Source organism: Falco rusticolus, chromosome 3, assembly GCF_015220075.1.
Source record: "Falco rusticolus isolate bFalRus1 chromosome 3, bFalRus1.pri, whole genome shotgun sequence".
NCBI classification, from domain to species: domain Eukaryota; kingdom Metazoa; phylum Chordata; class Aves; order Falconiformes; family Falconidae; genus Falco; species Falco rusticolus.
Window position 1 is genome coordinate 70,130,743 of NC_051189.1, and position 72,089 is coordinate 70,202,831.

Genomic DNA, 72,089 nt, shown 5'->3' on the forward strand with positions numbered 1-72,089 from the left:
TGGGCCAGAAACCCACTGTGCTAAGTGCTGCGTGAAATGGGTGAATGGAAAAAGGAGAGAACAAACTCATAGTGGCAGTTGTCAGCCTGCTCTTGGAGGAACAGTTGTTGCAGTTGAGCCAGTGCCAGTATAAAACTTGCAGTGGGAAAAAGAGTAGAAATAATCACAGCATCAAAAGGCATCAGCAAAGCTATTAGTAGGGGGAAAAGGACAAAAGGTTGAGCACAGATGCTGAGGGACTAGAACACATGTGAATGCCAGGTGAGGGGTTTTATCCATGAGACGCATAATGCTGAAAGAAAGTTGGTCATGATAGGACAGGGAATTTAACAATGAAAGATAACATGGCTCAGTAAGTGGTCTTTCAGGTGAAAGGGAAAGTTAAGGCATGGCTGCAGACAGCATGAAGACACAAGTGCAAAGAAACCAGCATCTGTAGGATCGGCTTGTCATCAGCACACCAGCATCTACATCTGAGAACAAGTGAGGTTGGAAAGAGGAACTCCCTAAAATCTCTCAGGAGGCACAGTATGAGGAGAGTCATGGCTGAGAGCAAGGTGCGAGCAGAGAAAGGGCTTGGATACAGGGCTATTCCAAAGAGCAGAAAGGAGGAGGAAAAGAAGAAAGAGAAAGGGAAGGGATCGTGAGAGAAGAAAAGGCATCTTTTTGAAAAGGCGGCTTCAGTGACAGCAGCAAATACAAGTCTCTGTCAGGGCTAGGAGATGATGGAGAAAATAGTTTGGGTGTCTGCAGTAGGTTTAGAAATGCATGTAGTCAGAAATTTATTTAGAAATGCAGTAGGTTTAGGTCATGCAACAGACTGCCAAGGAAAAGAGGGAAAAACTGAGAGAAGCATTCAGGTTGGGCGTGTTGCCATGAAAAGTTACAGCAGAAGAAGCTCAGGAGGGCAGCAAAGAGGAGTGTGGAGATGGACAGGCAGCCAGGTTGGGTCAAGTGTCATCAGAGGTGCAACAGAAGGCGGCCAGAGCAGGGTCTGGGTGTGTGTTACCAAGTGACATGAGAGGTGGGAAAAGCAGCAAGCAAGTGTGAGTGGGACAGGAACAAAGAAAAGAGCTTAAGCAGAGCAGGTAGATCAGTGCGGTAAGTGAGAGTGCCGCTGGGGAGTAACAAAACAACTAGAAAGCTGGGTGAGTTTCATCTGAGGGGGAAGGGGAGCACTGTGAAGGTTATTCTGGCACTTCCTTGCATAGCCAGAGGGCTGTATTTTCTTTGTGAGGAGAATGAAATTTGCAAGGTGAAAGGGGTTGGTGAGATTTCTTATCAGGGGTACATGAGAATTAAGCCTGACATAATAAGCGGTATTTGATAATTTTCTCTTAAATGTATGTTTTGCTACACCCACCTTTGTGGCAAAGTCGTACATAGTGACCTTTCCTGCAGTCTCTTCTCCAGCAGCGTGCTTTGCCAGATTTTGGAGAAAAGGAACCTGGCTTCGATGGACCACTCCTGAGTGCTTTTCTGGGCTTCTGGTTTGGTAGGATAGCTGGCTGCATTTATATTTAGTTGATGTATAGATTTATGTTTCTTCATCTGAAATTGTTGCTTTCAGCCATGGTTTTCAACCCTACTAGATTGACAGTCTCAGATCTTCCCAAAATGCCTGAAATTGTTCTTAAAACATTCTCTAAAGACTTTTCCTAGATCCCACTGTTCATCCAGCTTCTTCCCTTTCTGCCTGGTGACCAGCTGTACTGGCTAGGATGTCGTTACAGGAATCATCACACCAAATTTCTGTTAACACTCATAAAAATGCATGTTCTGTCAATGACTGAAAGTGTTCATTTCCCTTGCCTTTGTGTTCAGACAGCTTCCTACATTCATACTTTCTTCTTCCTTCTCGGTCTTTTGCCTTAGACAGAGTTCATTTTGTGTCTTGCTTTTTATGTTAGAAATACACACCACGTCATTTGAGTTAAACAAAAAAGTTCCCTATTCCTCTTCCCTTACACTGTTTGAATAGAGGCCTGTGTAAGAAGCCCTGCCAGCTTTGAAATAGGAAGGCTGGTAATTTTTTTGCTTACATGGAGACCATTTTAATCCAAACAGACTCTCATTACGAAAGATATAAAGGACATTCCATTGCTTCTTGAGTCCAAAACACTCCTAAACTGACACATTTACCACTTGGTCTCTGTTTGCATAGCACAAAGCACATAAGAGTGCTTTGTCTGCAGTGCTATAATGCTGTTCTTTCAGAAAGCTGATAATTCCCTAGCCTGAGCTTTGTCATGATCTCACTAACAAAGCTCAGCACATGGACAGTAGGGTACATGTCTGAGGGATGCCTTATGTCAGAGGCCTTAGTTTGTGATAGCACTAAGTGACCCTTATCCTTTCTATATGCCTTCAGCCAATGCAAGACAACATGAGCTACAATCACAAGCATCCCTTACATGCCAAGACTTCAAGCCCAGATTACTATCATCAACAACTGCTTGAAAAGCCATTACAAGCTAATTGGGCTGCAAACACTGCTTTCGAATCTGTAGGAGCTTATTTATGGCCCGGAGAAATTCAACCTCAGCTTTAAAGAAAGGCCAAACCCAAGGAGAGAATCTGCTCGAGACACCATTGGTCTCATCACTGGCTGGTCTCTTTATGTTATTAATGGTAGTCTCTAGAAAGAGAATGATTTGGACTGGGCAGCAACTGTCAGTCTTCCCGAAGAGGAGAAATAACTTTGCCTGTCTGAGGATACTTGATGGTTTTCTACCAGTCGTGACAAGGTGATCTTGCAGCTATCTGCACAGGCTGCTCCAGGGCTGCTTGCAACCCATATTAGCACATGGACTATGACATATGCACTATAGTTGCCTGGTATTTTAGCTTTTGGACTGCACACAGCTTTTGAACCTTACCAAGTGGGAATAGAATGAAAAGATTTGGCTGGAGAATAGCAGACAGGCCATGTCCCCTTTGAGATGCGTAAAATGCCTACCTGTTGTGTAGCTGGAGCAATAAATATTAATGGAGAATCTGCAATGGCACTCATTCCGAGTGTTGTGAACATGTGACTGCAAGACATTTTAACTGATGTTACCTAAGAAGTCTGAGCCTAGCTTGAGAGAGGCGGTTTTACTCCTTCACTTCAAGCATTAACGCACTCCGAGCTCTTTTACCCATTGTGGCATGGATTTCAACCAGTTCCTAACCTACTGCATTAAGTGGGATGACATTCAGAATTTCAAACTTAAAATTAAATATTTTTCATCTCATCCACTCCCTGTGGTTTGAGAGTAGATGGATATGGTTCAACATCTGGATTGAAATGGAAAAGAGACCAAATTTTAGCAGACAGAACACCCTGAAACATTGCCTCCCAGGGACAAGTTAGGTTGGCAGAACAGAGGCCAGAAAAGAAACCTGTGTTGAGAAAAGAAAACAACCCTGTGGTTCTCTGAAAGGGGCAGTCCCTCCTGATAAAGAGACTCTGGAGGCAGCTGTCTCCCCTGTCTGCACCATGAGTAGGATGCACTCCTACTTCCTGTCTGAACAACAGAGAGATAAGGTGAGAAAGCCACCGTGACATTTGACATTTCTTTTAGTTTCCCCTTTTATAGCCAGACGGTGTGATTCACTGGGGTTCTTCTTGAAAGCGGAGAGGTCTGAAAAGAAAATTCAAGTATAGGGCTCAGATATCAAAAGGTGACATTCCTACCCCTTCATAGCAATGAGTACCCCATCTTCTGCTCCATCACAGGTACAAGACAATTCCCTTATGACGGCAGTTCTGCCCTTCTGCCTCCTCAAACCTTGTCACACAGGTGTCTAATCTAGGCCAGACATGTAGGAAAAGACTGGTGTCTTGGTTTTTTTATTCTGGTACATTTGTTTTAAAGTGCTCTGGAGCAGCTCAACACATGCCCTCTCTCTTCAAAGGTACATAAGTGGCAGATGCAAGACCATGGATGATGGTGACTGAAGTGGCAGGCTTTAATGCAAGCAGTTTACAAAGGCATTCTACCAGCCAAGGATTTTTGGAGCTGCATAGTCCTTTGATGCACATGAAGTATATAATCTATGGCCTAAAAGATCTACTCAAGGCTGGGCTAGTAGACACAAATACCAAGTACTCATGACAGGCATGTAGCTAGAGGGAATGTCAGAAATTAGAACAAGATCATTAAAGCACCTAGTCGCAAGTGATTTTTGTATGCAGCATGCATATCCATCACATAATACCTCATTCAAGTCCTTTAAACACAAAGGCAGGATAGGACGAACTATTCACTGCCCAGTGGCTGGGACCAACATGTGGAATGGCCTGACCTGTGTGTGAACATTTCCGTGGTGGAGCTGCGCCCTGTGTCTTCACTGCTTCTGCATTTTGTTTGAGCACATTGAGAGACCTGCCCAGCCAGTGCCATGCACAGATGCTCTGTCTTAGTTCCCAGCCACATCCCTTGCAGGAGAACTTGTCTTCTGGGGGATGGGGACATTGATATTCTAGTGGGATAGTATGTTAGCAAAGGGCTTGTTTGTATACATACATGCAAAGACATTTACACAAACGCACATGCACACAGACACATCTGCAAACATACACATGCGTATGCATATGTACATACCATATATATAGTGAGACATACGTATAGATAAAACTATGTCTATGTAGCTTTGCCAGTGATTTTCTTTTTGTAGACAACCTGTGGGTATGTGCATGGAGCTCCTGGAAAATTTCATCAGCAGGGAGCAGAGCAGATAGCTGATGAGCTCACAAAATTGTAGAATAATTTAGTTTGGTTGTGACCTCTGGTGGACACAAGTCCAACCCCTTGCTCAAAACCAGCCAAACCTCTGAGCAAGACGAGGTTGCTCAGGTCTTTGTCTATTTGGGTTTTCAGAATCTTGGGCAGAGATTCCACAGCTTTGCTGGGCAAACAGTTCCACCATGCGCCTCCAGACCCAAGTCTTTTTTCTCTGTGTGTGTGTGCAGAGAATTGGGGTGGCAGGAGGAGGAGGGAATGCACACAGAGGGGTGTGTGTGTACTTGTTCATGAAGGGAGCTGTGCTCATGAAAGAACAATCCCAAATTCTGTGTCCTTTTAGGCAGGTGGAAAAAGGACGCTGCCACTGGTGACCAGGGCAATTGCCAAACAGCTTTTGAAATAATCTCCACATTAAACAGAATTGCATGTTGTGATCAATAAGACATTTTTAAAGAGAATATACTTTTAGTTTGGAATTAGTCTTGCGGTTACACAAGGATTCACTGCTTTTAAATAACTGGAAAAATGAGTGCCTTGAATCTCTTTCACATTGAGATCTATTGTCAGTTTATTAAATTCAGATTTATTGCTGACTTTCCTAGCCAAAAAAATAGCTGTTAGCACACTATAACAGAGCATAAATTTGAGTTCACTGAATCAAAGACATTATTAAAGAAAAAAATTACTTAATGACCTGTCTGATCTAATAAATCCTGCCATTCACATAAAAAAAGATGACAAGAATTTACGTCTAATAGATGTGTAAAACAAAGGCAGTCATGGCGGTTAGGATTTGAAATGGTTTCTTTAGCCTTCTGGTCTGTACTGTAGACTCTTGTAGGTAAAAATAAGGTAAGGATAGAAATGGCTACAGAAGATGCTACTGAGAAGATAGAGACATTTTCTTCTGTAGCATTAAAATCAAAGTAGTGAGATGGTTTGAGACCTCTGAGGTTATCGGGGGGACACCATGCTTCACAACTGGCAGAATCTCCTTGACAAAAGAGCTGCTTTTAAACTGCAGGCTTACAGTGTGAAAGGAAACTAATCATAGTCCTCATGCTGGAAATCCCATTTAACAGTCTGACACAAACTCACTGACCACCAGCTCCAAGTGCTAGTAAATCTGTAAAGTGACTTTTCTTCTTATTTACTATGGGTAATGTCTGAAGATGTGTGTTTGTAGCCTGCCCACTGCTTGCCTTGCAGCTGCTCCCTCTAGCTACTGTGGTGGCCATCATCTGTGGAAACAGAAACCACCTTAATGATGGCCTCTTCAAAGCCTGACTGAATTTTGCCTTATGCTGTGCTCTGAAGACCTTCAGGGAGCTAGCAAAGCTAGCTAAAAGGAGTTTTCAGCTCCCTCATATTCTTGGTAGTTGGCACTTGCATGAATACACAAGTTCACATGTACCTTTTCTATAATGAAGTCAAAGTAGGGGAGTGCCTTTGCGTCTGCCACATACTGTTGCTTTTACTGAGCACGTCATTCATTGTCTGAAAGTCAAATAAGTGTGTAGTTTCACTATTAGGCTTGATTATGCAAATATATGATTCAGATTCCTTAATACATGTATGTGTGTGTATATACACATATGTATATACCTTACATTGTATATAAAAAAAAGTAATTCTGAAGACCAGTTTCTGTTCAGTTACAAAGCTTACATATGCCTAGAAAATTTCACACATCCGTGGGCCATGCCTAAACTTTATTTATAGTCAGCCCTGCTTTTGTTCAGGCTCAGCCATCAGTCTTGTAACAGAAGCTGTAGAAAGCCAAGTGTATCTCTTCTGCTCTCCTGCAACAGCATTGCCCCAGGGCCATCCTTGGAGGCATCAGTAGAGACCCAAGTTTCTTTGTTCGATTCAAAGCACATCAGCATAGGTTCATTGATTGAAATGTACTTTGGTTCCATTCATTCCCACTCATGTAGTGCTCCCTCATGGCAAGGTCTTGTAACTGTGGCTCAAGCATCACAGGTTTTGCTGTCACATCTGGGCTGCATTTTCCCAGGAGCATAAACACTCTGGGATGGGTTTCCTAGCACAACTTCAAAGTAGGCACTCCCATGACAGCATTTCAAAGCACTTTCCTTTTTTTTCCCTGCATTCTAAAGCTTCTGTGAGCAGCACAGTAACTCTTTCCTTTATCCCCTTAAAGGCAAACATTGTGCAGCCCTCTATTGTCTCATCAAACTAGACCCACAGAGTTTTAGCACCCTTCCCTTTTACTCCACTCTCTGCAGCCTCCAAGGCGACTAATCTCCATGCATCATCATATTCTCTCTTCAGGACTCACAGGTGTATTCGTGTGTGTTTGTGTGTGAGGAGGAGTAATGTGCCTGGGATAAGGGGTAATGGCAAATCAGAGAGAGGACCTGCTCAGAGGGAAAATGAGAACGAGAGGAAGAGCTTTGTGAAGAGTTACAGCAGATAATAGTGAGCTCATCAAGGCTGGGAAGGAAGGGGAAGCAAGTGGATGACTTCGGTTCAAGAAGGCAGTGCATAAACATCTCTGCTTTCTTCAGGAGTACAGGCTTTTTGTCTGGATGATTCATTGCAATAGCTTCATTGCTTCTAAGGCAGGACATCCCCCATTTACTCTCTTTACTTGTCTCTATACAATCCTCTAGGACATTTGGGAGCAGAGGAATTTTCCACCCATAAGAAAAAAGCCCAGATGGCCTGGCACTGTTGAACTCCCTTGCCTCAGGGGCTGCATTGTTATGTCTTTTCTGGTGATAATATGTCAAAATGTAAATATAGCTGGATTTCAGGCCCCCATGTGGAGCTTTTGCCTCAGAAATGTAGCTGATGTTCACATCATATTTTCATGTATTTATTTTTGTTGGTAAGTTTGAACATATTTTCCTCAGCCTGTGGTTCTCTTCCTGCTGGTTGTACACATGTAGTGAATAATTCATTCCTGAGAATATAATTTCACTTCCTTAGTCCTGATGTTTTTCTGCTACAAATCCAGATGTGTTGCTCCATTAGTTAAGTTCTTCTAATGTTAGCATTAATAATAATAGGATTTGCCACTGATAGCAAGTGCATTTGCATGTTTCAGCTCGAGGTTCTGTCAGTGGACATATGTGTGCCTTGAAAGCATGCCCCGCAGACAGAGATGTGATTCTAGGGTTATACTAGCTCTGCCTATTGGCAATTGTGCAACAGGGGGAAAGAGACAAGTTAGTCCTCTGTGGTTTTCTCATTTAAGGTTAAGGTATGACCAGTTATAAAACTGACAGAAAACTTGTTCAGGTCAGTGTTGTCTTTGTCCAGTTTGTCTCAGCGTGTCTTCTGATGTCTGAATGAGATGGGACACATCAAAAGCTGAGTCTGTGATACATATCAGGACAGGGTAAGCAACTTACATTTCAGGAGCTAATTGCTAAGAATTTTCAGTTGGTGGAAGTGAATACAGGCATCTAACTTTGAAAAAGTGTAGCCCAGCACTTACTAGACTAGGGTGTCTTCAGCCCTTTGCTGGAGCATCTGTAAATCCTTCACAGGCCCTTGCCACAGGACACGGGTTGCATTAAGCAGGGTACCAACCAGAGCTGGCTTCTAGGTTCACCATGCCAACAGCAGCAGATGGGGAAGTTAGGAAAAGCTGGCATCTTCCTTGCAGGGAGTCTGTCAGGTGGCTCTAGAAAGGAAGAGGATGCTGCCCCTGAGGGCAAAAAGATCTGAGAGTATTCCCCCTCCTGGAGGCTTGTCTGGCCGGGCTTAGGGACAAATTAGAGGAAGTGCATCCAAGGTATCCCCCTTTTCCTTTGGTGATCTTGAAGAAAGCAGTCCCAGGCACCTCTGGTCCACACAGTCACTGGTTGGTATTCCCCTGTTATTAAAAAAGAATGTCTTCACAAATTAGAAATAGACCTTTCCAAAAAGCCATATTAAATTTCTCTGTTCATTTCCAAAGTTAACTGTGCAGCAAGATTTCCAGGGCAGACATACATTTAATAATGTATAGATGTATACTAAAATATATATTGGTAATGCTTGATTTTTTGTGAATGTAAGGTTGCTGTTTCTGAGGGAGAAGGCATATGGGATATAAGGAACATACTGTGCACGAAACATGAGTAAATAAAGCTGTCACCAAGAGGTTTAAGTCTAGGCTAATCCATACTCATGGGGTGATCTTGAACTTTTAATGAAAATGAATGCTCTAGTCTGGAATGATCTAGTCCTCCAGTTAACAAAACCCACAGGAAATGAAAGGAGAAATGCAACATGTTTCACCAAGAGCACACACAAGCTTTGTGGGTAGCAGTCTGGTCTGGCCCTGAGAGAAAGTGGCTGGTGGATACAAAATACAATGAGATATAGATATAGGTATAGATAGATGATATAGATATAGATATAATTGTAAAAGTACTGGCAAAAGAAGCCCAGTTTCTCAGCTGCGTCCCCTACACTCATCCTCACTGTTTCTGTGTCTCTGAGTGAACTGAGGTATTCTCTGGAAAAAAGTGCTAGGAAAAAAGACTGTCACGGGAAAGACACATGACATATTCAAAGTATCATCACGTTTTACAAGCCCGTACCAATATTCCAGCCACCCAGGCTAATCAGAGAGTCCTGCTTGCTTTAAGAAAGAACATCTATTAAGACATCTGAGTTCTCAGACGGTCCATGCAAAGTATTCAACAGAGAGTAGGGCTTTGCCTCTTGGATCTTTGACTTACACACTATGCTTATGACATACTTGAAGACACCCTGTATATAACATAATTCATTTGATATGACTCCATTTAGACTGTCTAACACCCAGAGACACGCAGCTGATCAGGTGCTGAATATGCATTTTACCAGGAGGAATTGCAGACCTGTCATACATCTAGACAGCCTCCAAAGAATAAGCAATGAAAATTGCATGCAAGGTCAGATGGGGGAGCAGTTGGATCATGGGCAGCAATTAGAACATCAAGAGAGGAAACAAAACATTCTTGTTGCAGGTCCCCGTCTCCTGTGTGGCTGCAGCTGATCTGTGAAATTCAGGTCACTTGCCAGGTTTGTGTTGCTACATTAAACAGCATTACAGTAGAAACAACATTGTACTGCACAAGGCTTAAAATGAAGTCGTTGCAATACAAAATGAATGTGAGAGCCAAGAATGAAGGGATGCATAACCTTTTTAAATAAATATACGCTCTTCATTTCTAAATTAAAAGCAAAACCAACTGGGAGGAGAGTTTAAGTTTGCTTTTTCCCCATTTCTGGGAGAAATTCTGACAGTTGTTTTGGTGAGCCCCAAACCTGGATCACAATTAAGCTGAGAAGTGTATGCTGAGCCAGAGTGTATCCAATGGCAATCAAGCAGTAGTAAAGGAATTTTTTGAAAAAAAAAAAGCTTCCAAAAAGAAAAGAGGAGCCAGCTGTGTCCACTGAGTGAGCATGGCATTAAGGGGGAAAGGCTGTGAAATTGGGAGATTCAAATGATGGTGTACCAGTGTGTGCAAGGCAGGGTTTCCGAGGGGACCTGACGGTGGGATGCTGCCCTCACAGCAGGGAGGGAGAACAGAAGTGCAGGCTCTGTCCGCTCGGCACAGTTGAGCGGGATCACAAATAATAGATTATAGACATCTGCCTGTTTGATGTGGATGTGAAATTCTAAATTAGCTAACAAAATGGTGCTTTGTATTAATAACATGCATGCAATTTAGTCCATAATTTCCCTGAGAGAATGGCAAAGTTAAATAATTAAGCATGCCTCAAAACAGGATTATTATAGGGATTAAGAGGAAAAAATATAGCTGCTAAAATTAAAAAAGGAATGTAGAAACAATGCCTCCAAACCATGGCTGTTGTACATAGCATTTTACGTGTTAGTTAAACTAGAAACAGCTGAAAATGAGTAATCTGGATGCATCTATTAACCTCGCTTTTTAGTGAGAAGACTGATCTCTAAAACACTGCACAACTGCACAAAGATCAACTGATGCTGTTAATCACTCCTAGACTATCTGTCTCTAGGACATTTAGAGCATCTTCTCCTAGGGAAAAGAGGATGGGCATTCCCTTGTTTTTCTGAGAGATACACCAGGTCAAAGTCAATTTTTTTGCACTTATTTGAGTGGATCTGATGATGATTTTCCATTTCCTCAGAATAACTGTGCATAGTCACTGTGTTAATTTAACCCCTCTGATCTGTGCCATGGACTTGACTATCCACTTCATGTTTTCCCAATGTATATTGAGAAATGTGTGCCATTGGCACATATACCATTTTTCAACTGACCTGTTTTTTTCACATTTCAGTGAATCTGAAAATAGCAGTTTTTAAAATTTCCCAAACACATGGGCAGAAATCAACCAAGGTAAATGTAAATCCCAGGTTAATTAAAGAGAGCTTTAATCACAATTACAGAACAGGTAGATTTGAAAACCATGACACTTAGGTTATTCAGTCAATGCGCATACTTCTCTGTTCTGGCCACTTTGTCTGTAATTCTTAGCTCTGTTTACTTTACAATGACAGATAAATATTTCCAGTTGTCTCGTACTTCCTACAGAGTGGATCATCCACTCAGTACATGTAATTCACATCTAGTGTTGCAAAGAACAGCAGCAGAACAATTTTCATTTGTGGCACATTCCTCTAAAAGGAAAATATTTTTACAGGGGAACAAAAGGGAAGATACTAGATTTAGTATAGGCACGTACCGATTAACCTGTAGAAGTCTCTCTCATGTTCAGAAATTACACTGGAGATGCTCACAGTAGCTTAAGCAGCTGCATGCACAAATTCATTGGTGGTGCCTGGAATCCCGGCCCCGCTGAAGTCAGTGAGAGTTTTGGCATTGATTTCAATGGAGCCAAGATCCCATGCTACATTTCTAAAGGCTTTTCTTTGCTTCCTGATGTAAGTCTCTAGCCCTTACATTTGCAAAAAGAGTTTTATCCAGACAGCAAAGTGGTTATAATGTCAGCTCTAACTTTTAGACAATAAAATGCTTCCAAAAGGAGAATGTCTTTTGACTGAAAACAATGCTAATTCTGCACGTATTCATACAAACATAAGTAATGGTAGTATTTGGCATGAAGACCCAAACTTATTTTTCCAACCACATGGCCCCAAACCCAGGAAAAAGAAAGCATCTGCCTGATACAGTACTGTCTTAGTAGTAGTGCCCATGCCCAATTCTGTTTTTAGCATACCGAGACCTGCACTGCGTAGTGGGAGCTCACACGTGTGACAAGTGCATGGTGTGTGCGAGGACTCTAGTGGGGGCCAGTTTCACTCTCAGTCAATGACTCAGTCATTAAAAGAAAGCATAGGCTTTTACTTACCTTGTGACAAAGCTGCTCTAACCCAGCATCAGCGAATAAGACAGTGCAGTCCCATATGTAGGTGCATATACCTATAGTGTATACCTGGAAAAGTCTGCCCCTAAAGACGATGTTTGGGTTTCAAATCAGAAAAGAGTAAGGGAAGAACTCATTCAGCATGTCCATCTAAACCTGCAGTTTAGTCTATGTTAGTGATCTCTGTTTACCTTTAATTAATGCAGAGAAATGGGACAATTCATCCCATCTGCAGCTGTCTAGCAGCTGAGAAGAATCAATCCCTGGAAGAACCCAACTTTCACTATGGACTCCAGTAAATAAGTATGTGACCCCAAAATCTGAGCGGGCCAGATTATTTCTGTTATTGCACACATCTTTAAAGTGCTTTGCAAGGTTGTTTGAGATAGCTCTTTTAATAGTCTTTGACAGGTCAGAGCACATCCCCTTTAATTATTGATCAGATAAGCAAATGAAGTTTTCCAAAATACAGCATCTTTAGGAAAAAAAAAAAATGTTTTCCCTTTGGTTGTGCACCACTGGAAGCCAGTGTCACAGGCACAGAGATGCCATCTCCTAGGTCACCTAGGTCGGTTACAACAATTAAATGAATGTCATATATTGTGACTAAATTGCTCCATCATAATATAATCAAGTTGAGTTAAAAGCCCTGAACAATTCATTTAACTATCCCAATTTCTAAAGAATTTTGTCTTTGGTATCAGATATATTCACCTCAAAAAACTTTTATTGATAAAATCGGTCGAAACCAAGGAGGAACAGGTCACTGCTTCACAAGTAAAACAAATTAGCTTTATGGGGTTTAACAATGTACAAGAACATATGAAAGTTACTTTTCCTTTCCAGTAATCTGTTACAAGATATGTGGGCATTTTTATTAGAATCTAATTTGCAAATTACTATAACTATTACTTCTGATTTCCAATATTCTCCATCAATGATATTTTTTAGTCGGTGTCCACATTTCTGTCTCCAGTCCACAGGACCATAGTGTGTTTTTTCCCTGAAATGAACTGGGTATAATTTCAGGAAAAATCAACCTCATTTTTGCAATACGGACATACCTGAAGGTCCCAATATTCCACAGAACAACTGAAATTGAGCAGTGACTGTCACAGTTAAGTTCAAAGCGCAGCACTACAACACACCCCAGAAGAGAGACACGCAACAAGTGATGTCCCTTGACATTGATTGATTAAAAAAAAATCCCAAAAAGCTCTAATGTAATTCAATCTCCTGCTTCTGGATGGGTGGTAGCAACGTCTTCTTAGTTATTCACACACTGAGCATGATGCCATAAACCAGATCAAAAAGTGTATTTGTAACAAGATCTCAAACCTGACCTGTCAAATCAAGGGAAGAATTGTTTGTTCATCTTATAATTTTTGGCAGGAATCACCTGTTTCATTAGCGTATGAGCACATGTTCAGCCTTTCTGTGACCAAGTTCTTTGTTCAAGGTAAAGTCAGCAATAAGTCCAGTTATTGCGGCAATCATTTCTAGCTGCACAGTTCCAATTGTTTGCCACAGAGAGACACGGGACTGGGATTCAGCTTGCAGACATAGACTTTAAAATTCAATGTAGCTTTACAGCCGACCAAGTGTAGCAATTGAGTTTTAGGTATGTTTGAATAGCCCTTAAGCTTCCAGTACCTGCAGTGGTATCTCAGGCACGTAGCTGACATGTAGAAACCTAAGTTTAATGTCTTAATGTGGATCCAAGTTTTGCCTTAAAATAGTGGATTGAGATTTGTATGAAGAAAAATTGCCAGCATGTTGCTTGCTTCTTCAGTACAAACTCTACTGCATGTAGCACCTCAAAGGACCAGATCTCAGCAACCTGAGAGTAATTTTGAGCAATCACAGAATCACAGAATGCTTGGGACTGGAAGGGACCTCTGGAAGCCATCTACTCCAACCTCCTGCTAAAACAGGTTCACCCAGACCATTGTGTTCCAGTGGGTTTTGAATATCTTCAGGGAAGGCGGCTCCACAACCTCTCTGGGCAGCCTGTTCCAGAGCTCTGTTCACCCTCAAAGTAAGCAAGTTTTTCCTCATATTCAGCTAGAACTTTCTGTGGTTTTGTTTGTACCTGTTCCCCTGTCACTGGGCACTACTGAAAAGAGCCTGGTCCCATCCTCCTGGTATTCACCCTAAATATATTTATGAAGATTGGTAAGATCCCCTCTCAGTCTTCTCTTCCCCAGGCTACACAGGCCCAGCTCTCTCAGCCTTTCCTCATAACAGAGGTGCTCCAGTCCCCTCATCATCTTTGCAGCCCTCCGCTGGACCCTCCCCAGTAGTTCCTGTCTCTCTCAAACTGGGCAGCCCAGCACTGGACACAGCACTCCAGATGTGGCCTCAGCAGGGCAGAGCAGAGGGGCAGGATCACCTCCCTCCACCTGCTGGCCACCCTCCTCCTAATGCCCCCTGGGATCTCACTGGCCTCCTCGGCCACCAGGGCACCCTGCTGGCTCATGGGCAATGTGCTGCCCACCAGCACTCCCAGGTCCCTCTCCGCAGAGCCGCCTCCCAGCAGGTCAGCCCCAGCCTGTGCTGGTGCGTGGGGTTGTCCCTCCCCAGGTGCAGGACCCTGCACGTGCCTTTGTTGAACTTCATGAGGTCCCTCTCCGCCCAGCTCTCCAGCCTGCCCGGGTCTGCCTGAATGGCAGCGCAGCCGCCTGGTGTGTCAGCCCCTGCTCCCAGGTTTGTACCATCAGCAAACTCGCTGAGGGCACACTCTGCCCCTTCGTCCAGGTCAGTGATGAATAGGTTGAACAGGACTGGACCCAGTACTGGCCCCTGGGGAACACCACAAGCTACAGGCCTCCAGCTGGACTCTGCGCTGCTGATCACAACCCCCTGAGCTCTGCCATCAGCCAGTTCTCCATCCACCCCACTGCTCATCTGACCCACACTGCCTGAGCTTACCTGTGGGGATGTTATGGGAGACGGTGCCAACAGCCTTGCTGAGATCAAGGTAGACAACATCCACTGCTCTCCCCTCGTCTACCCAGCCAGTCATTCCATCGTAGAAGGCTGTTAGGTTGATCAGGCATCATTTCTCCATGGTGAATCCACGTCAGCTACTCCTGATCACCCTTTTTTTCTCCGCATGGTTAGAGATGACCTCCAGGATGAGCCATTCCATTACCTTTCCAGGGATGGAGGTGAGGCTGGCTGGGCAGTAGTTTCCTGGGTGGTCATCCTTGCCCTTGTTGAAGGCTGGAGTGACATTGGCTTTCCTCCAGTCCTCAGGCACCTCTCCAGATGATGGAGAGTGCTTTAGCAACAACATCTGCCAGCTTCCTCAGCACTCAGGGGGGCATGTCATAGGGGCCCATGGATTTCTGGGTGTCTGGTTTGCCTAAATGATCTCTAACCCAATCCTCCTTGACAAGGGCAAGTCTTCCTTTCTCCAGACTTGCTCTCTTGCCTCTAGGGTCAGGGATTGCTGGATGCTGACCTTAGCACAAAGGCGGCATTCAGCAACTCCACCTTCCCTGTATCCTTCATCAACAGGGCACCCACTGCATTCTGCAGCAGGCTCAGATTTTCCCCAGTCTTCTTTTTGCTACCAATGTACTTGAAGAAGCCCTTCTTGTTGTCCTTGACATCCCTTACTAGATTTAATCCCAAACAGACCTTAGCCTTCGTTGTTACCTCCCTCCATGTTCCGACAAAATTCCTATATTCCTCCCAAGTGGCCCACCCCTTTTTCCACATTCCATAAACTTCCTTCTTCAGTTTGAATTTTGCCAGAAGTTTGTTGCTCATCCATGGAAGTCTCCTTCCCGCTTTGCTTGATTTCTTACCCATAGGGATGCACCGCCCTTGAACTTGGAGGAAGTGATGCTTGAGTATTAGCTAGCTTCCTTGGACCCCCCTACCTACTAAAGCCCTAACCTATGGATTCCTCAAAGTAGGTTTTTGAAGAGGCCAAACTTATCTCTCCTGATGTCCAGAGTTGCAAACCTACTTACTGCCCTGCTTCGTCCACACAGGATCCTGAACTCTGCCATCTCATGGTCACTGCAGCCAAGGCTGCTCCCAACCTTCACATCCCAACCAGTCCTTCTTTGTTTGTTAGTACAAGGTCCAGCAGCACAGCTTGCCTCACTGACTTCTCCACCACCTATGGCAAAAAGTGATCAGTGCTCTGAAGGACCTCCTGGACTGTGCTTGCCTGGCTGTGCTGGCCCTCCAGCAGACTACAGGGTGACCAAAGTCCCCTGCGAGATCCAGCACCTGTGATTGTGAGGCTACTTCCAGCTGCCTGTAGAAGGCCTCATCAACTTCCTTTTCCTTATTATGTGGCCTGCAGTAAACACAACAGTGTGACCCATGTTGGCCTGCCCCTTAATCTTTACCCATAAGCTCTCGACTCATTCTTCATCCCCCCCTAGGGAAAGCTCAATACATTCCAGTTGCTCCCACACATAAAGTGCAACTCCATCACCTTGCCTTGCTGACCTGTCTTCCCTAAGAAGTACACAGCCATCCATGACACCATTCCAGTTGCAATTCCAGTTGACAACAAATCCATACAGCGAGGTATCCCACTATGTCTCTGTAATTACAATGAGATCATGGTCCTGTGACTGCACACAGATCTCTTAATTCTTCCTGTTTGTTCCCCATGTTGCGTGCGCTTGTGTACAGGCATTTCAGAGAGGTAATCAAGGTGCAGGTTTCCCAGGAGGGATCCACAAGAGGATCCACCATAGCCACACACACCCTTGAGGTGGCTGGCCTTCTGGTTCTCATCTTGGCAGGCAGCTAAGGGACGTTTGTTGCTGCTCTGGGTGGCCTGGCTTATTCCTCAGTTGGATGCAATTGCTGATGCTGACTTTACCTCTAACTCCCATCTTTCCATGTGGGTGTGGACAGAACATGGAAACTATCTTTTGGCTTCCAAAATGCTTGCAGTAAGAAGACTCAGCACCCAGGTTCCTCATGCCTGAAGGAACCTAGCCAATGTTTCAGCTCTATTTTACTTATTTATTTTCCAGATCCATTAAGTTCACCTGTAGTTGTGGCTGGGCAGGAATTTTCCCATGTGAGACTGAAATGGAGTTTTCCCTCTGTGGTTGGGCTGAGCTGCACAGTAGGTAATGACCACAATGTTTCCCTACCGCTAGAGATTTCAAGCTCGAGAGGGAGCTTTATGCCTGTTCTCCTTCATCAGCATGTGCCTTTGGACAGAGCTTGGAGTAGCCATTACTTGTAAAAGGAAGTGGAGACATAGGCAGAGTTCTTTTCCAAAAGACCCAGGGGGAAATTGCTATCGCTACAGATGCTGCTCATGATTCCTCAACAAACTAAGCTTGTAAGCATGCATTTTAGAGCACACCTGTGTTGATATTTGTTCTATTCCTTTCACTGTCAATAGAGATGCTAAATCGCCATTTATTTTTGTGGAAGCTTTGCTGTCAAATTAAGTCTTTCAAAGGGACCTGCTTTTCAGCTTGTGCAAGAAATTAAATCCCAGAACTTTCTTTCCTTCCTAGCTCTGCTTTGCAAGTTGGATTTCACAGTAACTCCGGGTAACTGCATCTGTGGAGCAGCACTCTTTGAAAGGCTTTACTTATCTGGGTCATATTCTGTGTAACCTTCTTATGCCTCACAAGGTCTGGAAGAAATGAGTGTTTTGAATCCCAGCCCAGCATTCCAGGGACATGGATAGACCAGAAGAGCAATTCCCAAAGTTACCATGCTAATGCGACTGCTGTCAGTACTCAGAGTTTTTTGTGAGGTTGCTGGCATTGATCTCATCAGCTTTTTAACTAAACACACTGGTCAGTATATAACAACTTTTGACGACCAGCCACTCTTCTGAAGTATGGCTTAGTATCAGTTGGTTAGAGCAATGCTCCATAACAGCTACTGCAGTGGTAGAAGAGGGCTGAACAAAATTTAAAAAAAAAAACAAACAAAACAAACCCCCAAAAAACCCCTAGTGGCATGGAAGAATTTCCAAACCCTGAAGCACCTTAGATGGTGGTGTAAAAATCAATAATGGAACCAGAAATGCTGTGAAACTGAAGCAGAAAATGAATTTCAAAACTTGCTGAAGGGAACAGTCTGACAATAATGGAGAAACGTGGGTGGATGGAAAAGGCTTCCCATGTCTCTTTTGTATGTTTCTCTATCAAAATGACAAAGGACCAATAGTCTCCAAGGAATAGTAGTTGCAAGCTTGGAATGCATTAAAACAGATCAGTAATACTAGGATCGGTATATATATAAAATGTGGTGTTACTGCTTTAATTCCAGTCTGTTTCCTTATGTTTAAAGTAACATTCAACTTTAAACACTGCTTTTGGTTTGTTTCATCACTGTGTCAGACCTAGGGTAAGTAACATGTTCTTATAGGCTGGGTTCTACAAAGTGAACATCACTCCTGCACTTTCAAGTGTCCTTATTCACCTACTTATAGTCCCTAATGGAATTTTACCAGCTGATCTGGATGAATCAAGTTGTAAACTACAGTATCTAAGAAGATGAAAATTTCCATTTATTTCCGAAATTTATACCACCATTTGAAATTTTGGGAGAGCACACTGTTTTGCAGCTTTTATTTACCTTTTCCAGATCCTCATATAGCCATTTCCTCTAAAAGGTGCATGAATCTACCTTGCGTGTTTTACAAAACACATCTTTACTTTACAAGGTAATATTCATTGCAACACCTGCCTATAGTATGCAGTGAAAAATGCATACCAAGTCATGGAATCCCAGGAACATGCTCTCGGAAGAAAGGCCAGTGAAAAAGCTGGCAGTTGCCCGGATTAAGTGGTTAATCTGGTTGTAACCAAACTGAAGTCCTGTGTGCCTGCCGTTATGTTCCTCTGCCACGCGTGCTGGAAGGGACTGGCCGTGTGTGGAGAGGTTGCTGGTCAGTACGCTTGTCCGGCCATGGGAGTCAGGTATGAGAGAGGCTGGATGGTGTGGGACAGATACTGGTGAGACAAGAGGAAGTCAGAGCTAGGTGCTGAAGGGGTGCATCCCAGCTGTTGAAGCGACCAAGGAGTCTGAGGGTCAGGCACTGGAGAGACCACTTGGACCTGCTACCAGAGAGACCTGTTCACTTATGTGTGTGTGTCTGTGCATGGGGTACCAAGGAGGCAGGGGCTCCTGCTGTTGGATAGCCTGAGTGTCCAAGGTCACTTCCTGGGGATCTGTAGTGGGTGCCTATGTGTATATGTATGTATCTATCAGAAAAGAGGTTTGATTACCAGCAGTTGGAGTGGCGTGGGTGTCAGGTGCCAGCAGCTGGGGACACCAGGGGTCTTGGTGCCAGCTACTGGGTAGACTAAGGAGGGATCTATATGGTACATATCTGTATATATGCATATGTTCTCCACTAATGGACTTTCACCTTGATCACTCAGAGAGGCAAACAGGATCAGGCTGTTCGTTATGTTTTTATTTGTGTGGGTGTTTTCTCTCTATGTTGGTCTGTGCAGCCAGTGGTGCATATATATATGAATACTGGTAACATTTCCCACAGCATTCTCCTGGAGAAACTGGCTGCTCATGGCTTGGATGGGTATACGTTTCACTGGCTAAAAAACTGGCTGGCTGTGCGGGCCCAAAGAGTGGTGGTGAACAGAGTTAAATACAACTGGGGACCAGTCACAAGTGGTGTCCCCCAGGGCTCAGTACTGGGGCCAGTTCTGATTAATATCTTTATCAGTGATCTGGGTAACTTTGAACTGGTAAGTTTGCAGATGACACAAAATTGGAGGGGAGTATTGATGTGCTTGAGGGCAGGAGGGTCTGCAGAGGGATCTGGACAGGCTGGACCGATGGGCCAAGGCCGGTTGTGTGAGGTTCAACAAGGAGAAGTGCCGGGTCCTGCATGTGAATCACAGCAACCCCACACAGTGCTATGGGCTTGGGGAAGGGTGGCTGGAAAGCTGCCTGGGGGGAAAGGACCTGGGGGTGGGGGTGGACAGCCGGCTGAACACGAGCCAGCAGTGTGCCCAGGGGGCCAAGAAGACCAACAGCATCCTGGCTTGTATCTGAAACAGTGTGACCAGCAAGACAAAGGAAGCACTGGTGAGGCCCCACCTCAAATCCCGTGTTCAGTTCTGGGCCCCTCACTGCAGGAGGGACACGGAGGTGCCGGAGCATGTCCAGAGAAGGGCAGCGAAGCTGGTGAAGGGTCTGGAGCACACGTCTCATGAGGAGCAGCTGAGGGAACTGAGGCTGTTTTGTCTGGAGAAAGGGCAGCTCAGGGGGGACCTTATTGCTCTCTACAGCCGCCTGAAAGGAGGGTGTAGGCAGGTGGCGGCTGGTCTCTTCCCCCAAGTAACAAGTGTCAGGACAAGAGGAAATGGGCTCAAGTTGTGCCAGGGGAGGATTAGGTTGGATGTTAGGAAAAATCTTTTCAACAAAAGGTTTGTCAAGCAGTGGAAGAGGCTGCCCAGGAAAGTGGTTGAGTTCTTAGGGGGGTGGTTTAATGGTGGCATTGGCAGTGTTAGGTTTATGGTTGGACTTGATGATCTCAAAGATCTTTTCCAGCCTAAATGAGTATGTGATCCTATGCTGGGGTGTGTGTGTCTGTGTTTGCCTCGTGGGGATATATACTCGGACTCACTGCTGGCAGGGCCTGGAGACATGGAGCTGCAGCAGCCTCATCTCTGGTTGGGATACTGGGTGTTGGGTAACCCCTTACACAGAATTTCTCCTGTTCATCTTAAACAAGTGAGTTTTCCCAGCCCATTTTTTTGTGCATGGCATCTCTGCTTGCATGCTGTAGATGTTTTGCAGAAAGTAGTCAAACACAGGGTTTCAGCTCTGAATCACTTCCAGAAGAGGAGAGAGAAATGTTTGGGGAATGTCACCGCCGTGGGCTTTGATCAGCCTATTTTCTTATGGCAAAGAAAGTGGGTCATAAGCCCATGCTAAAGTGAAACAAAGGGTTAAATTTAAACACTATCTGTCCTTGGTTGACAGCACTGTGAAGTTAGGGTTAAAGACTCTGTGGGCAACCACAGAGAGCTAAGTGCCATGTTCGGGTGACAGTCAGGATCTACTCTGCAGTGAAGGCACTTTGGAATTCTGTTTTTTTGTCCTAAAAGCTCCTCAAAATCCATAAAGCTCTGTCATTTCAAGTATATTGATCCAGTGCTGACATGTGTTGTTTATAGAGATCGGAGCAGGCACTGATGCTAGTGAAGACAGATCCATATCACTGCCTCACTCTTGTCCTGTGTGTGAGATGTCATCTGGCATGTGTCACGGTCATGTTTTAAAAACTCATCCTCTTTCCTAGGTCTGACACTCCTTTGCTGAACAAGACAGCAATAACTTTCCAGGGATCCTATTCCTTGGGATTATCCAAAGCTTCAGTGGGCACAAAGAAATATGACTTTTCAGTCTTCTTTTTCACAGCTCTTTTCTCATGATGCTTTGGAGTTTTCTCAGAGCTATTTTACTTGTGCCAGTCAAAAGACATGGAGAATGAAGATCATCATAGCTGATTAGACCCTTATGTAGGTATTCCAGCATCCTTGAACCAGGGCTTGATTTTCAATGCTGTGGCAAAGCATGCAATATCTCTGGTACTGATGACCCTGCCAACCAGAAAACATCTTTCTTCTTGAAAGTCACTAATGACTGGCTTACACTGTGAGCTATAACAGGTGTCTGCCAGATTTGGATAGATGCAGATGCATTACATCTATTTAGCATTTAATCTAAGTTTGGTTAACACATGCACTAATTTATGAATGGAAATCAGATCATTTTGGAAAACAGCCTGGTTTTACCCACAAAATAGCTAACCAAATGGCCAACAATAGAATTTTTTCAGAGAAGTGAAATCCTTTCAGTGGAACCAAACTTACAGAAGTATTTCTTATTAGTAGTATGTAACTACTAATGCATTTCAAACGCAGGAACAAGAGCAGACCAAAAGAAACCTGACTCACTCAGGTCACTACAACTGTCTTCACAACAAAGCACCTATGCCCAGTTTCCAAATATCCAACAGTTTCCTTCTCTCCTTTTTTGCATGGAAACAATTCCTGCTTCCCCCCCCCAAAAAAAAAAAATCAAAACCCCCAACTCCCAAACAGAAAGCTAGTACCAAATGATCAATAAAATGCGCACAAAAATGTGTGACTTATTACATTTTATGCTTCATCCTGAAACCATTATAAAAGTTCTTACAACATTTTGGCAGTCATTTCTAAAAAGCTGCTCTGTATTGGAGAGGGAGCATATGCACCATGTGATATGACATCTGCCACAGTAAGTAAGCTTTTAATTGAATATTTGAGGAAATAAACATGCAAAACCCATGTAACTTGATGTCAAATAAGTTATTGTTGCCTCAAGGCTTTCTTGATTTTTTCCATTTTTATTTTTGGCAGGAAAGTTTGAAATATTGTACATATTGGAGACAGGACCACTTCACATACAATCGTCCATCAGGACAGAAAACATAATGTATTATTGCTGTTACAGCAGTCGTACCCCCCAAAAAAAAAATCTTGGCAGTTATCAAAGTGGCATTTGGGATCTGAGATTAACAATGTCTCTGCTCAATCTAAATATATATATTGAGCACAGAGAGGAAAAAAGGGAATTGACACACATTCAGTTGACTGCTGTACCAGTACTAACTAGAAACATCTTTCTTACATTACCTCTGTGTTTCTTTACTCCTGTAACCTTTCACAACAAGCAGTGTGGTGTTTTCTCTCTGCCTCCCTCTTACAAATGCACACATACAGGCACAGGAAGCTTGTGCAGCTCAGAAAGGAACAGTGTCGATTCATCCCTCCCTAACCTCACCATCTTTCATTGCCCTTCCTCTTTGCTTTCCCCTGTGCTGCACACAGACTTCAGGTGGGGTGTATAAACAGAGCCAAAGATCATCTCCTCAGCAGGGAACTCATCACTGCCAAAAGACCCTTCTAGCTCATTTTTCAACTTTTCCACTCATCTGCAATAGATAGTTGCTTTTTATGTCCTCAGTGAAACACCTGCCAATACAACAAAATTCAGTCCTGTGGTAGGATAATAGATTGAGTTTTTTTCCCACACACTCAGTATCTGGTGGTGCTGCAGACCTCACATTCTTGTCTGAGTAGCCCATGCTGGTGACATCTGTGGGTCTCCTCAGACAGTGCTCCACACATCAAGTTCATTCTACAGGATCAATCTTTCTCTTTGACCCTTCTCCAATTCACTTACAATGACATTAAGTGATGGTCTGTGCAGCTTCTTACAGGGTGATTCCCTGCATCATCACTGCATTTATATTCATATGGCAAATCTGCACAAGTCCAATTGAATTAATTTAGTGGGTAAGATTTTGTGAGATCCAGGTATCAGATGTGTTACTGAAAAATCCCCAGGCTCTTGATATTTTAAGCCTAATTCTCACTTCATATGTGATGATCTCAGTCTCTTGTAATTCAGTTGGGCCAGATTCTCCTCTCACTTTACAGAGTACCATAAACTTTGATTCTACAAGCTCAGCTGTGACAGGAGTGAAAGCTTGGACCAAGGGAGTTCCTCTTCCCATTAATTATGTCTTTCTGCCATAGAACTTGCTCACCCGTATTTGGCATGGATTTATCTTCTACAAGACCATAACACTTACTGGCCATGAATCCAACATCTCCTGGCTCTTTGAAGAATCTTCTCTAATCGTTACTTCGTTCTTGCATTGAGCTGTCAAGCAAGAGAGCACTACCAGGCACACACAGAAAACCAGACCATGATGGCTCAGTAACACCAAAAGAAACACAGGCTCACTGCAGACAGATACGTCAAACAGATCAACGGAAGGTGCTTCCACTGGTTAGAGTTCTCTGGAGCAAAGTCTTAGTCCTGCAGCAGAATCTCAGCATGCTCACAACGTGCAGGATCCCTTCTGAACTCTGGGGCTGCAGAACAGGACATAGGGGATCTGTCACAGCTTCAAGAATACTTAACAAGATGACTGATTTCAGTTTGAAGATGAGGAGCCTACACATTACGTTTCCCTCTGTAGTATTTAATTGGTTATGAAATTCCATCTGTTTTGCTTCACTTCATATTTTCAACTCGGCTGATAAAGCTTGTAGCAGGGACATGTGCCTGTCCCAGAAAAGCAGGTTGGAGCTCTTGTGGATTTGGTAACTGGGTAGGTGGACAATGGGATGATTGGGATGGAAAATGTTGGGGTTTTTTTTCTAGGAAAAGGCCATTAATAGGATGCTAAAAGGTCCTGCACTGAGGCAGACACCTGAGGAATTTAGATATGAATACTGATACTGGGACAAATGAACGGCAGCCTATGCACTCAGCAGGCCTGCTGTTTCTGGCCCTTGTCCAATTTGGGCAGGATCATATGACTAAAAGCAGATGTTGTACAGCAAGATGGGCTCAGAAATTGACTTTTCCTAAATGAAAACATGTGATTGACAAGCAAAGCTGTGCTGTGAGGCATGGTTTTTGGCCAGCACCTCACTAGCCTGCACCCTCAGGACAGGATACCTGTTCACAGGATGCTGTTTTCTCCTTCACACAATTTATAGACTTCTCTTGTCAAGGCTTTCCGTAACTACAGCAAACCACTGCCTGTAAAAGAGGACAGGTACATCTACAAATAAGGGTCATTTATACTTTCTGTTTTGCTGGCAATGGGGGGAGAGGTGGACTTAGCTTCACTAGATGCTCAAGAAATCATACACCTAGACCAGGCTTGGCTGCCTGATTAGGGGGAATGTGGTATTTTAGCCCAGACATGCACTTGGTCACCAGTGACCTCTCCAGTAACGGAGGCTAGACTGGGGCAATGTCCTACGTTGGTGTGAAGTGTCAGTATATGGCACTGGCTAGAACCACCACCTGGAGAGTCTGGAGAGATCAGCAAAATGGTGCTAGTGGACAGCAGGAAGACAGGAAGGCAGGAAGGAAGGAAGGGAGGAAACCCAGTTATGTCCCTTGTGCTCCTGTCAGGTTGGGAACTCAGAACGAATGAGTAGGTGGAAGCCATAGCAGGAAGACACAATGAACTTAGCCTTTCTGGGGTTCATCTGGGGTCTTATTTGAAATGGGATTGACAACACAGACAGAAATGTTGTGTGTAGAGATATTGTGCCTTTAGCTGTCTGATAGGTCACTGCAATACAGATATGTCATTACTAGAGGCACCAGAAGGTGAGTAAAAAAAACCCTTGTCACAAGCCTTAAGGTCATTCCTGAGCTATTAGAGAGGAGAACAACTTTTCTGATGGCAGAAGCCTGAAAATGAATGATAAAGATCTATAGTGGAAATGATGGTGGGGACTTTAAAATGTAGCCTACTCAAGGCACAAGGAATTCTAAGTGAAGAATTGAAAAAGGAATTTTTTCTTGAATTTTATGTTTAGCAAAGCACAGAATTTGAATGATTTTGATTTTATGGGAAGTTTGTGTTGCCTTGCTTGTGGGAGACCAGTGTTGAAAATTGCTATGTTGAATCTTTAAGGACCATCTTATCTATTGTATTAGTCAGGGACTTGGCAAACGTTTCAAATGAAAAAAGAAAAAAGAAGCCTCAAATCTGTTGATGCATTGTTTAGTCAAGTGTATATTTTACCAGGTTTATTTGGACCCTCGCATCTGTTTATTGATGGCTACTTCAAAGCAAGCTATTTCTGCAGGACACAGTTGGCACTGTCTAAGTGTATTGTCTGCTGCAAAGGAGAAAGAAGACATTAAAAGCATTGGTTTGTCATTAAGGAAAACACTGAAATTAATTTCTTCAGAAGCAAATACAGATGACGTAGTAGAAGCTACTAATATCCCAACCACAAAATAAATAAAATGGACATCTACAGTACTGATAAGATTAAATAGCTTGTCTCTTAAATACATGCAGACTTTCTTACATGATACAAGTGTTGATATGCACTTGAATATCCTTATTTGCCCACTTTAGCATGCTGTGGAAGGTTACAGAAGCCTCTGTGTAGCATAGGAAGACAAACAATAGCTTTACCCCTCTCTTTTCAGGGGCAGTATGAAAAAAAATCCTTGTCTGACCCAGTTACAGTTATTTGTCTTTCCAAAAATATTTTCCATATGGAGATCTCCAAGGCTGAATGCCATCTGCAAGGACTTCTTGGGTTTCTTTTACAGAGAAGTCTCTGGAGGAAGCCCAAGTGCAAGACTGGGCTAGGCTGACAAGATTTTTTCAGTGAGAAACAAGGACACTTTTGTGTGGTGGGTCCTACTTCCCAGTTATTCAGTTTTGGGTAATTCTTCAGTCAGGACTGTATGGCTCACTGGAAATGCTGTACTGCAGATGTAAGAACAGGTATAGCCATGTGGTTGCTCTGGGGTCTCCAGGATGGGTGTTTTAAAATGGCAGTCAGCTTTGCAGTAGGTGTCCCTAAGGTATAACTCAGTTCTGTTGATCATCCCACTGTATTTTCTTGTATACCTTTCTGCCTTCTGACTGGCAAAGCTGCACAGGTGGAAACACCTGAATTTAATTTGAGGGGGATAGCTTACTGAAGACTTTTGAGAAGCAAGAACTGGATTTATGTTTTGGAAAGAGTCAGGGAAGCATCTGCAGCTACAGAAATATGTGATGTGATGTGTTGTATTAGGTGATGGTGCATCAGCTCATTCATATGGGATCACTAGTATCACCGGGACACAGTGAATGTTCAATGTTCGGACAAAAAGTCCACAGCTACATTTTGTGGCATTTGAAAAGCCAAAAAGAAAAAGCAGGAGGGAACTATAGTGAGCTTTCAGCAGAATTGCCAGCACAGATGTGGCCATCCTTAGCATGGTCTCCTGGGATTATGTCAACTTGATTTGCTTCAAAGGCCTGTCAGCTTTTTGAGACAGCAGTAACTCAACTGAATGCTGCAGAGATCTGGCAGTACTAGCACAGCCACTGTGCTTCCCACAGAAGTTAAGGGAAGCCACCACCACCTGGCTATTTGTCCTGCTCATATGCAAAGCTTAATTTTGAACAAATCAAGAAAATGTCAAAGGTGGAAGGGGAAGCAGCTACATTTAGGTTTTCAGCTGTGTTTCTTGGGAATATGAGATTGCAAACTGGAAGGAAGACAGCAAGACTTGTTTACTGGGCAGTGTGTTTGGGTGTGGGCTAGAGAGCATCCTGCTGTAAGGTGAGCAGCAAATGTGTTGTTTAAGGAGGCACTGAGGCTTTCTCTTAGCAAAAGGCACATGTATTAGTGTCTGCCTTTTCACTACCTTTGGAAAACATAGTTTTTGTCCTAGTAGTGAAGGAGCTCCCCAGTTTGTGAGAAAGTCGGACTCAGAAATGAGGATGTCAGTATCATAGCCTCTGCAAAAGGATTTTACTGCCCTGGATTCTCTGGGTCCCAAGAAGCTGTCCTGACTTGGCCTCCTACAGCAGGAGATGAGGATCCCTGGAAGGGAGCAGAAAATTCCTGGCTAGCCAGCCAGGTATCAGGCTACCTCATCACCCGTATGGCTGAGATTTAGGACTCTCCTAAACAGGCAAAGGTGTGGGCAATGTCGAGCAACATAAAACACTTTTGTTGCTGTTGTTGCAGCGTGGCTGTGCCTTTTCTGTTGTGTCACGCTGTCCATGGTGGAAGGCTTGGAGATACAGGAATCCTGAGACCTGCCCTTCGTAAGCAAACTGGCTCAGCCTTGAAGTGTGCCTTCAGCATCCTTTGGACTACCTAAGTAGGTGAACTGGTCTCTTCCAATGGCTCAGGTACTGTCCCTGAAACACGACAGCTCTGCACTGCTCCTGCTGCCAAGTGGTGTCTTACAAGGCACATTCACAGCTACAATAAATAATAATGAATTCAGATGGACAGAAAGGTCACATTGATGTCAAGCAGAATGAAAGGGACCCCAGAAATTTGCTGGTTTTTTCTGAATAATATTGTGTATGCTGTTTTGCACAAATTAAAGCACACTGGGGCCACAGAAGAGTAATGATTATACTTAATGAGGGGCAATTGAAAGGTATGAAGTAGTTCTTCCAAACAAGTTCTAATCGAAGCTGGAACCATACAGACACTGATCTCAACAAGCTTTCCTATGAATAATGCACCTAATTACCATCTGCTTTTTTCATAACATGGATAAAAATGTGATCACATATAAAATTCTCACTGTGTTTCCTAGGATACAAGGTGATCCTCATTTCAAACTAGCTTGAAAATGGCAAATGAGCAAACTTAATTTTAATAAAAACAAGGAAACTCACATATGTGAAATATAAACTGGGCACTTCTGATTTCATGAAGAAGTGTCTTTGTTTGCTTTTCATACAAAACCTAGTGAAGAATTTGATAGTATAGCACAACAAGGCACTTCACACCAGTGGTTTAGACAGTCCACATGGAGGATGGCAGCACTTCTCCTAATGGACAGTGTGAGAAAGTTTCCATATTAAACAATGAAACTGTAAACTACCAAGAGCTGATTTTTCAACAATGTGAGTCAAAAGACGAGCATAAATGACTCTCATCATGCAGCTTTTTTTAATTACCACCATAGCTAGCTAGCTTTTTATGTAGTGACACTAGTAAGTACACTGCTTAGTGAAAACAGAGAAAGCTAAAATTATACTTGTTTTACTTGCATTAGCCTCACAGTGAAGGGCCTGTATCACAGAATAAATCTTTTTAAATAGCTTGATATCTGCAAGACACTCTGATCCTTATTCCAGGTCAGAAGTGTGCCTTGAGCTGGATTAAGGACGTCAGCTGAGATTTTATAATTTGGGCTCTCCATCCTTCCAACATGTGCTACCAAGCATAGCACGTACGACCCACCGAAGTATTCCCATTATTTCATTGGTGTTCCTTGGATGAATTGAATGAGGTGATGAAGAAGTGAGGACAGTGCCTGCCCATCTCCTAGTGTTAGCCAGCACAACCATGGTAATTTATGACGTAAGAAACTTCTGAGAGGGGTTCGGCTTATCAGTGTTCATGGCTTGTATGCAGCACTAAGCGTTAAGAAATACTTCAAGACCTATATCTTCTCAGTACCATATCTGTTTACACAGTAGACAGCGAAGATGTCCAGTGTGGTGGATGGGAGTGGCTTTAGACAGTATGATCACTCCATTTCACTTCTCTCCCTCACTTGAGCCTGACAAACAACATTAAAAGCAGTTGGCTGGCTGCAGTTATGCCCTTTTGATTTCAAACGTATCCTAATATGACATAAACCTCAGCATTCCAAACAAGACATAGGATTAGTCTGCTCCCTCCTGCTCTTAATTAACAGGAAGGTCAACCAAGCCATTCCCACACTGAAGACAGCGAGCGGCAACTCTGGCCTTATGGACTTCCACCGCTGCCTTGGGGCCAGGTGGGAGCAGTGGGGAAGAAAGAATAGTTTCCTTTCTGTAACTGAAGGGAAGTTCAGCCCTCATGCTTTGCAGAGCTTAGGAAATGCTCCAGAAGTGCTCATGAACCATTTCCGAGGCATCCCATGTGATAACACTTCCCCTTCTTTCCATTCTCCCCATTCCCTAAGGTGCAGAGGGAAGGAGGAAATTACAACAATGCAATAGAGCTGATGGGATTACATATTATGCTGAAGAAGCTTGTGCATACTAAAGGCAAACAGCTCAGCAAGGACTGTGTGTGTATCTCTCAGGGAAGTGTGGCAGATAGCTCTGGGTCTGGTAGCCTTCCAGCTCTCCTCCTCCCACATTCTTCTGCCCTGAGAAGCCTGCCCTTCATCGGTCATTCTGGAAGAGGGAAAGAAGGTAGGACTGATCACGATGGTGAGTGTTTGCCCTGGCTTCCTGGAACATCAGGGTCCCCTTTGCTCCCCTCTGACCCTCCCTATGTAAAACTCCATGAGGCAGGCACAAGATTCATGTGCACACTTCTGTCCTCTTTACAACCTCTTCTTTGCCAAGGACTGTGTATTTGTTTTAGTTAAAGAAGCTTGTGACTGAAAACAGCTGCAGACTGAGTGGAAAAATAACACCTAAAAATAGCCCCAGCATGAGAGCACAATGTGCATTGATTTTACTATGAAGAGTACAAGAGCCGGGAGATGGTGACTAGGCTGGTATGTTCTAATACGTCTCACCCTGCCATATTTAGAGTGCATGTAGTAAGCCAGGCAGCCAAGTCAGTCCATGTAGGTATTTGACTGCTTTGGAAGGGTTCCCGGCAGAGCCACTCCAACTACAACAAATTAGTGTGGTATTTTTATAAGCTGACAGTGAGGAAATCACGCCACAGTATTACCGTGTTCTGCAGAGAACAGAGAATACGTAACTGCTGAATAAGGAAGACAAATCTCTCCCTGATTGTTTCCACTCAAAACATTTTCCTAGAATAAATTATCAAGTAGATAATATAATTTTCTCCTATCTGCTGTGTGCTGGGATGGGACCTGAAGGAGAATCCAGTTCTAGAGGCAGATCACAGACTCAGATGCATTAATTTCTCTTACTGTTTTGCCAGCTTCAGTGAGCCAAGCCCATGCAAAAGCTCAACAGAAATACTTGTTCAGATTCACTACCACAGATAACAGGGATGCTAACAGAAAGCACAGCTCCATCAGAGACATCATTTTTATGTTATTACAACTATGACTACCCACTTGAGGTTGGTGGCAGGATCATGCGCTACCCTCTTAAGAGATGGCAGCTATAAAATAAGGACCCTTGCCGATGAAGACCCATCCCAGCATGAACCTGCCCACTGCCTGGCCACCCCCAGGCCTTAAACCCGTGGAAGGTTGAGGGTGAGTGTTGAAGAAGCATGTTTTTTTGAAGGCTAACCCAAGTAAATGAAAGAAGCCCCAGTTTTAAAGATGGAAGTGATGTTGGTTCCTGCACCTGTGTTTGACAAGGGCTATAGTTCTGTCTTCACCCTCTCTTGCTCTTAGGTTTTGAAGTGTTACTAGGTCATTAACTGAGCCGGGCAAATCCATTCTGAGAGGCAGAAGAGTGCCCTGTCAAGAGTCTTCAAATTGTTTCTGTGCCAGCTACAGATCTAATATCACCCTAACTCCTAGCAGAGAGGACTGCTGCCTGAAGAGTGAGTTGAGAGGATACCAGGCTCAGAGAACGGGCCTGGGTGAAGAAGTTCAGTTCTGAAAAGCTTGGTGCTGTTAAACACCTTTAAAATCATTGTGTTGGTTACATATTTGTCTGCAGATTTCAGACAAATAGAGATTCAGCCACTTGTGAGATAAGCTCCAGCACCTTGTAGATGTTTGTGCTATGACCATATATATTTTTTTTTCCCTTTTAAACAACTATCTTAAAACTAACTAAACTACCCCTCACAGTACCTACACAGAATTTTTTTCTTTTTGAAAGGTACAGCTTGCTTGGTCTTCACGAAACAGAAAGCTGAGAGAAGCCCAGCACTTCATCGGGGATTGACGGACTGTCCCCCACCAAAGGGATATTTGGAATGGTGCTTGCAGCGAGGAACCTCAAACTCCTCTCTGCCGATGGCAGGAGAGTGATCTGGCTGAGTTTACAAGCATCCAGGCTCATTCCTGACTTGCTCACAAGTAGACCAGAGCAGTTTTCCTGGGGTGCTGCCTTCAGGAGAACTGCTGAGGAGGCATCACTGCCCTTCTCCTGGGAAGTCAGTAGAGGAGGGTGAGGTGAATTAATGCCACTGGTGGTCTTGCTCAAGGACAGCAGAGGCAGATGTCAATCTTTTCTGAAGACAAATAAGCTCTGGTTTCAGCCTGGTGTTGCCTGAACAAGCACCCATAGATTGACATTGATTTCACTGCACTTTTTTGAGGGAGGGTGGTCATCTGAACTCAGATGCTGGATCTTAAATTTTGTGTCACTATGACTTCTGCAGATGCTCAGAAGAACCTCATACACTGATGCACAAAACAAGGACTCACTTCCCTACTGCACTGTCAGCATGTGCACTACCTGACAAAATAAATGTGAATGAAAATGTAAACAAAACCACAATCCATTTACCTGGAAAGACACAGATGTGTGGGGTTTTTGTAAACACTCAAGGGCTGTCCACTTTCCTGGCACTAGTATTTTCATTTTTCTAAGTAAAGAATGCTTTTGCATGACATGGCCTAGGGATCTAAGGCAAAGCGACCTGACCTTGCTGACTAATTATAGAGTGAAGAAAATTAATTTCTGCTTAGGATATCTGTAATTAATCCATAAAATAAGAAATGAATTAGTCAGTGTTGGAAAAGTATAAATAATTAATAATTTAGAAATAAGTGCAATCTGGTCATAGATTTCCCAGGAGGAAAACGAAGATAAAGTGTTGATGTAAATTATTTGCTCAGCTTCACCATTTTGATAAAACATTTTTCTACTAAGAGCAAACCCAAGTCAAACCGAAATTACTGCATGGTTAATGAGTCAGACATAAATGATACTGTACTTAGTGGAATAGCTGATTGTGAAAGATACACCAAAAATGGCAAAATGTGTGCACACAGCAGATAAAATGAAACTGTGTGACAACATTTGTACTGTAGGAGAGAGAGCTTAAGCAAAATTGCTAAAAGTAAGTTAAAACTTGTACAATACTACAGATAATACAAGACCTAAGGCTAAAACAAGACAAACAAGAGTATTACATGTAGCCAGAAAGTTTTTCTGTATGTGATCTGCATGTATGCACATCCCTAGAATTTCCTACAAGGCTTGTAGATTACTGAAATTTAGAAACTATTGCTACAAACTTTTTTTTGATGAAAATGCCATGAAGCCATTGGGTTCCTGTGGTCCTTGATAATGAAAGTAAAGCAGTGATTTGGGTTTTTATGAAAGGACCAAGTCTCTCTAAAAAGTTTAATGAATATAAGAAAAACTTTGACCATGATCTGAGTCTTTGGAGAAACCCAAAGGCATGTGAGTTTCACAGAATGCTAGACTTTATTTGTTAAGAATATCAGATGAACATCCCCAGGGAGGTAGCTTCAAAGCCAAGTACTAGGGAGAAAAAGAACAAGGTGCAGAGTAGAGACTCATGAAGCAAAGGATAAATAGTTGTCCAGGCAAGGAGGCAGAAAGAAACACAGTTAAAGGCAGAACCGCCAGCAGCATTAGAGGCAAGTTAGAAAAGCTTCATCAATGACACCTGAATTCAGTGCCTGGGCAAATGAACAGAAACTTCAAACTATTGCAGTCATGATTTTAAGCCAATATTGAAATTTTTGAGAATAAATATATCTCCACACATTTATCTGCAATACAATATGAAGTGTTTCTCCCACAATGCACTAGAGACACCACACTAACCTGAAAATTGAGATACAAAGTTAATCAAAACTATATACAGTATGAAAATCCCATGTTCTGAACTGTACTTAGTCAGTCCTCTAAAGACTGAGCCTCTGGCAGTATTAATTGGACACCTAAATTTGTAAACTTCCATTGCATTAGTCTGCATACAATGTCTTGAAAATATCTTCTAGAGGCTTAATAGTCCTGACGCAGAAAGACAAAAAGAGATGAAGAAATCCTCATAAAACAAATCCTACAGTCCCAATATATGAATGCTTTTTTTTTTTTTTTTTTCTCCTTTGCCACAGGACACAACAGTTTGCCCCTTGGGAAACTTATTTTGTGTAGGACTATGGGGTGTAGATCAAAGTCCGAAGATCAATGTATACACATTGTTCCAAATACATGTTTCCTATCTCATTCATCCCACTCTGTAGAACAAGCCCACTCTGTAGAACAACTGTCCAGAGGGTGCTCCCCTGCCATAAATACAAAAGGACAGTCAAAAAATGCTAAAAGGGCTTGAGTTATGCTGAAGGAAATCTCTTTGATAGCAGTTAAAGAGCCAGTTTTCTCTGGTTCATTTCTACAAACAAGTGACTCCAGAAGAAGAGTTGCCCTGTGGGCAGTTACTCACCAAAGCACCCTGCAGGCAGCTGTTCCCCATGGTATTTTCAGGCACATCTGCTCATGGTTGCAGGGTCATGCCCCGAACTCAGGCTGTGGGTTGTGGCAGGGCTGTGAGACACTACCCTGCTGGCTAACATCCCTGGAACTGCACTACATCCAGTGTGCAGGTGGAAAGAACATCAACATCTGATGGAGGGTCCTGTGAACTGAACACCAGCTATGTCAACCTGGTTTGATTAACTAGGAGATAGTGAATTTCTGGTGAAGTACTATGTTAATGCTTATTGCCCTGACTTAACAAGACTCAAATTTCCTGGTTTCAGATTAAAAAAACCCTGCAAAAAATTTATTTTTTTCTTAAGTTTAGATTTTAGCTTAATATCCCAGCAGTCTGCCTCCTCAAATAACTGAATGGAATATGTTTAATACATGTCTCCAGAAATTTTCATGAGGATAAAGAAAACAAGAGTGTTTTTTTCTCATAGTTTCTTTACACAGTGCTTTTAGGTAAACACTGACATAAGCCTTGCATTGGATATCTAAACAAATTGTATTTATGTGTTTCAGTTTAGCACATAAGTTCTTTTTTCTTCCTCAGCTCCATTTTTATTGCCCTTTCATTGAGTTCATTCCTACAGAATTCTTCCAGGTTGGATATCTATTTTTTAAACAAAGACTGATTCCCTTGGTATTCTGAATCATAGTCAATCCCCCAGGTTACCTTCATACTTTTTTAAAATCTTGTACTTTCTGAGATTTCTCCTTTGGTATCTTTGAATAGTCTTTGTTGTAAGTTTCAGGATTTTTATTTTGTGTCAAACTTTGTGTCAAAATTTTAGGGAATTTTTAATCAACATTTTCAGTTTGCAGTCACCAATCTATTATGAAAGCACAACATCTTCCCTAAGAAGGACATAGTGAATTGTAGTGGGATCCCTAACAATAACCCTTTCTTCATTCCCTATAACCCTGCAGAAGCTCTGGGCTGGCTTTCTGCAGGCAAAGAAAACACACTGCTGAGACTTAATGAGTCCACACATACTTTTTCAGAACTGCTTATCCTTTAGGTGCCACACAGGCCACTGAAATTCCCCATTGTCACAATGCGGAAGCAGAGAGATGTTCAAGCAAATGTGGAGAGCAGAAAGCTCTTTGGTTCAAAGGGATTAATGTAATTTCAGCTCTGCTGATTTCAAATCTTCGCAGAATATCTCACCTTTTCTTTCACTTTTTCACAATTTGCCTGTTTTCTGCTTGATTCTGTTGGGCATACTGAAATCTCCTTAGCTGGCCAACATCATCTCTGTTATGTTGAGTGACGTAACATTGATAATACATATTTGTTTCTTCATAACTGCAAAGAAATAGGGAATCAAATGTTATTTTTATAAATATCATGCTCCTCAGGTGACCTGCCTGACATTTTCTTGCCATAATTTGCAGGGTTAAATACAAGGAAGAAACACAGCGGAAAGTGAAACAAGGAGCTTCTCTAGCTGTAACAACATTTTTAGTTATTATTAAAATATTACAGTTAGAGATTTTTAGAGTTGGCTTAACCTGATTCAAAACCATATTGTCCTGAAAAAGAGCCTTCCCACATTTCTCTGATCCTGACTGTGTGTACCTGCCCTTCCCTTTGGGTTAGCCCAGCTGATCACAGAGGTGGATGGTGAATTAGATTAGCTTTTCACTAAGAAGAGCTGGCACAGCTAGCCTAGACTACACACTTAACTTTTGGCTGACTAGGTAAGGTTAAATGGATTTCTGTCCTAGTTAGTTGTCTTGTGTTTTTCTGAACTGTTAAACAGCGATACACAAAAAGGTTTGGCATTTCCAGTATGCATGAAAGGATTAAAATTTATAAAATCATCTAGATTACAGATTTGTTTGGAATTGAATGTACTGTAACAATGAAGTTATTGTTAGTCTTTTTCTGAGCACTCCTATTTTGCTTTATAGTCTAATAGCCATCAGAACAGACATTTGAAAACTTATTGTATATTGTTATTTATGATACATACAAAGCAAATAGAGAAGAAATATAACAGTAATAATTTAAACATATTCAGTTTTAGCACAGAAAGCAAGATCAAACTAATTAAATCCGTAGTATCACTTTCTGTACAAACTACACACTATTCTAATATGCTGTAAATTCAAGTCCCACTAAATAAAGACCTAATTGTGCATACATATGTATGTATGCATGAGAGGGGGGATGGAGAGAAAGGAGATTCAAAGAGTCCCTTGATCTCCTGGGACTTGTTGCAAACCCCATGTTAGCTCCAACAAGCATTGGGGCAGGGACTTTCATGCCTTTGTGCAGTGGTCAAGTATAAAAACATGAGGGTAGTGGCACTGCTGTTGCTGTTGTTTCCTAAAAGAGATCTGGTGAGATGCAGTAGGTGTGAGGTAACGAGTGATTTGGCACAGAGAATTCTTCTATGTTCTGCTTTGAACCTCCAACAGACATATTGGCTCAGCTGATCAGATTCCTTTAATAACACAGCTTCCAGGTCTACACGTGCTGCTGCTTCTCTGCTCCATAGCCAATGATGGTCATGGCCTGAGGCCACAGCTTAACACTGTGTCTCCAGGAAGAGTGTTGTTTTTAATGTCAATTCAATGTTGTTTTAAAAAAGAGACAAAGAATTAATGCATTTCCTGGGGTCCGCAGCTTTCCTGGATACTTTTCAAGCTGTTTCAGAACTCAATATTTGCTAAAAGCTGTCAGTAAGGTTGTGACAACACTGCAGCATCTCAGATGCAGCAGCTATGGAGCTAGTTGGCAGAAATGTGCTGAAAAATGCCAGCTAACTTGAAAGGTTGCCTCAAAAGACATCCACTAACATTTGCTATGATGATAGCTGGGTATCAGTCTTGACCATTCTCTTGTGAGTTTGCCCAGCTGTTTGGGTTATTGAAAGCTGCTGTGCCCACAGGAATGGATCCACCAGGTTGATCTTACTTGCATTCAGCTGGGTGACTGGACAGCTGGGTTTGAAAGAGCTCAATTGGTAGAGGGATGGGTAGAAAAGAGCTAAGGGAATACCTTAAAACATTGTTTGCAAGTGTTTGGTCAGAACAGTTTTGCTGTCTCATTGCTCCTGTCACGGTTATTTTCCTTGAATATTCTTTCAAGACAGTCACTGACAAACATTACTGAAACCAGTACATTTTAAACCAGGCAAAAAGTGAATTTCTAGTACAGACAGCTCTGATTCCAAGAGATATTTGCATCCAGTCAGGAAATAGGAGGAACAGTGTGTAACTTATTAGACTAATAAATTGGATATCAATGAGTTACTTGCATAACGAAAGTTATTCATCCTCATATCATGCAACAGATTTTCTAAAACGGGTAATTTTTCAAAAAACATCCCAAGATGTCATCCCTAGAAAATTTGGAAACAAAGTGAACACTGGAATGTATTGAATTATGTATTTGCTATAAGCAGCTTTCTCATTTACAGACATATTTCCTTTACCAAAACTATACAATAATAGGGGCAATGCAGAAAAACACTCATTTGCACTAGCCGTATACTTGATACATTTCTGTGGTCCAGGGCAGATGACTGTTGAAGGCTGAAAATTCAGTTCTTTATTATTAAAAAATACCAGTCCTTGCTATAGCAGTTGATGATTCAGTGAGAATTACAATTATAATCACAGCATAATAGGCATTTTGAGCCCCTTATAATCACTGCCAAGAAACTATTTATTCAGCTAAAGAATTAAATCTTTGTTTGTAAGCTCTTTCTTGTTCACAATAGAAATAAAAGTGTGTGACTTGGCTCATGAGCAGATACTAGTCTGGCTATTTTACTAAGAGTGAAAAACAAGCCTTTATAACAGAAAGACTTATGATACCTAAAACAATTATTGATACATATGTGCCTCTATAAAATCCAGAGTTTAGCTCTAATGAAGCTACTGATTACTCTTTTCCTTTATTGCAGGTGGAAAACTCTGTGATATTCTATATGTTGGATATTGCATACATCTCTGGCAGAAGCAACTAAAAAAAACCACACCAAAAAACCCCACCAAAACTAGAAAGCACTTCAGACAGACACAATCAAAATTACTACAGAAATGTTCCCATACGAACTGAGATGAAAAAGTCTAAAATTATTCAGAAAAAAATGAACAAGGGAGGAAATGCTGGAAGCCAAGAAAATAATAAATGATACAGATGAACTGTGTCATTTTGCTTGCTCCCTTCAACTTCATAAAAACAATAAGTGTCCCTGAAACTACCTGATGATCTTTCTCAAAGAGATAAAGGGGAGTGACAGTGACACACCAGGTGCTTCTACTTCTCACAAGACAATACCCTAAGAAAAAAGACAGCTGTTATCAACTTACACCATCAGGAGAAATACTCTGACTTGGTACAAAAAGTCCACTGCTGTCTTTACTTATTATCTTCTCTAAATACATAAGTATGTGAGTAAATTCAGTATGCAAAGTCTTTGGTTGTAAGAATGCTGGGCAGCTTTGTGTGGAGTCTGTTGGCTGAAAAAAAGAAAATCCTTCAAAAGAACATCACAAAGTAAGTTCTTTCCAATCCAAGTCTTTATTAAGACATTCAGTTTGTTGTCAGTTGGTATCATGGAAACCATAGGTTCATGAAAAGAAAAAAGAAACGACATTAATGATGACAACAAGGATGTGCATGATGACCACACCAAGGACCTTTGTAAGGCAGAGGACACCTTAGTGGCTGTTCCCTTTCACAATGTCTGCTAGTAGCTATACTTTTCTGATTAGGTGGGATATCCTTATTTAACTCAGATGGCTGTACATTTAGAGTAATTTACCCTCAAATTCATGCTTCATATTGAGGTAAGAGGCCATGGCATAAAGGATACCTCATATGGTCAGATCTTCCTCTGATAATTTTAGTTGATCAGGGAAAGGAATGCAGCAAATGCACATCGTTACATAGGCACAAATGTAATTCAGTTTGTCTCTATCTACACGTTTATGCTTATCAGGGAAAATTTTTGTATTAGAGATCCAAAGTTACAGAGCCTTGCCCAGATGCTAAAAGAAAACAGTAACTTACTGAGAAGCTTATACATGTCCTAAATCAAGTACCTTCACTTGTGTCTTGTATCACATGTGCTTTGTACGGAGGTAAGTTATTTTAAGGTAACTTTAAAATATCCATGCCAAGTGTTTCCATGAGTGAATAAGAATTTGCATTGTATATCCAACTAAGAACAAAATGTTGTGAGAAAGGCCAATTTGAAGTAATTTCTTACCCTAGTAAAATGAGAGATGTTATAAGGCTGCTTTTTATTTCAAGATGTCCTGCTCTTTGAGTCAGATCCCACATCAAGTCAGTGAGAATTCTCCCTTTAACTTCAAGAAGATCAAGATTGGAGCAGCCACAATAGTTTTAATAAATGTAAATCTTATTAGAATACCCTCTTTTATAACAAGTGCCAACTGTTCAAAGCTCCAGGCTACATTACCTTACAACACTGACTGAAATGGCAGAAGAGGTTACCAACACCACTAATGAATTGTTTTAATTACTCTTTGCAAAGAGGGTGGTACCAAATCTCTAGTGAGAAGCAAATTTAATCCTTGAATTGAAATGCACTAGTAAGGCTTAAATCATATTTTAAAAATTATTTTCTGGTCAGCACCGTTAATTCCTAAATCAGTCTAGGAAATGCAAATCTTTTTCTTTTATCAGTCCTTGAGTTTTGGGAAAAAGGCTGCTAACACTTCTGGAGAGCATCTACTTATGCATTACAGACAATAGCATAGACATCAGAAATTAAATCTTCCCCACACTATCAACTCTGCTTGTCACCCCACTGGCAAGGAATACAGTGACAAAAGAGAAGTGTATGGGGATTCTTGGGTGCTAAGGACCACTCCAGTGGTCTTTACCTTCACCTTCCCTTGGGCTGTTACTGAGAAATTAAGCTACCAAGAGCCATTACGTGCTTTAAGCTTCCTGCTCACCTCAAGAAATGCGTATCTGTAACAGTGGATGCTAACATCATAAGCACAGTAAAGGGTCTCGAGCATAGCAAACAGTGTGAGCTACAAGCCGGAGACTAGTGGCTCATTCAGTCTTAGGCCTGCCTTGTGAGATGCTGTGGGTCAAAATTGTCACCAACATAAACAGCTTTCCAGACTGGTGATGCCCATTCCCAAACAAGTGGCTAGCTGCTGGGAAGGTCATTGTGTGCAAACATTTAATGGCAGAAAAAATGGTGAGAACCGAGCCAGAGCAACATGACTTTCTACCAGCCTTCCAATAGACATGTCCTGGGAAATTCAAGTATGCCCAGTTCCCTTACAAAGAATGGGTGGCCAGCTGGGACACAATGAAGAGCGGGTTTATAGTCAAATGCAAAAGTTAATATGATGCTTTCATTTTTAACAAAAAGGCAAGTGAATCACAGCAGGTTAATAAAGAATAAACATCATTTTTCCCCCAAATGTGAAATTAATTAATATTGGATTTTTTAAGGTGTTAATTTCATTTCTTTTTCCGAATTTCTGCATTTTCTGGTAGGAGAAACAAATACAGGTGCGAAGTTCCTAAACTATTTACAGTCTGGTTAGAATAAACAAGTATCTATTTTCATTTACTTTCTCCTACGAAAACATTTTGAGTCAACCAAGAAGTCTTTGAAGTCTCTAATCTGTTTTCTAAAGAAAATAACATTAATTTATCTGACTTGCTCCAAGCTAGTACTCATGCATGCAAGAGTAGGAAATGCCCCAGTATGTTACAAAAGTATACTAAACATATGACAAAGAAACAACCACTACTTAGGTAATCAGTTCAGCTATGACAGGTTCTCAATTTTTTTTTTCCATGTTCCTGTTACATACAGCAAAGTACTTCTCTTGTCCAGACCTGCACAACAGTCAGGTACAGATCACCACCGAAATCACAGGGAACCCCTAGAACCATAACAAGACAGTAACAACAGCAGAATAAGTTCATGGGGAAATATTTTCTCCTCTTTTAGTTTCATTTGAAAATATATACCTAAAATAGATTGCGTATCTCCAAAAAGGGTGGACCAGGTCAAGCACAACATCAAAAAACTTTACGTTTTGGGAAGGTTTGGGTATGTTATTTGCATTCAGCTGTCCCTTTTTCTGCCATGGCCCCAGATGGTCTCATTGACCTAAGGGCTGCCACACAGAGAGTGGACCAGGTAAGATCAGAACAGGATCCACTCCTCAAGCCTGAGCTGAGCCCACAGCATCACTTTTGTGGAGGGTGACTGGAGCCTCATGCCAGAGGACTTGTACCCACCATTTCAAGTACTGTGACATGCAAAGAAAGTGACACAGGATGGTGTAATTAAAGCCTGATTCTGCTCAGCTGTAGAGAAGGTTTCCATGAGCACAGTCCATGCTCAGCTGACCATAGAAGACCATGGCAGTGAAAGGAGCTCCTGGATAGCCTACAGCTTCCATCCTGGTTCCATGGATGTGTTTTGCCTCATGAAGAGCCATCCTAGGGGGAAATCTGCTGTTCCTGAGACAGACCAGGGCCTGGGAATGGTGGACTGGAGGGGAATTCCGGGGGACCTCTCCTGTGCATACATCCGTATGAATGCTTGGTGTTCATGCTGTTGAGAAGGAAAATGACACAGCAATGAAGGGAGGCAATTAGACATTTTTCAGGCAAAGAATCACTTCAGAAACAAATGAGTACTCGATGAAATGGGTAGTAAAACTTCAGCTGTAGCATCTGCATAGCATCTACTAAAAAGAGTGCAGGCAGTAACATCTGTTTTTCATGAAAGTCCTGGTTTCCAGAAGGCTTCCAAGACTGTTATCAGACCTATTTGAAAAATGAGACTGCAAAATCTACAGTAATTATTTGGGTAAAAGAATGACACACTCTGATTTTGATACTGCTGTTCCAGGTGGGCTTTGTCTGGCTCCACCTGCTAACCGTGTTAGAGAATGACCATTACCAAACAGAGGAGAGCTTTGGTTTGTAAACGGAGAAATCTGAAACAGGAATTAATGATGAATTGCCGAAATCTGGAGAAGGAGATATTTGCTAAGATGAATAAAAGAGATGTTTCAGCAAAAGCCAGTACTAGGAGTCCTTCATTGAATCAAATTATGCAATCATTTTCTCTACAAGGGATCAACAAAAGGTTAAACTTAATTCCAGCTCAGCAGAGGCAGCCAATCTAATCTTGGCCAATTTTACACATGATGGCATCATGATTCATAAATACTGAGGAGAAGAGAAAGAAGAGATAATAAAATGGCCATAAGCATTAGCCAGATCATGAAAAATAACAGGAATAATTTTAAGTGGAAGATACAAGGTCTGCCCAATAATCCTTTAGTATTACCTACCAGCACATTTCTTCATATCTCACCCTGTACAGTGAACACTAAGGAAGTGGAAGCAAGCAGACAAGATTACGGACTTTGATTTAGTAGGGACATTTTGATGAATAAGAGCATGTACTCTGTTCTGAACAGAAGATCCCCATGTTTGAGATGAATACGTGCTTTGGAGACCCAAAGCTTAAATCTTCCTTCATGCAATTCCCATATCATCTTGTCGAGATGCCACAGGAAGGGAGAAGACCAGGGATTTAAGTCCTATATGCCCAGAGATCTCAGGGAGGTTAACAAGCAAGCAGAGGCATCTGCAGAGAACACTAAGACTGGTGAGCATCACAGTTCTTCTGTGTCCTCCCAGCACACTGGCTCTGCCTGCTACCCATTGCCCATTGACTCTCCAAGGCCAACAGAGAAAGCCAGGTTGTTCACAAGACAGAGAGAGTAGACTCAGTTATATTTGAAGCCTACCTTCATTCTGCTCTGGGGAATAATGGTCTGCTTTCGCTCCTTTTCCCTCTGTTCGTCCCTGAATCCTCATGGCCCTGAAAGGACCAACTGCCCCTTCCACACAGGCACAGGGAGAGCTCAGCAGAGGGGAAAGGCTGTAAGAACCGGGGGGCTGCCAGAGCCAGCCAGCCACTTACGTAACTCCCATCTTTCAGTATACATTTTTCAGATTACCCATCTTTCAGAATATTCAGTACATACAATGTTTCGACCCATGTCCCTGTATCATCATTATGGTGTTCATTTCTGCTCATTCTGAATCTGAATGCAAAACATTCATAAATAAAGGCACATACAGAAGTGTTTTGAGGTAACTGTGATTACTAAATGGAAACTGCACTGTCAGATATTATGTCTGGTTAATATATAGAGCACTGTAAAGAATCTGGAGGCTCCAAGAAGATTTATGGGTAATTGTTTTGTATGTTACGTGTTTTTAGAAATGGGTTATGTTTTATCCTACTGGTCCTTTGTCTCACCCCTGTTCTTTCCAGAAATTCTGATTTGTAAATGAAAATATGGAGACTATATATGATCAACTTTTCTTACTTTCACAACTTGTGCAGAGAAGTAAGTTAGCTTCTAAACATGACAAGTTTATTTGTTCATTTATTTATTTTTAAATTCTAATTAGAGAAAGGAAAAGGGTGTCAAGAGTCTTTAGTGATTCACATTTTAACAGCCAGGTTATAATTTATTAATTCCCAACTTATAAAATTTTCACAACCTCTTTCCACAGGAGTCCAAGAGCGACTCAAATTTATTTATTGTTTCTATGTAGGGTGTCATTAAATATTTGTTATCTCCTAAAGTTTGTTGGGAAACGGGATTATTTTCCACATCAAATCACACCAATGCTAATGGGAAAAGCATTAGATGTTGACCCAGCAAATTAAACTGTAAAATATGAGGTTCATTGTTATTATTACATACAGGAACATTTTCTGTGCTCCTTATTAAAACCATCTTAATCAAACTCATTGTATTTTAGTCATGTTTTAAAATAATTATGCCAGAATATAAACCACATAAATATATAAAAGGAAAAAGTTCCACTTGAATATGTTAAATTTAACTTTTTAAAGGAATTTTTCAGTTGGTCTCCTTTGACATTTAAATTGATCACCTACCAAGAAAAAAAACACCCTACACACTGGGAGTTGTTTGTGCTTTTCTCAAAGCTTTCTAAGATACTGCTTCTATTATATTCTCCAACAAAAACAGAAAAAAACCCCACAATTCTGCATATATGAAGCTCATCTAAAGAATATTTCTGCAATATTGCTCATTTCTAATTCTTTTTATTTTATTATCATTGTTTTGGTAAGAAGGACAGAAGTATTCCATCATGGAGTTCAATGTTCTCTCCCTCTGGTGGTTACTCTTACCTGGAGAATTACCGAGGAAACTCTCCTTCTCTTCTGATTTCTTTATGAATCTGCACTCCACAGTTTGCCACAGTGGGCATTGCCCTAATTCGCAGAAGTCTTACTGGGACAAGGTGATTTTTAATATTCTGAAACTAGAAGTAGGGTTCCTGAGGTTCTTCCTTTATCATCAGTGGAGATAGAGTTAATAGAGAAACTGGAGTTTAGTGGACTAGTCATCTGGGCAAGCACAGATATTTTACCCTAGGATGAGAGGGGTCATGCCCTAGGTTCTGCTGATTAGCTCTGAGCTGTGTTTAAAGAGAGTCTGAGTTCTGGCTCAGGTTCTGTGTGTTTGCAGATGTCACAGGCCACCTGCAAAACCAGAACACACATTCCATGTTGCTATTGTTTTGTGTATTTGGCAAGTAGTGAGAGGTTGAAGGTTTTATCTCCTCTGCCTTTCTGTTAAAAAAAATAAAGACAACTAAAATCTTTTGACCATATAAGACTCTCGGTAATTTTGTCTTAGGAACCACAGATCAAATGACTGCAGCAGATCCAGTCGGTTACTCATCCTACTCCCATTGGAAACACGGAGCTTTCCCCACATACTAATTCCTGGTCAATGGATATAAATGATCGACCCTTTATGTTAACTCAGATTTAAAGAACACAAAGCCAAGAGACTGGGTTCTGTGCCTTAGAGCTGAGCACCTCTGCGTGGTAGGAAATGGACCGCAGGCTAAGGAACATCACTGCACTTCCCAATACTGGGCACACACTGCGGCTGGCACATTCACCAGCCACAGTGCATCTGGCCTCCTTTCACTAGAGTAACAACACACACTTGGCAGCTAGCTCTGCCTTCACTGTTCTGGCCATGGCACTGGTCAGCACTGCTCTGCTCTCCCTGGTGTTGAGACGTGTCTTCGTTTGTTCATTCGTTCACAATTCTATGGATGCACAAACATCTCACTTCCAAATCAAGGTGTGAACCATTAGCACTCTAACGCTGCTGAACATTTATTTGCTGCATTAAAGTGGCACTCCCATTCCTTTCTTACCAAACGCTTCATAGACTTGCTAAACTTTGCTAAATTAATGTATCTTCTTAAAAATGTAACATAGTTGTACGTTCCCACTGCTACTTAAAAGTGATAGTTTTGCAAGCCAGACCCTTAACTGTGACAAGTAGAAGAATTTTTTATTAATTTTTCCATAGGCTCCAAATTGAGGTCTCCGTTCAGGGCTTGGTTCAGTACTTCCCAATCAGGAGGCTTGTGTGGGAACCTCCTGGGGCAATGGGAGGTCCTGCCTTCCTGATGCTTAAACTCCTTGCCCAGTTCCCAAGGCAAGGCAGTGCTCACCACATTTTTGGAGCTTTTTGAGTCAGCAAGAACTAGGAAGTTCTTCAGTAATTTTCTATTAAGTAACTGACTTTGCTATATTCAGAAACTCTACACAAAGGCTCTATGCACCCACATGTGCATATTTTCCACTAACAAGTGCCTAATTCTTGAAGAATTAGGTGGAAACTGAATGTCAACCTTTACAGTGGAAATACCAATGCAAGAAAAGACAGAAGAGTCAGCACTGGACCTAGGCGAAGGAGTCAAAGCGTGAGGTCTCAAAAGCAGGTGTTAGGGAGTAGGTAGAGGAAACAAACAGGGGCATTTGCCTGGACCCTGTCCATACTCCATAAAAATTCAAGTGAAAGATCCATTGCCTGGTTCCTCACACAGCAGACTGGTGGGCATCCAAGAGGTAAAGAAAGCTAGGTCTGATTCTGTTGTGTGGGCATATTTTCACACTATACTCAAAACTGGTAGGTTTATAATCCTCTGACCTTGGTGGTAAATGCTCCAGGAAAACCCTCTGGAATTTAGCCATGTACATTTGCTGTAGTCACAGGAGTGAATTCTGGCCTGAACACTTGCAGCCAAGGCACAACATGATTCTCCAGAGGAGCAAAGTATATCCTACTCTTACCTGAAGATCTGACATATATTTAAAAATCGCACATTGATTTTGAGAAAATGCATCCAGAAAAGCTGTGTAATCTCTGTCTTTGGAGGTTTTCAGAACTTGACTGGATGAAGCCCTGAGCAACCTGCTCTAAAACTGAAGCTAGCCCTGGTCTGAGCAGGAGACTAGATTAGTAACCTCCCAAGGTTCCTTCTAATGTAAATGTTTCTATGGTTTATGACCCTACAGCTCTCTTACTTTGGGGACGAAGGTTCTTCGTTGTGCTAGACATTTTCCATTAAAGCCATTTCAACTCATAAACTCTGATGTAACGAGACATGCTACATATGCCGCATTGCTCGGACCAGCAATCACGTTCTCAGTGCATGCATAGAAGAGTCACCTATTGGCATTTAACTGAAACATTGGAAAGTACACGGATACCTGCTTTGCACACAGCATTTGCTGTAGTGGCAGCAGCAACTTGACAAGGTATCAAAGTGAAGACCCAGAAAGCCCGGATCTTAACAACCCTTTCCCAGAAAGGAACCCTTACCCAAGAAGTGGTTTGAGCCAGCATGGGGTCATTGACCAGGCGGGCCTGCCAAGGCATGCTTCGCTTGGTGACACAGACTCCATGTGGGTCACATGTCCTGCTGGCTTGTGCCACTGCCCTGGCCACAGTCCCTCCTTCTGTCCATCACTCAACAGCCCTGGGGCAGCCAGCACAGAGCATACATGAGGGACACGCAGAGGTTTTAAAAAAGAAAAAATATCTCTCATAAAAATAACTCGGGAGACTCCTCACACCAAAGCTGGAAATAGCAGAGAGAACACCTCCCATGCTGGTTCAGAGGGGCCTGTGTGGCAGGGAGGGACCTCTTCTTGCTAAAGCTCCCGGTTGTCAGTTTGCATTTCAACTACGTTACTGCAGGCTCCCTGAAGATGTAACTGTTCTCTCAGAGGCACTGTACATTTACTAGCAATATAACAGGGTGATAAGATCAGCCATTTAATGCTCGCAGTGAGCAGCGCAGGAAACAAGCATCACCGTGTGCTTAATACCAGAGATAAGCTGTTGAGATGGAAGGAGATGGTTAGATGTTGTGTTGCAGTCAGACGAAAAGAAAAGCCTGATGGAGAAGTTCTGGGAGGGAGGCAGGGGCAGGATGAGAGCATGGGCAAGATTAATATAAATGAGATGTGGAGTCCTGAACACTTCATATTAGTGCATTTATTGAGAAACAGCAGTATCTGCTGAAATTCAGAACCTGCTCTAAATAGGAAACAGGTGTCATCTTTGAATGTGCTGTACACGGGCTTTCTAGTTCAGCCTTGTGGTGCCCAGGAGAAACACTATAACTTTTTTTTATCTTACATGAGAGGACACCGGGGGGAGGAGTGTTGAGGAACCAGGGCAGGAGAAGTACAACAATATGTGTGCGGCTTAGAAGGAAGAAGAACGTGGTTAAGAGGGTTTTCTCCTCTTTTAAACACCATAGCAGATTAGAAGAATATTACTGGCTAAAGATTTTAGCAGAGGAGCTGAAGAATGCATTCCTAAACTCAAATTTTCTTTCTGTAGTTTCAGAAAATGTATCAAAGTGCCAGGGTATCTGATTATTCAGCCCCTGCTTTGGCATCATGCAATACGAACGAGTGCCACACAGCATGGATTGAAGATTCAGAGAGAAAAAGCTGTTGGGGTTTGATAGTGTTTTGGATCTCAGAGAAATCTAAAAATACCAAATACAGCTGGCACATGTGCAGTGCTTTAGCAAGCTGAACATCTGGGAGTATTCTCAAACCTCCCCTTTTGTGTTGCTCGTTTTGCTACCAGAGAGTAGCAAAGTGCAAATGAAAACTTAGCAGATTTTTGTAGTGCTTCTATGTTCAGATACAAAGACATTAAAAACAATAATGGGGAAAATTAATATATGCTAGTTTACAGCCCCCCCACTTATTCTAGTCTTAGAGGACACTTATGTTTCCTACGCTACATCTCTCTCTAGTGTTCTGGATGAACTATTCTGGTCATTGTGGAAGTATATGCACATTTCAAGTGTGTACATCAATATTTCCCTTATGGTGTAATTTAACGGAGACTTGTGGAACACTTTGCAAACTCAAAATGAACTTCACATAATGAGGTAGAAATAGCAATCATGTCACCTACCATTCAAAGACATTACTTCGGTTGATACAGTGCTTACTTTTAATACAGTGATGTCAATGCAAAAAGCTTCCCTGTAACTGAAAAGTGGCAAAATAAAGATCCAGGTCCAAAATAAATAAAGCAGTTCTGCTATTCTAGAGAAGGATTATTGCTATAGACTTCAGCCACAAGAGGATTTCAATCAGTCATTTGACTTTTGCTCATTGATTCATATTACACAATCTTATCTAATAAGACTACTTAAGAGAGTAACTACAACTGTATGTCTCTGGCTGTCATGCATGCTTGACAGATAGGGTCAAAGAATATAGCATCTGCAATAGGCTGTTTTCAAGTCTTAGACAAATAGCATAATCTTGGAATCTTCTGGATCAAACAGTAACTTCCAAAGGTATATGCATGTTAGAAGCTTCTATCAGTTAGAAAGGAATAGGATTTTGCCAGAACCGAACTCAACAGGGGACAAAAAGTGTGAAATGACAGCAGCCAAGGCCAGAATCTGATTTAGGTGGCCTGGAGGTCATCCAAAATTAAGGGGGAAAACACATTTTTTTGTTGTTGTTATTTTTTTAATACATCCTTCAAACTGTTTAGCCACATGGTTGAGATTTTTAAAAAATATATCAATACAGGTTCTGTGGTAAGCAATGCAATTCAAAAAAGAAAAGCATGGATGCTGTCAGCTGAGTGGATCTTTTCTTTGGGCAGTGCTTTTCTGCACATCCTCAGGTGGGCAGTCAGCACTATCTCCTGGAAAATAAACACTTAGGGAAATAATACTCAGAGGACAGGTCAGCACAACACCCCCAAGTTCACACTGTGCTGGGCTGTAAGTAAACAGTAGGGAGAAGGCCAAACGAGGAACTTCTGAATAGTCTCTGCCATATACTTGTTTCAACAAAGAATTGCCTTCAAATTTCAGGGGGATGAAGACAAGCTAAAAGCATGAAAGAGGATCCTGTTTACCAAGGGCTTTGGCTTCCACATGGCCAAAAGGTATTGTAACAAACTCCTCCACCATCTTGTAAGGTGAAAAAAAACATATCAGTGAATACTGATCATATAAACTGACTTGACAAGAGCTTCACTGACTTGCAGAGAAATCCCTGAGTTACATAGAAATCATATACTAAATGTATAACAAAAGATATATTCATTCCACACCAACATCTTCCACATGCATACAGATTATGTAAAAAAACAGCCATCCTTCTCCTGTGATGGATGTTCTGCTTTTGCAGGCTGGCCTGCTTGCACAGTCACTGAGAGAAAAAGCTAGGGGAGACAAAGAGATACAAATACCCACGTCCATGCAACAAGGCAGATTTTGTATTAGAAGAGAATGCATGTGCATATGTTTATATACACTAATCAGTCAGAGGGAAATTTCCACAGACCATGTGAGCTATTACTTAGAGAAATATTGGAAAGAATCATAGAATCATTTAGGTTGGAAAAGACCTTTAAGATCATTGAGTTCAACCATTAACCCAACACTGCCAAGTCCACCATTAAACCATCTCCCTAAGGCCACATCTACAAGTCTTTTAAATACCTCCAGGGATGGTGACTCAACCACTTCCCTGGGCAGCCTCTTCCAATGCCTGACAAAGCTTTCAGTGAAGAAATTTTTCCTGACATCCAAACTAAACCTCCCTGGGTGCAACGTGAGCCCATTTCTTCTTGTCCTGACACTTGTTACTTGGGGGAAGTGACCAGCCGCCACCTGCCTACACCCTCCTTTCAGGCAGCTGTAGAGAGCAATAAGGTCCCCCCTGAGCTGCCCTTTCTCCAGACAAAACAGCCTCAGTTCCCTCAGCTGCTCCTCATGAGACGTGTGCTCCAGACCCTTCACCAGCTTCGCTGCCCTTCTCTGGACATGCTCCGGCACCTCCATGTCCCTCCTGCAGTGAGGGGTCCAGAACTGAACACGGGATTTGAGGTGGGGCCTCACCAGTGCCCAGTACAGGAGGACAATCACTGCCCTTGTCCTGCTGGCCACACTGTTTCAGATACAAGCCAGGATGCTGTTGGCCTTCTTGGCCCCCTGGGCACACTGCTGGCTCGTGTTCAGCCGGCTGTCCACCCCCACCCCCAGGTCCTTTCCCCCCAGGCAGCTTTCCAGCCACCCTTCCCCAAGCCCATAGCACTGTGTGGGGTTGCTGTGATTCACGTGCAGGACCCAGCACTTCTCCTCGTTGAACCTCACACAACTGGCCTTGGCCCATCGGTCCAGCCTGTCCAGATCCCTCTGCAGACCCTCCTGCCCTCAAGCAGATCAACACTCCCCTCCAATCTGGTGTCGCCTGTAAACTTATTGAGATTGTGCTTGATACCCTTGTCCAGATCACTGATAAAGATATTAATCAGAACTGGCCCCAGTATTGAGGCCTGGGGAACACCACTAGTGACTACCACTCTTTGAGCCTGGCCAGCCAGCCATTTTTTCACCCAGCAAAAAGTGTGCCCATCCAGGCCATGAGCAGTCCATTTCTCCAGGAGAATGATGTGTGAAAAAGTGTTGATGACTTTACTAAAGCCTAGATAGACAACATCCACAGCCTTTGCTGCATCTGCTAAGTGGGTCACCTTGTCATAGGATATCAGGTTAGCCAAGCAGGACCTGCCTTTCATAAACCCACGCTGACTGGGCCTGGTCACCTGGTTGTCCTCTATGTGGCACTAAAGATGATCTGCTCCATAACCTTCTCTGGCACTGAGGTCAGACTGACAAGGCTGTAGTTCCCCAGATCCTCCTTCCAGCCCTTCTTGTAGATGGGCATCACATTTGATAACCTCCAGTCAGCTGGGACCTCCGTGGTTAGCCAGACTGCTGATAAATGACTGTAAGTGTCTTTATGACCACTTACTTCCACCAGCTCCCTCAGTACCCTCAGGTATCTGGCCCCATAGACCTGTGTGTCTCTAAGTGGTGTAGCAGGTCACTGACCATTTCCCCGTGGATTATGGGGGTTTCATTCTGCTCCCCGTCCCTGTCTTCCAGCTCAGGGGGCTGGGTACCCAGAGAACAGTCGGTCTTTTGATTAGACTGCAACAAAGGTGACATTAAGTACATCAGCTTTTTCCTCATCCTTTGTCACTATGTTTTCCTCTGCATCCAATAAAGGACAGAGAATCTCCTTAGCCCTCCTTTTTTTTTTTTTTTTTTTTTTTTGCTAGCGTATTTTTTTATTATGTATGAACACATTTCTAGAACCATTTTTATAATTTTTTATTGCAGTAGCCAGATTAAGTCTTTGCTGGGGTTTGGCCCTTCTAATTATCTCCCTGAATAACCTCACAACATCTTTGTAGTCTCCTGAGTTCCCTTCCCCTTCTTCCAGAGGTCATAATTTTTTTTTTTCCCCGCGTTACAGCCAAAGCTCTCTATTCAGCCAGGATGGTCTTATTGCCTGCCAGCTTGTCTTTCAGCACATGGGTACAGCCTGCTCCTGTGCCTTTAAGGCTTCCTTCTTGAAGAATGGCCAACCTTCCTGGGCTCCTTTGCCCTGCAGGACTGTCTCCCAAGGGATTCTGTCAACAAGTCTCCTAAAGAAGCCTAAGTCTGCCCTCCAGAAGTCCAAGGTAGCAGTTCTGCTGACCCCCTCCTTACTACTCCAAGAATCGAAAACTCTATCATTTCATGATTACTATGCCCAAGATAGCCTCCCACCATCACATCACCCTCCAGTCCCTCTCTGCTCACAAACAGCAGGTCCAGCAGGGTGCCTTCCCTAGCTGGCTCACTGACCAGCTGTGTCAGGAAGTTATCTTCCACACGCTCCAGGAACCTCTTAGGCTGTTTCATCTCTGGTATTTTGTATTTCCAGCAGACATCTGGTAGGTTGAAGTCCCCCACAAGAACAAGAGCTAATGATTGTGAGAGTTCTCCCAGTTGCTTACAGAATATTTCATCTGCTTCTTCAGCCTGGTTGAGTGGTCTATATCACTGCCACTATGATATCACAGAATCACAGATAATATTTTTTGCCTTCCCCCTGATTCTTACTCATAAACACTCAACCCTATCATCACCATCATTAAGCTCTAGACAGTCAAAACACTCCCTCACATACAGGGCTACCCCACCACCTCTCCTTCCTTGCCTGTCCCTTCTGAAGAGTTTATAGCCATCCGTTGCAGCACTCCAGTTGTGCGAGTCACCCCACCACATTTCCATGATGGCAACTATGTCATAGTTTTCCTGCTGCACAATGGCTTCCGGCTCCTCCAGTTTGTTGCCCATGCAGTGTGCACTGGTTGTTGATCCTGCCACCTTTCTGGGGAAAGAAGCCTTGATTCCTGTGTGGCCATTCTCAGCTGCTTCCATGGTTTCTAACACCAATAACCCTTGTATCTTTGTTGCTGCATGGGTCTCCCTTCCCTACCTCCACTGAGACAGTGGACCAAAGGACCTCGCTAGCATGAGGCAAACATTGGCGTGCTGCCCCCAGGCTTATCTCTAATGAGCCTGATTTTATCCCTTTTTCCCTTCAAATCAAATATTTTGATTTGAACAAGGTAACTCACAAAGACAATGCCTCTTGAAGCTCAGGCTAGAAGTATTGAAGTATTTTATAATATCAGTTTAGGGTGTCACAAAGGTTGAGCCAAGGAGGCAGGTGCCCTGTGCAGTGGTGTAAGCTGGTCCACCCAGCCCCACATAGCAGGAGACTGCTGGTTGAACACATTCCTGGCTCAGTGAAGCCTCTCTGCAGACCTGTATCAATCTTTATAACCATTTTAATAATCTAAATCTAGCTGAGATGAACTTTCCTATGGTGTTTGCCACCAATTTATTTAAGAATTTTAATTAAGTAGTCATCAAACAGTAACTGCTTAGAAAAGTCACTGTTTCTGTATGTTCATCCTTAACATGGTGCCTATGGACACTATTTACAGCAGCCATTGTGCGCCACAGCCACCAGCAGCTATCAAACGCATATTCTATGAATCAAAATCACTGAATTCCTACTGCCATCAAAAATGAGGAGGCTCTGCAAAGCTGTTAGGACCACCCACAATGCATACATTGGGTAATGCATCCTCACAAAATGGCAGCCAGGGAATTACAATTATGCTTTCTCAATCCCCTCTCCCTAAAATCAAAATAGAAATAAACAAATAACCTTTTCCTTTCTTAGCCCTCTGTCCCCAGTAAATACACCAAAGTGGGCTCAGTGCAAAACTAAGCAATAAATGAAATGGAATATTTGGGGGGATCAGGTGTTCTGTGTCCAGATCATCTTTAAAACCTCAATAGGGAGAGTTACAGGCAGGCTGCAAAAGCTGAAGAATGGCCAGATCACAGGATTTGTAATTAGAGTGAGTACATGGTGCTTCCTCACTGGAAAAAAAAAAAAAAAAGAAAGATGAGCAGCTGTCTCAGCAATATTGGAGTCAGTGAGGACTCCCAGTGAAATCAGATACTCGTCTGCAGAGAAAGCGAGTACCGTACATCCATCAGGCGGGCATGTGTCACAGCTAGTTGAAGAGAAATGGCTTCTAGAAAGTTAAGCTTCCTATGAAACCTCAGCACATCTATTAATAAGGGAGAATGAAAAGAAGGCTAGAAAATAAACTAGAAATACAAGCAGTAGTCACCTGAGGCTGCACATGATTAACTTCACTAAAGCACATTACGTGCCTCTACAAGGAGAAAAATTCAAAGAAATACTTTATTGCATTAGATAATGGTAAAAATAAACTGGTGTGGCTTACATACCCATGTGTAACAATTTCAAGATTCAGGCAATTATTTGGGATCTGATTCTAGTTTTATACCAGTTCTGTGTTGGCATAACTGCATTTATATTGGGATAAGTTTCAATGGAGTAATTGCACACATCCATCAATTTAAACAGACAGAGATGCTCCCAAGCTTTTGTTTCAGCTCTGAAAAAATACTAGGGCTTTTCTTAAGAACCAAAAGTTCAAAATTTTGTCCTGTACTGTACAATTATTATTTTACTATTGCAAAGCAATGTCTTCAAGATGGTCAGTAAAGGAGCCTGGGAGCCAGATTAATAAGCGACACAGTTTACAATAGATGCTGACCTGAGAGGTCTCAGAGACAGGGAAATTCACACAACTGGGTCTTTTCTCTCTCTGCTCTGCTGCTAGCACTATGCCTCATATATTTTCTGCACAGCAGACCAGCTTTGCTCTCACTCCAGGACCCCATCTGCCAGACGTAACTGGTCACTGCCATACCAGCAGCTATCCCTCAGAGACAGTGAGGACAACACGTACCTTCCCCTAGCACATCCCAGCCGAGACCTGCTGTTATCACCACTCAGTGAGCACTGCAGCAACAAGAGGCACAGACCTCCCTTCTTGCCTCACACACTCTTTTTCTTCTTGTTTACTAAAATATCATCACCACTTCAAGCTATGACTTGCAGGTCTCCTTTGCTGCCACCTAAGCGGGTCCCATAACATGCCGACAACTGCATCCACCTCATGGAGTCACAGAGCAGGCACGAGGGGCAGAGGTGCTAAGAATACTGGGTTTCCTTTGAAGCCAAGCAAAGGGGCTAGAAGTGAGAAGCAAAGATGGAAACATCAGCCCTCTTTTTTTAACCACAGAGAACTTTTATTGTGTCTGTGTTTCCATAATGTTTCTAAACAATATTATGACCTGAAAGTGAAACAGTATTAAGTTGAATCTAATTTAAAGTGCTTTAAAAACAGGTAATTGGCAAAGCAGACTAACAAAATTACGTGCCTGCAGGACGACGTGTTTTCATTTCTCCTCAGCAGGGAAACAGACTTAGGTGCAGCACCATGCCTCTTTCTTCCTCTTGCAGGCAGGAGAGCAAGAGAAGTAGTAGCATCAGGGAAATGTTATTCTTCCTTTGCCTTGGAACACGCACTGCTTCCCAGGAAAGTGAAATTGCTACCATTCTGTGAAAGTCGGATAGCAATTAATCTGCACTCCCTCCACAGCTAGATCAAATGGGGCTTCCATCTGTCCACCCTAAAATGCGTGGTGGGCTGAGATCTGCGGGGAGATGAGCCATTCTCACTGTTCCTCCTCGTGCAGACAGCATCACTGTGAAGCCTTGTACAGCAATAAGGCTGGATGGGACACTGTAGTCCGGCCCTGCCCTTCCCTGTCCTGGGCAAGGAGGACTTTGTCAGCAGGACTATGCCAAAGGGCTTGGCACACTCTCCCTTTTGGTTGTGTAATGTAACTTTAGAAACCGGTGCAGGGACATACGCCGGGCCCGGCAGAAAAGTGTCCAGAGCTATGGCTGGCATAGACAGCACGTCCTGTGTACAAACTCCTTCACCTGGAACACGGATGATAACAGACTAAAACATCAGTACACAAACACAGAAAAAAGCCTCACTGACAATTTACATCCTTCCTGACGATGTCTAAGACCTGAAATCAAAGTTGTACAACCTAATAAAACTACCGCAGAAGAGAGAGTCAGCATGGCAGTCTCGGGCTCCAGGGCAGGTGAATCTCCCTGCAGGTTAGCCATGGGAAAGCTCAGTGTTTCAGCAAAGTCAGCAGCGTTGGCTTCTGCAGCTGCCGAGGACTGAGCAGCAGCACTGTGGGGTGACCCATCTCATGTGGGCCGTTTCTCCAAGGGCTGAGTGGGTCACCCTTCTAGAGGCGACCTTCTCACACTTGCCATTGACTGGTTCACACTCTGGTTCAGATCAGATGTCTGATTTTCCATGGCTTGGACCAGGGTAGATGGGTCCTTCCCCTTCTTCTGCTTGAATACAAGCTTCTACAGTGAACTTTCTTTTCTTTCACTGCTAGTTTTTGACCAAATCAGCATTTGCGGTCTCAATCTGATAAGCTCACATGGCTTGGCAGCAAGATTTTTGCAGGGCTTTTTATTAGTAGTTCTCATAAATGGTATTAATTAATTATGGTATGAATTTACACTGCATGTCATAAATTTTAGGCTTCTGTGTTTCCAGCAGGGCAAACATTCTGCATTTTCCAGGCAGCCAGCTGTCTTTTCACTCACAGGTCCACCCATGTAGTCCACCCAGCCCTGGCAGCAGGCATGGTATGCCCTCTGTTACAATGCCCCAAAGCAGCAGAATTTTTCTGTTAACATAATACAACTTCATTTCTAATGATTTCGTAGTGCTTTTCCCAAATTGAATTTTTAATTTTTTTTGGTAGTATTCAATCCTGCAAACAGCTAAGCTATACACTTAAAGAAGCTGCAAAATGAGTTTATAGTTTTCTACATTTGTCTGTTTTGTTTATAAAAAGAGTGTAAAATGACATACGTTCTTTGAACCAACTCTTAAAGCAATTAAAGTTGTTTGCTAATAAAAGTTTGTTGGTTTCATAATACAGACAGAAATATGTAACTGGGCTGTACAAGCAAACTTAAACTCATACTTCAGACTGATCATTTTTGTTCATCACTTCATCTGTAATATGTTGCAGAATATTTTACAAAAAATCCTTTGCATATATGAAGCTACAAAGGAATTATCTTAATATTTAATTAATGACTAGAAGACTCATTACACAGTCCCAGATTTTGTAAATTTATCTGTATAAAATGTCATAAAGATACCACATAGACAAGTTAGCGTGTCTGTGTTAATAGGCTTCCTTACAGGAATGATTTTTTACAATAAAAGCACTTGCTGCAGCACTGGCGTTACCAGTGTGGTACTCATGCAAAATAAAACTGATCTCAAGAATACTGAATTTTAACCTACAAGGCAAAGGCAGGCTGAGAAGACAGTGTCAAGTGAGAAGTTTCTAAAGGAAATCCAATTGAAAGAAAAGGCTTTTAGTGAGACATTGCAGTGAAGGGAAACACCTACATACATCAACCAAGTGAGGCTTTGCTCCTTTGTCCAATAAAAAGAGGGCATATTACAAAGCCACCCTGCATAATCAGCTGAAGGAAACACACTAGTTTGTTTTCTTCTTGATGAATAATTAGCATGCAGTTAATTAAGAGGAAAAATATATGCTAATGCATTCAATAGGGAAGTTTTTAGCTACTCCAATATATGTTTTAACAATTGAATGTGTGCAAAATAACTTATTTTCCAGGAAAAGGGTACTAGTTGAAAACATCAGCTGTGCTTAAATATAATCCCCATTACATGTTACCATTTCGTGACTAGAGAGAACTTGTAGTTGCAGAAAGTGTACTACAAAAACTGTATCCTCCTGTACAAAATTACATAAAAGCAAGCAGAATCCAATTGAAATTCAATTAAAAATGAGATAAAGCAGAAGCATAAACCTCACTTATATATGGGACTTTCTCCAGCTTCATCCTTTGCATTGTCAAAACTCAAACAGACGGAGCAGAAGGAGTGCATTCAGTTCTGAAACTGAAGCCAGAACAACAAGCAGAAGATCCAGGCAATCTGCTGTGTTCCTCACAAGGAGAATTTACAAATAGTGGGAATGTTTTTAATTGTCCGTCTCTCACAAAAAGAAAGGAAAATAGCTTAATGGCAACACAAACTTTTAAAGTCAGACACATCTAGGAGCATTGTGTTAATACTCCGCATACAAACAACAGGTGTAAAAATTCAAGCACCAAAAACTAACATACTGAAAAATCAAGAGGGGAAAGAAAGGAGAATCAAACTGAGAGAAATACTGGGCAGATCTACTTCTGTAAGTAGTCATAGATCCACTGTGCAACAGCCCTTTTTTCTTCACCCTTCTTCCCTATCCCCTCTAAAGGTAGACCCTACCACACATTTACTCGTGGCCTGTGAAAATATTGTCCATATAATATGTGTTGTTTATAGACATATGAATTGCAACTTGTATGCATGCTTTTAGTTCATGTATTTCAACAGGCAACTGTGAACCTCACTTCTTTCTAAACAGGTTGTCTGGGCCCTGAAATTTTATAAAGTAAAGTGGAGATCTAAAATCTGATTCAGTAGTCTATGGTGCCTACAGAACGTCCTCTCTCCCTTGCTGGCAATCTGTGCAATTTCCCTTCTTCTTACTAGATATAGCCCAATTATCCCAATGCAACGTTGCCTGTGGAGAATAGGGTAGGTTTCTAACATTTGCAGATATGTTGGGTGTTGCAGCTATGCTCAGAACCATCCTCCATGCGGTAAGCAGGCTTCAAGGTGCTCCACAGCATCAGAAATGATAGGTACTAACTGATTTTTGATACGACTGTGGCACTTACCAAGGAATGGGGAAAGAAACTTCTCCCCAAACCTTATTCTGGACACTTACTTTGTCACAGCTATGTTTTTGTACAGTCCATGTGGTTCACGTGTATGTTGTGGCACAGGTCAAAGTGTATGCAGCTGGTATACATGCGAACTTTTGTGCCTAAGCAGATGCATATTGAAAAGGGAGCAACTATAAAACCTATATATTTAAATGTGAATATTATAATATCGTCTTCATAATTATCATTCCCCTTGCTAGTTTCCAACATGCTCTGGGAGGATCAAAACACAGCTGCTTCCCTACTGAGAATTTTCACACTTATACCAGCCCCAGGTTTGTTTCTGTCCCGGCCAACAGACGGCTCGGAGCTGTTGGTCCCTGGGCATGGCAGAGCTACGACTGTTGACTGTTACTTTCAAAAGAAGGCTAAAACTGACAGGCTGTTTGAATACAACTAAGGAGAGAAAAGGAAAAGGACTTCGCTCAATCCAAATGACGGTCCTGCAAATCTTGACTGTTTTCCTTTAAGCCAACTCCAACTAGCAATTTTTTTCCTCGTTTCTACAAGAACATCAGCAGTTGAAACACCAGTGTGGGCTTAAGGAGAAAATGGATTTTCACCATATGAACTGTATGCATAATTTCCAGATAGGAAATGGCATGTTACTTTATTCACATACATTCACATTCATTTATTCACATGAAAAATAGTTCATATTCTCAGCTATGATTGACATAAGGTACGAAGAGGATTTCTTCTGTAAAAAAAAGCAAACAAATTACGAGGAGTAGGAAGCAATAAGGTTGTTTATTAACACTCTTCTATCTTCACCCTCCTGCCCACCCCATCACCCATGAAATGGCATTCCAAATCCTTGACAGAAAATGATAATATATAATATCAACCATACGTTCTCTGCCATTCCCATCTGAACCTCCAGCACTGCAAATGTAGTCATCTTCTTTCCACAGCGGGAAACAGCAAACATTCATACTTGTGCATTACCTTTATTTGGCACTCAAACCCCCGTGAAGCAGAAATTTTGCCATTTAACACAATACCAGCCTTACAATATACCACGTTTTGAAGGGTAAAGAAAAGCCTACAATGTCTGAACAGATTCAAGACACTTTACTAGCATTCTTGCAAGTCTCCTGTTTGATTTGCATGATTATTCAGGTGATGGAGGTTACTTACCCTGAGCAATGGGAGGAAACCAAACTATGATTTTGCATACACAAATATGCATAGATTGAGGGGCTTTTATTCATTTCCTGGAAGATTATTGGCAATGCCTATAGTAATGCCTATTTTGTTAATGTTAGCTTTTATTATAACCATCTCCAGGAAACAGCAACATTCCCAGAGATACTCCTTGAGCAGAAAAGAAACTACATTCGTGGAATACATTTCTTGTTGCAAATTATTTACCTGAGGCAAAAATGTTTATCAACCTTTCTAATTTGGTTGCATAGCACAAGCTCCTGTAACACGGTGAGCTCAACAATTAAGTGGTTTCCCAGTTTAATGTTTAAAAAAAAATATATATAAGCATTGCTGAACGAGAAAGTACTTTTCAGCCATTTACATCAAGGGACAACATTGCGCTCATTTTACTTTGCAAGTTCTGGCACTGAATGAAACAAGACTGGGGTTTTTTAATGGTTTGGGTCAGAGATCAGGAAAAAGAACTTTAACAAAAAATTTAGTCAAAGTAAAATTCAGTTGTATGTTACAAAGATCTCAAAGTTTATAAAGAACTGCATTTAACGTCAAAGATTATTGGATAGCTGTGCTGGACTCAGAAGGCATAAATTCCCTATCACAGCAAGGCGCAGGGAAGAGGAGCAGTATCTGATTCTCCAAGGTTCAGTAAATGTGGAGCAACTGTAATTAATCTTAAGTGACTCGTGATGTAGTATCACTGTAGCACAGGATGGATGACAGGGAGGTGTTCCCAGGAGAAAGAAGTGAGTAATTTGGTGCCTCATGGAAAGCGCTTAGAGACATAAGAGAGAAGACTGACTTAGCAAATGTCATGGTGCATATAGAATGACTAGAGGTGAGCCAACGTCCTGCTGGTGACACCAAGGACAGGATTCCCTCCTGCCTGTTTACTAGCAATGGACACAAAATACTTTCACTGCTCCACCAGTCAGGGAAAATTCCTCCCCTACCAGCATTTACTCCCTTCCTCTTTGTTCTATAGATTTTAAAATAAAGATGTCAAATGAGCAAAGAAGTGTTCACACATTTCCAGAGCTTACAAGAAAGCTTGCAAGGGTCTGTGCCAGCTGGGTCATTTCTATATAGATGCTTATGGCACAGACGACTTGTGTGGTATGTCCTCAAGGATGAAGCTTCCCAAAGGGATGGAGGGAACAAAGATGGGATGGAGAGGGTGGGCAGGGGCAGGGAAACCCCTGGACTCCTGAGCTGTGTACAACAGGCAGTCTGCATACAGATGGTCCAAAGGGAAGGCTGTCGAGAAGCACTCTGCGAGGGACATCAGTGCAGATGGTGCAGACTGCACAGCTCAGCACCGTGTGGAAGCAGCCTGAGGTTGAAATAAATGGCAGTTCTGTGAGAATCTGAGATTAAGTTTTGGCGGGGATTTGGTGATTCATTTTCCCAGAAGATTTTCATTTAATACGAACAGAACATTTTTTTTAGAGGTAAATGTGCGATGCTTGGTAGAACTTAATTAATTAAAGTTGGCCAAAAACCAGACCATCTTGGTCTCTGGTTGTTTCTGCTTTTGTTAGCTAAGGAACATTGGACTGGTTCAATACTTCCAGTGAGAGCACCAACACACGTGCCAGGTACACAGGGAGGTGTCGTTTGCAAGAGGGCTCTTCCCCATGAATCCAAAAGTGATGATTAAAAGACTGAGTCATGTGAATCGCTGACCTGCTGGGTATATCCCTTTTCAGAAGAAATGCTCTCTGTTATTTACCATCCTCAGAGGCATGCTGGCTATTTAACTGTGTGGATGAGAGAGACCTGATCCTGTCTTTGAACAGCTTCAAGAGTAAATTATGGTAGATAAGATATGATATGATATGATATGAGATGAGATGAGATGAGATGATGATATGATATGATATGATATGATAGCAAGACAGAATGGGTTTAGGGTGGAAAGGCAGGGAGAAATCGACAAGATGCTCTGTCATACATGATAAATATATATGCATGTAATTGTGTGTGTCTATGTATGTGTATGTTCTATACGTAACTGATACAAAAAGATATGTTATTTAGCTTTCACTTCCTTTCCCAGAAGTTATTTGTGTGTTTGTGAGTGTGGTTTTCCAGTGTTTTCTGGTGACAGGGCCACATTACATGTGAAGAAGTGTCTTCTTCACTCAGAGAGCAACATTCCTGCATCTGAAGTCAGTGTCCTGAAATTCAGAGCCTGCTTGTGGTGATCTCTCACCCAGAAGTTTTAGGTTACTGATGTCGCCTCTCATGCGCTTGTGGCAGCTGTCACAATCAGCCACAAAAGTACCTGTATTCCAGCAACATCAGAAGTGGTTTAAGTCAAATCATCAAAACCAATTAAAACAAATAACTAAGCATACAGAAGAATGCACTCAGCCTAAGATGCTCTAGTAGACCAACGCATCTGTGCACCCAGCTGTTTGGTGTACGAAGCAGATGTGACAAGATGTTTGGATCTGGTGGTGTTTATGTATCAGGAGATTTGGGCTGGATGGATTCACAGGCTATAACAAATGTCCTCATTTATCCTTGCTTGTTCCTATGCTATAGCCTGTTCCAGGGGACAGACACATGGCATACAGAGAACCCCATACAGCAGCGACACTGACATCTAGTATATATATATACACTAGCAAATATACTAGCAGGTCTCTCTAAAAGCCATCTTACGGAAAAAAAAGCCCTTTGTGAAGCTTCTAACTCTCAAAAATGAATTTTTTAACTCTAATCGAGAGCATGTTCAATAATAATGAAGATAACAAAATTGTTCTTGAAGTCTTTACACAATTCTTATTCAAAAAAAATCCCACAAGCTTATATGGTAATGTGTTCTGACTCATGGGATTTTATAGTGTGGATCTCCCAGTGCTTGGGATTGCAATTCAAGCACTGCATTTGGAGTCAAATGCTTTGTGAGAATCTTTTTCTGCCCTCAGCCTCTTACCCCCATGGCTTTTTTGTCCTCTGGTTGCAGAGAAAAGCCTGAAAACATAACCCATATTAAGTCTCAAACACCAGACGGCAAACAGAAATACACAACATTTATTTATTATTTTTTTTTAATCTCCTGATTTTTAACACTTAGAGTTGGCAATATTGCAACTGGAATTTGGTTTGAATGAAGACTGAGGGCTGAATGCCAACTTGCTCACTCTATTTCTCTGAAGAAAAGCGATGCTTGGAAATGCCTGGAAACGAAGGGCCTGATTCACAACTTCCTTCCAGGCAGCTCAGTGCTGCCTTACCCTGTCTGTAAGCCTAGATCCAAAAATTCATGCGTATTCCAAACTAGGTCCAAATCTAAATAGTACAAATAGTCTCTTTCTTTAGAACATGCTAACCTCAGGTCCAAAACGCTTTCATTTCTGTCATATGTGAAATCTGGATCTGTTTTAAATAAGGCCACCTCTACCTAAAACCCATCTGTAAAACATCTGAAACAGAGTATGCAGAATAATCTGAGGATCTCTTTTTAAAAATGTTTTTTCCCTGTTGTGTATCCTGCAAGTGTTGCCACGAGGAATATGGTGCAGCAGCAACTGAAAAGGCACTGCTTATTCCCTCTGAGTAAAATGGCTTCTAAACTCACACGCCTGGACTGTAGTGCTTCCTCAAAGGCACCAAACACTGGAATTCAATACAAAAAGGAAATCTGGTTCTACTACTTCCAAAAATTCTAGGAATCTTAGTGAATGTAGATGTATCTACCAAGATTTTCCAGACTGTTGGTGTGTCTACTGAAAATTTCATCTCCTCTTTTTGGATCAAACAAGGTTAATTTACTGCTTTCATTTTAGTTAATAAGAGATTGGGGTGGGGGGTGGCGGGGGGAAGCTGAGGTGGAAGCCTTACATCTCCCACACGCCACCCCAAATCCTCTGTGCATCCAGGACACCAAGGGCAAATTGTGTCTGCATATTCCTGTACTGCCAGCACCACTCCTTAGGCTGCTCAAACAGCACAGTCTTACAGCCTACAAAAGGTAGTCAGCACCTTTCTGCTTTCAGGTCTGTGTCTCAGTTTTGGGGCTCTGGGCCTCAGTGTGCTCTGGTTTTGAACAGTAAAAAATATTGTAGAAATCATTTCATATGAAGAGTTAACATGAAAGGCTCTTTTTACAACAAAGGATGTTGTTGACAAGGTGACGAGTTTGATCGGTCACATGAAATGGAACTGGTGCTACAGGTTTTAAGTATCGTCTCCTGACAGCTCATGCATTAAGCCACAATATACTCATATATAGATTTAGTGCGTTCAAGAATCAATGGGAAAGACAGTACATCTACTCTGAAGGCTCACATTTGATTGCAGTGATCCATAAGCATTGTCCTGGTGCTCCTCTCCATAACGAGTAACATAGCAATGTCTGGGACTGCTTGTCATGCCTCAGAAAGGCTCTTCATCATAGCAACAAGCAAATAATTCCAATTTTCCTGGTGCATATTCCAGTGCAATCCCCTCCACTACTGCTGCAGCACGTTCTCACACACAAGCAGTGCATGAGGATAGACAAAAGCTGGCCACTGCTGTTCTCAGAACTGTCTCACGTGTTCACTTGCACTGGCAAGCACAAGGTTTCTGCAGCAGAAGCATATTACCTCAGCTGCTAGTGGCCTGTGTCACTGAAATACTTTCCATCAAAGGGAAACCTCTGTGAAGCAGCAGAGCGCAAGGGCCAGCTGTCAGCTTCAACTTTTGTACTACTTAACCCTCTTCCTCCTTCCACAGTAGCTCTTCAGATGAAAAAGGTTCTCTTTGCTTTTGATGTCACCTCCCAACAGTCTAGTGCAAGTATTTGATACTGTGGAAAATCAGATATATTGGCAGCAGGCTGCACAGGCTCTCTTATGAGTATATTTTAATTTCTAGTAACCTGCTCACCATTTGTGGACACAGACTTAGTCTAGTATGACTATAAATTACAAAGTTTGCTGTTGTTTGCTGGGGAGAGATAGAAAACTGTATCAGACAGAGAAGTGAGAGGATGTTACCAAAGCTTCCCGAACCTACAGACTCCATCACACCCGTCCTTCCCCTTGTGGAGAGCCAACAGGAAAAGAACCATTCATATATGCATAAACATATATCTTTGCATACAATGCAAACCCTTGCCTGGACACTGCAGTAAAAATGTTGGAGAAAGTACCTTTGTAGGAGATGGCTGAAAATTATGCCAGTGCAGCTGAAGCGCAGTTGTTGCTACTTGTAACTTGTGACAGCAAACAAAAATGGCTCTGTTAATGAGCCATGATTTTGATATACTCATTCCTTATCAGTATAAGGTAACTGACGGATTTACCTTGAAAACATAGATGAGCTCACCTCTGCTCCTGATCTGTACAGCTATTGGCTGTGTGTCATTGGCGAGCCATGTGTGTATCACGTGCTTGTGGCATGACAAAGGGAAGACGGGCTCTGCCTCCAAAAGGATGTGCATGTATGCTCTTTCTTGTACAATTTTAGCTGTCACATGGCAGTGGATATCAGAGACGTTACACACGGGACAGAATGTTTGCAGTTATGCTCCTATCAAAGGACCAGAAGTTATAACAAAAAAATTGTGATTCCTCAGCTCGAAAAGTGACATCAGTAGCTAGCCTTGCTGCTGTGCCTGACCAGCATGAATCATGCCCAGAGCAAGACAGTCACACACATACTACACACTGTGCTGGCCTGGGGTGACCCTTGGGTCCTGAATGCATTTTATTCTCTAATGGTACATCTGAGGCCTAGCAGGAACTGAAGGGGACTAGAAAAGAAAAGGTTTTTACAAGATGCTTATTCAAAGGTGCACAGCTATGGGGTTTTTTCAGACGTGCTTCCCTTTCCCTAGCTTTTAGTTTCACTTTGCAGTTTCTAAGCCATCAAAAAAAAATGCATCAGCTAGTGGTAGAAATATGATTTCACATGGAAAGAATCCCACATAAGATAATATCATCAGGATGACAAGTTTTTAAATAAAAGCATCTACAGGCAGGTATGTAGGTTCATTCATGTTTAGTCATCTATCTAAATGGATTAACCTACACAGCATTAAGCATCTGCAGTTCTCGCTGACTCTCTCAACACCTGCCCAGGACTTAGCGAAGGTTTTGCTGCCCAGCTTTGGAAGCACAGCAGTTTTGATTTTAAAACCCAGACCTGGCTTTACAATCAACCAGAAAGTTTTTTGTTTGTTGGGTTTTGGTGTTGTTTTTTTTTAAAAAAAAAAGAAAAGAAGAGAAAAGAAAAACATTCACTGTAGTAGGGAAAGAAACAGCAATGGAAAAATTAGTAACAGGAAAATGTAAAAGACTTGATTCTGTTGTGATCAGCATACAGAAATCTTTACTTGTGTGAAGTATATTCAGTCTCATGTTGAAATCAGTCTGAAAAGGGAACTAGCGTTAAGAGTAGGAAGTACAGAGAGAGCTTTAAAAAAATACTGTAAGCTTTCCAAAACATTTTAAAGTTAAACAAAATCCGCTTCTAGGAGGTTCCATTTCAGCTTACTTCCTTAACTTAGCTTCCTGCTAAAACTTTCCAGTTCAACATGCTGACAGCAAATCACTGAAGGATTGCTCCCTAACTTCACTCCTTCCAAGGAATGCACTCTTTGGTGCAAATAAAGATGCTGCTATGTGTGCAGAGGATAACCTATTCCCTACAAAAGCATGTGGGTATCTCAAAATCCTGGGCATATGATGATGGCAATACCAAATTAATCAGGCGTCCTGAGTCAGCAGTGTTTCTAACCTCTGTAAAGGGCAATTCCCTTAGGTCAAGTTGAGGTCACTAGAGCAATGCAGGGAAACCTGTAAACTGTGTACGAGTCCCAAGTTACCGACTTGATTTATGGCTGCAGCACAGTATTTTCCAGCATTTACAGGGGACTCTTACGCTGAAAATCTGAACTAATTATCTGAAAATAACATCTGTTGCATTCAAGTTCCAAAGCATGCACCTATTAACAAGAAGGATCAGAAAAGCACTGATTATTTACACATCGTCTATTTTAACTACCTGGTAGCAGTACTGGAATCGTAATAATTTCCTGATCTCCCTGCGTCCCTCATCACACAACAAGAACTCATGGCTCCTCCAGGAGACACCAGAATAATTAACATACCTTTGAAACATCTTCACCTTTAACAAATGCAGTGGGGCTAAGAACACAGCTTTGCGATTAGACCACAAGATAAAAGATGCCAGCCATTAAAAAGCAGGTTTGCCAAATCTACCGCTGAGTTGCTTTTTCTTTGCTTATCTGTGTATCTGCTGTTGTACAAAAGAGCTTTCAAGAACTGGTCTGAAGAAGCATTCTCATTCTTTCTTCCCATAAAAAAGCAGACCTGGCACAGGCACAGTAAATAAAAATAACAAGCATATGATGCCCAAGATGCATGTGAACATTAAGTGACGTTGGCAGCCCCCGCAAATAGAACTCCGGTTAAAAATAGCCTTTGTCTAAATGTGGAAAGTGAGTAAATATAGTAGCAGTTTCAGCTTACTATGGAGGCTTACAGGCTCCAAGTAACAGAGCTTATTATAGAGCATGTGCGTCAGCGAAGAGGAGAAAAGGGAGAAAAGAAAGGCGACGCATTCTGCAATTAGTATCTACAATGAGACGTAAATTAACTTTTCCCCTTGTTATTTTTCTTGTTTGAAAAGTGGACAAAGGAAGAAGCACTTGTGAATTGTTACAGTGCTGAAGAGAAAACGAGCTGGGATTGAGGAAAAAGCTGAAACTAGCACCAAAGAGCAACACAGGGAGCTTTCTGCACAAAGGCTGGTTGCACAGAAAATGAGATGTAAAAAGAGAGGACAGGACAGATTTTGATCTCCGACTCTCTGAGACAAATAAGGAGTACAGTAACCTGGCTGGAGGGAGCTCTCCTGGATTTGCATGCACTCATTTGAACATAAGCCAGTGAGCCAACTTTTGAGGTGACTGAAAAGAAAGTGACATCAATGCTTTCCCCTGCCTCTATTCACTCCCTACTTTCAAGGAAATCTCACGAGTTTCCGGTGATTGCAGAACTTGCTTCACTGAATCAGTATATCTGCTTTACCTCAGATTTCACTTCATAAGCAACTTGCAATGTAGTTCAGGCTGGGAACAAACAAAACCTGTGGGGTAACTTACACCTGAGGAAGGGTATATACTGCAGAACGCAGGTATACATTAAGTAACATCCTCAGGAGGTTATTTCTAAACGTGACACTGCAGTCAGGGGATCCTTGAGAGAAACAGTCCATGTTTTGTGTCTCTGATCTCAGTCAGAGGTGAGGGTGGGAAAGAGCCTTCTTATTTCTTTCAATGCTCAATTCATTTGAAGGAAAACTCCCCCAAAGCTCCAAATCCTCCCCTGTTCGCACAGAAAAGGACACTTTTCATGGGGTTCAGCATGCTTCTGCTTCTGTACAGGGTTTCTTTTCTTCTTACTTTGCATTGAGAAGAATGGGGTGACCATGCATAACAGAAAAATGTGCGGGAGTGTTAGATGCGATGCACCGTGATATAGAAGTAGTGGCCAGCTAAGAGTTGTCAGCAAAGTTGTCTTATTCAAATGGCATGGTAAATAAATGCTATAAATTCCTAAGTTGAGCCTAAATTAGCTTTTGGCATAGTGCATCGCTGTAAGAAGTTAATTTTGCAGCTCCAAGGAATAGCCTTATATGGTTCCCTTAAGTAATCACGCTAAATGAATGTTTAAGTGAGAACCATTTCCCAGTGCAAAGCTAGAACCATATATAACCTCTTACACAACTACATAACACAGCAATGCTGGCTAGTTTCCAAAATTTTGGTTTATGTACAAATTATTTCTGTTAACTGCAACCAACACCTGAGCCAAAAAGGAGCTACCTGGAAAATACTAGCATGGCAGCATGACTTCTTAGGATTAATAATTTAGCATTTGTCCTGGTCTGTCTTCACAGCTGTGTAAAAGAAACCCTTTCACCCCCACCCCTAATTTCCAGTATGACAAAGAATAGGTTTGGCAATTTCCTTTACTTTCATTGTTTTGCTAAGAAAGAAGAAATCAGAAAAGAAGGAAAAGAGAAAACCACTATGCCAAAAGCTTCATTAGTTATCTCAAAAGAAAGTCAACCTCCTCCTAGTCTTGTGCATCATTGTTCTAGTATTTGTGCTGTTTCTCTGGTATTCTTGTCTTAGAGCCATCAGGAGCTGCACAAAATGTATTCAGGAAAAGCAATTACAACATAAGCTGTGTAAGCTTAATACTGATTGCTTCTCCCTCTCTCCTTCCCTCCCCCCCTTGCATCCTCCACCACCTATAAATATGGCAAGTTGAACTATTAGGGATAACTGAAAAAGTTCAGACAGACATGCCTATGTCTATTAGTCATCATTCATGCATTGTACCAAAATAACCAGCAATAGATTCCGTCTTGTTTCTTGCTAGAGAGTGCTGTTGAGTTCTTGCATTCACAATAAATCTGTTTGGAAGACTGCCCTTAAAGAGTTGCCATGGCGATTATTTTGATATCACAAAGTAGAGGAAGCTAAAGTACTTACTAGCCATATCCAAAATCTTGTCTTCTTGGGGAGAAAAAAAAAATGAAATCAGCAGATGGCATTTGTCAGAAATTCAACATTCTGATTATTACCAGAGTTGTGGTTTGAAGGAATTGTGGGTTTTGAGGTTTTCTGGCCAGAAAAGGGAGAATGAATGGGATGAGAGGAAGGGAATGGAAAAAAAGCAATTCTGTATATTTGACACACACATATATATATATATATATATATATATATATATGTGTGTGTGTGTGTCAACTCCCTTTACCTTACACTATTACAACAGTTTAGAAATGGTTCTTATAACAGTAGGTATTAAGTAATGAAAATATTTGAAAGCGTCTCTTTCCATGCTATTTACTAAATAATTAACATGCTGTAACACAAAGAAGGGGAAATCGTTATCTCCTTGTGAAAACATCACAGACTTCCCAATGGTTGATTAAAGCTCCCTTTTGCACCTTTCTTGTGATGGAATTATAACGGGAGTATGAGAAATGTCCCAAAGAAAACCAGGTATCAGTCCTTCTACTCTGCACAGCACAAGTGCAGGAATGGGGCTTTTCAAACTGGGCTGTATATTTGGTGTGACCGTAACCCAGACCGTGAATTTAGGCTGATTTAGCCAAATTAGTTCACCATTTCACTTCAGTACAGAAAGAAAAGAGAAAAAAACTTTGAACTTAGCTGCTCAAATCCCTATTTGCTGAATTCTCCAGTCAATCTAGTGCCTGCACATGGATTTTATACAGATTTAAATTTTAAAGTGTGGTAACAAGTTGGGATGGGTATGTGTGCTACCATGCACTAAGACATGATGTTAAGCATCTGTAGAGCATTAAGGAGCAATGGCTGGTCATGCCAGCACAGTACAGTACTGTACAGATACTAGCTTGTGTCCGAGAAGCAGAGTAACTACATTAGGTACGAGATATGTAGCTCGGGCAGAGTGCCATGCTGACAGGGCTATAATGCTTCTCAGATTTGGAGTTAGCTCAGGTATTACTTCAGGAGGCTGCCGTGCATGATTTAGGAGAGTTGCAATGTGTCATACAGCTTTCTTCATTCACAAGCCTCTTCTTTTGCTCCTTTTAGCTGTCAGTTTTCCTCCGAGGCAATAGCAGCTTCCACTTCTTCACATACAAAGAATCCAGAGTTTTGGTGAAAAACAGCTTTGTTTACTTTAAACTTTATTTACTTAAGACTGTAAAATTGGCCCCTTTCTGGTGAAAGGTGCCAGATGAGCAGCTCCAGGAACTGAAACTCTTTATTCACTCTGGAGCTCATTTGCAGCCCATTGGAGTCAATGACAAGCCTCTAATTGACCAGTTTTCTGGCTCCTGGGTCAGACCTTCACAGGACAGGCAGCAGCTGTGCAAACTCCCTCCCCAGTGCACCTCTGAGGGGGAGCTCAGGTCTGAGCACTGGGGGCGGTTCAGCCCCAAATCCCACTCAGAAACTGCAGCTGCTGAACAGCAACAGGTCTTCACCTAGTTTCTTTTTCCAAAGAGGCAGTGTTCAGGGCCTGGCGATAATGGAGTTTTTGCTGCCTCTGACACCTCTGGTGTGTGCTCCCCAGCACTGCCCTCTGCCAGTTCAATGCCAGCAAGGAGAACGGAAGAAGATCAGCACTTCATCTCACCTTGAGATGAACCGCGTTCAGCTGCTGCTCAGGACAGTTGGTCGCTACTGTCCTTTGGGATTATTTGTGTTTTCCCAAATGCTTTTCCATCTTTATAATCGGGGGGGGGTGTGTGTGTGTGTATTGCATTTTTTACTGCCAAAAACTGGAACCTGATTTGTGTGTGGGAAAGCAAAAGGCAGAAAAAAGAGCATCAGTATGACAGATTCTCACCCCTCCTTCTAATTAAGGTGGTTTTGGGGTGCGAGGGAGTGACTTGTTGAAGAATTTCCAAAAAATCTTTCACAGGACATGCTTTATTAAGAAAGGAGAAAAAAAAAAAAAAAAAGTAAAAAAACCAGAACACCACCAAACAAACTCCTAAACAACATAACCAAAACCAGCTTTGCTAATTTTAGTTTCCATTTATGCATGGCCAAGATTTCCAGAATTACTTCTGGTCACTTTTGACCAAGTTTGGCTTCAGGTTAGTGACTGGTCATAAGACCTTTCTGCTCCATAAGCCTCTGAACTGTCTAGGTCCTGTTAGCCTCTTCTTTCCCTGCAGAGCTGAAGAGTGACCCAACACTCCTCAGCGACACTGGTGACAACTTTTCACAGGCAAAGGATAGAAAAAGTGAAGAGCTGTGATCAGAAAGGGCAGAAATGAAAAGCATTGCTGTGCAATAGGAAACTTGAAAGGGCAGCTGAGGACTGTGTTATAAGAGTGCATCTGAAGATAATTCAAATAAATTGCACAGTTAGTAGGAAGCTCAAGAACTCAGGCAAAGATATAGTCCTGAGAGGAACATTGAAATTATTTTACTCAGCCAGTTTCTTCTCTTAATGGGCAGAGAAATTGCAAAGAGGTAGCACATGCTGATAATTTATTTCTGTTGTTCAAAACTTTTGTTCAGCACCACATCATCTGTAAAGAAAATATTTAGGCACTATGTACACGGTTAAAGTTTCCTGTTATAATAAGAATGCTGTGTCTTAAAGTTTAGTTTCACCATACATCTCAAAATATTTATTGACATGGAAACAATACCTCTCTACCTCTTCTGTTATTACCACCACCAAGATTTCCCTGAGGAAAATGATTGTTTAATAATTGACTTATAGCAGGTGTTAGAATGAATGATAGAATATAAACCAGGGCAATTTTTGAATGGAAAGTCTGAAACAGTGCACTAGAAGTTCCAGCAAGTAGTATATGCAGAACTCAAAAAAGTAACAGAAGAGAGGGGGCATCAGTTCCACAGTAGAATAAGCATGC